General features: G+C 41.5%; 1 protein-coding gene across 3 annotated transcripts; it reads left to right on the top strand.

The window, feature by feature from the left end:
• Positions 1-15,527: 15,527 nt before the first annotated feature.
• Positions 15,528-48,852, top strand: tet3 (tet methylcytosine dioxygenase 3). Of its 3 annotated transcripts, XM_042488462.1 has the most exons (11): positions 15,528-15,609; positions 16,298-16,357; positions 31,550-34,472; positions 37,829-37,919; positions 40,969-41,062; positions 42,986-43,194; positions 44,541-44,691; positions 44,861-44,950; positions 45,196-45,333; positions 45,483-45,837; positions 46,708-48,852. In XM_042488462.1, the coding sequence occupies exons 3-11, from the start codon at positions 31,598-31,600 to the stop codon at positions 48,516-48,518; spliced, it is 5,814 nt and encodes a 1,937-aa protein (XP_042344396.1). In that variant the 5' UTR covers positions 15,528-15,609; positions 16,298-16,357; positions 31,550-31,597; the 3' UTR covers positions 48,519-48,852. The 3 variants fall into 3 exon arrangements, with proteins under 3 accessions (XP_042344396.1, XP_042344393.1, XP_042344395.1); XM_042488459.1 differs by lacking the exons at positions 15,528-15,609; positions 16,298-16,357 and adding an exon at positions 22,330-22,549; XM_042488461.1 differs by lacking the exons at positions 15,528-15,609; positions 16,298-16,357 and adding an exon at positions 25,731-26,132.
• The last annotated feature ends 20,832 nt before the right edge of the window (positions 48,853-69,684 follow it).

Below are 69,684 nucleotides of genomic sequence, written 5' to 3'. Positions count from 1 at the left end.
CGCGGGTGAGTTTTTCTTGTGCAGATATGGATGTTAAATACACTTATTTGAAGAACTGTGAAACGTTTCTGCATTTAGCTATAGTTTACATAAAAGTTCTCAAACAGCTGTTACATCGCCTAAAGATATGTTTGCCTATTTATGGATGAAATCACAAGTACTTGAACAGAATTTGTATGTCTTTTATTACTGGATATCTAAGTTTATGATAACCTCTAATAAGTGGTTTCAGACAACCTGCTGACTTCTGCACGAGAGTTTGAGACTGTCGCGTGGATGTAAATTTAAATGTGTATTCACACCCGTCTAAAGTGTTGTTTTTGTCACCTAAAGCATTTGTCCGGGTGCCCTCACTCACAGCTCTAATGTGTTTTGTGTATCCTGCTGTAGATAATGAGCATTATCTTAATGTAAATCTAAGGATGCCTGTTGGTTTTTATCAGATTGCTGCGATCCATGTGGGCGGCCTGGGATCACCGCACTGAAGTTAACAAGTTCCCTGCAGGTAAGCACGTGGGCTTACAGTAACAGTAACAACAGTAGTGGAGGGGAGCACTGACCAGGCGCGTGCAGAGAAAGTGTTGATTAAACCACGTGCGGAGCTGGCAGAGCGCGAGCCACGCAGTGATACTCAATGACGTTTTGCAGTTGGCCATTGGTGGAGGGGAAAACAGCATTTTAACAATTGTAAAGCATTTGTTACAGTCGGCAGTGCCCAAATGTCTTTAGTTTTATATGAACATTGAGGACATTGGTCTGTCAGCTAACTCTACGTGTACCTAATTCCTGAATTAGTGTTAAGCTATCATGGCGGACAAGTCTAGGAACTGCGAACATTAGTTTCGTGGTCATTGCAAACACTTAAAACTGTAAGCTACACCATGGATTCCCATTTGGTAAGTTTTTATTTCTCAAAAAAAAGTTTTGTAATAAATTAAACTTAACATGTACAAAAATAATTATTCAGGAGGCAACAATGCTATCCTGCTAATGCTAAATGTTAAAACGTCAGCGATGCGTTTACTAGCAAAGCAGCAGACAAGCTAAAAGCTAAAATGAATAATTTTAAGCTAACCTTACCTTTAATTTTAAACTGTTGGTTAAACATTTAAATTGTGTAACTATTTTTGTTTCATCAAAGCATTTTGGGTAACTTATTTGTGATTGGACACTCTCTTTTATTTAATTTTATTATAAAAAATCCATTCAGTGTTATAGTGAACCAACCACAAACACTAGCAAGAGCTAATTGAATTGCAATTAAAAAGCCATTTTGTGATTTTCCCGCCTTGAAAATCAGTTAGAGCCTTAAATAGGGTTCATACAAGGTGCTAGAGGTGCTTGAAGTACTTAAATTCACCGCTAAGAATTTTAAGTCCTGGAATACCTTGAAAATGAGACATGTTTTAACTTGATCCTTAAAAAGGACTTGCATATAATAGAGTAGTGAAGTGATGAGTCCTAAAATGCAGAAGTCTGTTAGCCTCTTAGCACTGTCTATGGGTTTTTTGAATGGGTTTTTGGTAAAATGCCTTAAATAAGGTCTGTGCTTAACACAGGCCAAAGATATTTAGATGTTTTGTTCATCTTAAAAAAGGCAGTTGCTAACAAGTGGCTAAATGGGTCTACGTTGTTAGCCGGGGACGTTAGACGTCAGCACAGGGGACACAGAAACTCATTAAATCCACTTGTCCGCCTTTACAGCTTTACAGAGTTGCACTCGAACTTGTACATTTATCTGTTTATAATACTTTCGTGTTTTAACGTGTTTTTACAGTGTTTGTAGTGGTGATGTTTAATACGTACGACCGCAATGTAGTTCATGTATAACTATAGCTTTATCCTTCTGGTAATTTAATTTACGCTTCAAAACACACAAAAATGGCATTCATCTGTGAAGATTATCACGCTGAACAAAACATGTAAGTCTCATAAACTTGTGTTTGTCACAGAGTTTATTTTTGGCGATAACCAAAAATCCTATTCAAAAATCCCATAAGGTTTTTGGCAAAGGAACCAGCGAACCTTACTTCCTGGTTGGACTACAAAAATACATCATCCTTTCACCACTCTATAGAGAGGAGAACAGAATGATAAATAATTTTATAAAATTTATCATATAATTGTTTTAAACAAGGAAGTTAAGAATGGTTGTGGTTGCTATTATTTGCTAATGCCCCAAGATGATCACTCACACTGGAGCAGCATCAACCATTAGCTCGAGTTTTGAGCTGTAATTTGGCTGAAAAAAAGTGGCAGATGAATAATAATAAATTGATTTTAGGTCCTGGTAGCATGTTTGCTTCATTTACAATTTTTGCACAATTTTCTTGCAGTGGATAGTTCTGGAGAAAACAATTTAATCCTTGAAATTCAAAATGAGTGCTTGGAAAAGTACATGAAAGTCCCTGAATTTGACTCGCTCCTGTCTGTACGAACCCTGTTTTAACTTTAAGTATTTAAATCTATATTAATTTTAAATCCATGTTAATGCACAGCACCAGAGGGCAATGTTAGAGTAAACTAAAGTAGCCTACATATTTTATAGTGGCTTTTACCCTCCACTGCATTGCTGTTAACATCTAAAGAACAAGTTCAGTGCAGGCTGTGAAACCAGCCAGTAGCAAAAAGATTTCTCAGCACAATTCACTTTATTGACGGTTGACTGGAGCGTGCGACCACAAGACAAAGAGGACTGTCCCTGGCATCAACTTATCAACCCCCGCCTTTCATTCAGGCAGACATAAGCCAGCCCGACCATGTGGGGTCTGCCATTAAAACACAGTATCTTCTCAAACTGCTCACGTAGGCCTGCATGGCTATGAGCCAAATGCACGCACAGCACTGACAGCTGTGTTAGGAAACCAGACAGTATCCAGACAGCAATCAGGGGTGTCAGACTGAACTCTAATATCAGGCAAAGCAGCTGATACTAAATGCTTCAAAGCCAGTTATACCAACTACTTAAGTACAAACAGGGTTGTGAAGTGACATCTGACAAGATAATATTTGGTCAATATGAGAAATGATAAATGTAATACATTTAACTACTGCCTCAGAAAGACCTTTGAGGGAGTTTTCAAATTTGGTTCATCTCTCAGTTATATGGCTTGCATATATGGTTACATGCTACTAGGGTTTTTTTCTCCCAGTAATTGCCTCCTATTTTTCCGAGTCACACAGTTTTAGGAAAACGGCCACAAGGCTTGCAGTAGGTCAGACTATTTTCCCAACCCCACCAAACAGCCATATTTATCATGGCTATAATCTAAATTAGAAGATCATAGAGAAGTCCACCATTAACAGAGCACTATAGATACAAAAATATAATTTGTATATGAATAATTCACCATGTGTTATGTTAAATTTGTGAAGAAAACTTAGTATTTCTTTTATACCTCCAGGGTAAACGAATAATCCAAAAACGGATAATATTCTTGATGAATTGAAGTAAAAGAGGACTGTGTCTAACAACTATTTAACCATACCAAAATATTCATTTCCAAATGTTCACAAAACTTGTACAATATAATCCACACCTCATGTATCCAGTCAAATGCTCAGAATTCCCAAACACATCCATTTTTTGCTAAAACCTTACTATTTACAACACTTAAAAACAGTCTCACAGGCCAGGAGCGCGTCTGGGCAAGTGCGTGTGTTTGAACTCAGTGGAGCTCAGTGGAAAGCAGGAGCAGAGATAAACGCACACCCTTGCCCAAACGTGGTTCTTATGTTTGGAAATGTTTTTAAAAGTAAAACATTGTAAATAGTAAAATTTTACATCCACGAGGGAAATTGTCAATGTTATTTAAGGCACAGATCTTTTATGTGCTGACTACAGGACATAAACATTCAAGTTCCCCATTGGAAACCTAGAAAAGGAATCTGTATAAATACTCCTTTGGCATTTTTGCATTGATTAAAGCATTTCTATTATATCCCATTGTCTTTCCAGACTGTGTCCAGGCTGTGTAGACACCGCCATGATTCCCCAGGCTTCTGCTATGCCACCCAGTCTGTGGTGGACCGCCAACCATCCCTCAGGGTAGCTGGGAAAGATGGTATCCATGCCGCAAGTTACAACCAGGATTCTCCAGGGCCACCCGAGCGACCAAGAATACAATATAATAATTAAGCTGTCCCTGGAGGTCTCAGACTAGAATTACAACATGAACAATAAGAACTTTTTTGGCGACAGCTTACAGAGTCAAGGGATTGAGCCTTTCTCCAACTACTTAATATCTAAATAGACAAAGTAAACAGCACAGACTTATTCAGGACAAGTTATCTACCTGCAAACCCTCTGTGAAGAAGAGTCTTTTTAATTCTACTTCATCCATATTTTTTAATCTCCCCTAAAACGAGACAGAATAGGCGTAAGTCAGGACGGTCACCATGCCCAGGCCTCGGGCAGGGCCTGGTCCACCACGCGAGGCCATTTATGAATTCTTAGTAGACGTGGAAGAAGATCAGCCTCTCCACTTGTTCAGGAAATCCTTAGAAAAGACATCTCCTCTGAGCAAATACATAAAGACTGAACACCAGCAAGCAGGGCTCTTCTCTCTGTCACCCAGCGATGCCTCCTTGGACGCCACCAGTGACCTCCAAAAAAAAAGGAGGAAGAAATGCGGTGAATGCACCCCTTGCCTCCGCAAAGAGAACTGCGGTACCTGCACAAACTGTCTGAACCGCAAGACGGGCAAGCAGATCTGCAAGCTGCGCAAATGTGAACAGCTGAAGAAGAGACAGAATGAGTGGGAGGTGAGTGAGATAGATATGTTTATTACTCAATTGCATTACAGTTATTGTTTATGCAAATACTCTATTCGTGTTAGCATATCATCAGGGTCCAAGCTACAGGGCTTCTCTCATTAAGACGACAGACAGCATGATTTGTAAAAATTTGGGGGGGGTCCATAAAATATTGACAGTATGTCATTTTTGTGATATATATTGATATTTCTGGTTCCTAATCATCATGGGTAATGCACAACATTGGGTATCGTTGACATATGAATCATGTATGAGGAAGATTCATTATTAAGGCATATAAATGAAGATACTTGCATGCATGCTATTCTTGCCATCAGCATTGAACCGTGGCAGTGCAATATCATAAATTTCACTCACTTTAACTTAAAGATCAGAAAAAAGCAAATGTATATATTGCACATGTGCAGACATAAAGCAAATAGGCCCCCAACCATCAGTAAAAAGCAAACTCCCATGAAAGCCATGGTGTAGTTTGCATATATCTATATACACTATAGTATTAATATGATAGTATATCTATCATATTAATTATTTGTGTTTCCATTCACCCACTTGCTGCATTACTTTCATTAGAGACCATTGCAGATGTCACAAATATGTTGTTTGAGATGTCCATTCAGATATAAACTGCATTGAGCTTTGCTGCTTCTGGTGCTACTAATAGCATTCCTTATCTGTCAAGCCCTGATCTGTTTGTCCTCAGTCTGGGTTTAGAGGGCTTGTCAGCTGCCCTTGCCATATATTCAACATGTATGTACAGGACCGACCCAAATCACAAATAAAACAATAAAATTCAAACAGATGTGGTACTTGTACCAGGAAATCCCAGTTTACACTTTAGTATTTTACTCTCTTCATGACATCTCCACTTCTGAGAGAGAAGAGATTGTTCTGCCAATTCAAATAGAGCACACTTCACACAATGATGCAACGCTGTGTGCTTTACAAACATGATTAAACAATTACTGGTTATACTATAACTAACAAAACAAACAGTATATTAAAAGGACCGGTTATAAAGGATGGCTATTGCAAAATAAGGAAAAGATGGCCAAAGCAGTGCAAGGCATAGCGGAGAGGACCCAGAAGCTGACATCACTCAGCTAAAGGGCGAAGGAGGGGGCAAGAGACCTTATGAGGGAGCAGAGTATGGCCGAAGCTATGGAGGAAAATCCTGAAAAGTGTCATAGAAAAGTTTCTGAGAAAGTTGATGCACAGAGGGAGGATGAAAGTCAAAAAAAGACTTGTAGACAGGGCTGCTGGGGGCAGGGGAGATTTGGCGAGCTCACCTGCAGGTATATGCTCAGGAAAATGCTTCAGCAGTGTTTGTGTAATCACTCTGACTGCCAGAGGGGAGACAAAAGTTATGCACTCCAGCTGTAATGGTTTGAAATATCATGGAAGTTTTTGTGTGTTGATAGGATTAGTTGGCACCAAATAGAAACACTTGTGTCCTAAGAAAACTGAATGGATCAATGAATTAGATCAATTAACCGAATAGTAAATTCTCAGAATTCTCTCAATTGCCAACAACTTAGACAGTACTTTTTTTTTTTTTTCTTCATGCGAAAAGCCAACATTATTTATTTCCAAATTCTCCAGTGTAATGGTTTGTCTCTGTTTTAAAAACATAGTACACTGAGTATCTTTGGATTAAGGACTGTTGGTTGAACTAAACATGGCATCAGCTAGGGAATTTTTATTTTTTTTAAAATGGCTATTTCTCACAATTTTCTAACATTTTGTTAGGGCTGAGTAGCATTACAAAATTTTAATACTAGTACTAAACAGTACCAGATGCGCTGAATCAAGTCAAATGCATTGCATATGACGTCACCATACCACAGACTGTATAGGTTGTAGCTGCTGCTGTAGTGGGCCAATCAACGCTTGTTGAGATTGGCTGTGAGCAAAACCTTAGAAAGTGAATAGATTTTTTTACCTTACCTATCGAGGATTGTCTTGGTCCTTTGTCACTGATCTATATCTATACTTACATTTATAAGCTGTTTAAATTTACACGTGCTTGAGCCCATGATGATGTCAAACAGAGTGGCAACTAAATCACAAAGCAGCTGCTGATGTGAGATTTCAGTGTTGCCTTTAACACTTCACATCTGACAAATGTAGTTATTAGCAAGTATGGGGTTTTGCTTGTTGTTTGTTTGTGATGAGGATATAGATAGGTATTCTTCCCTAGGGTTATAGATCCTACTTAAAGAGTGTCATTTTTTAATTTAATTTCAATTTATTTTATTTTATTTTTATTTTTTAAAAGGAAAATCCATGAATCTACATTCAGTAAATGTGGAAACACAATTTAGCAGTTAGTCTAGTTTTCAGTTCCTTTGCCTCATGTTATTTGGCATCCTAGAATAATAAAAATAATATATGTTCAACAGTTAAAAACATACAACATTGTGGTAAAAAGGCAAATACGATACAATTAAACATTTACAAGTTAACTGAAGTTAAGAGTAGATGGTCAGTGAACAGTTTGCGTGTTTGTACAACTAAGAGACTTTAAGACTGAGAGATCGACCAAACAGCAGCAGTGGAGAATTCCTGCAGTTGCCTGGGCTTTGTCCTTTGACCTCTGAGGCTTTGAATAGGGGTGGGGGGTTAACCTTAGGCCAGTTTGTATTTGTGTGTGTGTAGGTGTGTGAAGAAAGAAAGAGAGTGCATGTTTTTAAAGTGTGCACTTATGTGTTAATAGAAGTGCATGTGTGTGTGTGTGGCTTTGTGTGTTTGGACGTGCATCAGCTTCTCAAACAGGGGGGGATGGGCTGTAAAGTCAAGGAGGACGTGCAGATGCAGTAAATGGTCAGCAGTGTTGCTGGAGGAGAAGCAGGAAAAACCAGAGTGGCCTTCTAAAGCAGCACCAAGGAATGGAAACTTAAGGCTTGTCTGAGGGCTGCAGACAGCAACGACTCAACGGTGTTTAATGTTTTTTTGTCACAACAAGAAGTATAAATCGAAGGAGGTGTCAGATAATAGTTAGAGGCTTGTACCAGACTTTGCCTTTGAAAGCACAGCTATTTCCATGCTAAAATACTTCATTAGAGATTGTTAAAGCCTTGGAAATAGCATACAGACCTTAAGACCAAAAATGAAAATAACTTTTTTCCATAATTTTTAATTATACATAATGTCTACAACAGTGCAAACTCCCTTTATATTTGATTTTCCATTAGTTATTGATGGTTAATGTTGATATACAAAACATACCACACTCATTATTTTTCATCCAGGAGTGTTGTTGCTTCTACAAAAACAGAAAGCCCCTCCTTGTTTTCTTAGCCTCGCCCAGGCCACACCGCCTACCTCTACCTTGGCATGACAGCTGCCTCACTAAACTGCCACCAATCCCATTATGCATTTTGCCTTTCCCATGTGTATTTCAGCCAATTGTGATGTATTTCATTCATCACTAAATGATGACAGTCACAGCTATACAAAAAATATATAAAATCTTCCCATAACTTGCTAGCTCTACTTAAGCAGCCAGAGTCAGAGACAAGCAAGGATTATAAATCAAACACCCCTAGATAAAGGTGCTCCGGGTGATCGACCAACGATCATTACTGTAAATAGTTTGAAGGCCGATCAGACGATACAAAGTACGGGAGACAATTTCACGACATTCAGGGTCTGAAATTAACACCTTCCAAGCACCAAATGTGGGTTGATTTGGTGAGTGAATGTTTGTACTAAATTTGTCATGTGAGAGTCTCTGCTGAGAGTCACTGCCATGTTTTGGTGTAATTTAGGAGTGCGCAGCTGTGCAGCTCCTCTGCTGTCTGTGTCCCAGACACACGCACACACACACCTGCGCTGGTGCGGCGAAACCTGACTGTCTTGGGCGCTCCTAGTTTTGCAGCACAGTTTACCACATGGAACATCAGCTAATCCGCTAAACTGTCACTTGTTGCTGGTCTGCTGCAAGCTAGTGTTGTGCCCACATTCATGAAGGTTATGAAATAATAATACGGAGGCCCCATAGTTTGATCCAAGACAGCAAACTCTTTTTTTTGCCTCTGTTATTGTCAAACACCAGTACCTTTCACACATAAAAACCCAAGACATGCACTGCATCAATGCTTACCAGAGAAGATTTCTGCCCATGCTGAGGCTGTGTAGATGAGCTGTTCTGTAAATTTGAAGAATTTTGCCTCAGATTTTACTCTGGCTTCTTCTTAAAATTTACAGTCAACATAATACATTACATTACTTAAATTTACTGAAACACATGTATATGTGAAACAAAAAAGGGCAATTTTGGCCGGTGGCTCAACAAGTTAATTTCCGACACTGACTGCATGCCACTAAAATAGCTTCACTGGTCTGGTGGTTTTGACAAACTGTAGCTCACACTGAACATTTAGCCTTAAGGGCTGATCACAGTTAGATGTGTCACAAGAAAAGCGTTATCAGCAAAACCATTGTTTCCCTATGATACAGCATGTCCGTCGCATGATTAAAAATTTAAATATTTTCAACTTTTCTGTTCAAGGTGCTGAGTTGCACCGCTCGTCAATGTCACTTTTGGCCATGCGTACGCAGCCCTGCTCCACAGGCCTTAGCAGCTGTTTTTCCAGATGCGCCTCCAATGCGTTTTCGGAGCAGTCGAGCCTGGTGACATGGTGTGATCACCGCCTTACATTCATGATTTACTGCTAACCTTAGGTACAGCTTACTTGACTTTCTCAAGTGCAGACACACCATCTCTTTCTCCTCGTACACCACACACACCTGACTGGGCACTTCTGTAGAGGCTGCGATACACTCTGCTGTTTCCTGACTATGCCAGGAGCCATTGCTACAGCATATGGTGTATGGGAAGCAATTTATTAAACATAATTAGACAACTACAACTGTGTACAAATATGTGTCAAAGGCTCTTAACATGTCAGCGGAAGTGCTAAATATCTTTTAGTAGTGCAAAAAAAATTAAGCACTTGAGTGCCACTGCTGGAAATAATCCCAGAGGAAACACTGTGACGACGTCTTCTAAAAGTCTTAGACCTGCCAGTTAATTTGCCAGGCATAAACTTTTACTGACCCCAGGCCATCAGGCTATTGGTTATATTGGACCCTGCAACACCACACTAAAACCTTGGTTCGTGATGAAAAAGATTTTCTACTTTCTCTCAAAATGTTTTCTTTGAGGATCAATTCAGATTAAGGGCTTCTCATATCAAAGTAGTATTGATCAAGTAAACAGAAGGGTCAGAATATAGTCATTAAACAGCATCTTGTCCATTAGTGTTGAGTGGAGTGTAGCATCATCTGGGTGGTGTCCAAGCTTTTAATAAAAAAAACAGTAACTGACTCGTCTCTGTGTTAAATTTGCAAAATCAGAACCTGTGAAGTGATTTTTATTGTTGCTTTGACTCATATAGGCTTCTCTGTCTTATTCAGTATGTCTAGAGGTGGACTGTAGATCAGAGGTGTTCATGGTTTGGCAAACAAGGACATGGCATGTTTGTGCTTTAGAGAAAAGCTTCAGTCAAGAGGAAAAGGCACAAGGTTTGTTAAGCCACAAACAGGAAATCGGGGTTTCCATCCGCTTTGTTGAGGCCTGTTCTGTGCGAGCTGGTGAGCACATTCTAGAGTGGCAGCAACAACACATGTGGGCCTCCTGCAAAATGAGAATAGTTTACAAGAACACAATTCAGTATTAAATCAACAAACACTAATTGTTTTAGTGGTTTATGGGACAGATATGTGGGCTACTGTCACTATTTGGTGGCCAAAGGCTCTGTTGCTGTTGAGTGGTAATAGAAGTTTACAGCCTCCATATTTCAAAACCCTGACCTCTGAGGGAACTCTACTGCTATTCAACCACCCCCCCCCCCCCCCCCCATTTCCTTCTTCATTCAACATCTTTCTACACTGTCTATTAGGGTTGCAAATCATAAGTGCATTCCTTAATCGATTATTGGTAAAAATTAACGATTGATAACTCAATTAATTGTTTAATCGTTATTTAAAATAAACATAAAAGCTTTGTTAATTACCAAATGCATTTTTCCCTCAAAGTTCACAGCAACATATTGCATATACTTTGACAGCAGTACACAGCCTTAAAGTTCATGTGCACTATTAAATCCTTAACGGCCTACTGTCTATCTGTAGGTTGTAGGGACACAGGGATATTTTTTACTTTGTTTCAAGCTAGCAGTGACTTGTTAAAATTCAAGGTAGACCCACTTAAACTGAGTTTATCCTTCTTTTGATTTACCAAATTCTCTGACGATGCACAACATCTACTTGAGGGATTGAAGAAATTGTACAAGAATTCATGTGCTCATCAGAATGATGGACTATATGATGGTGCTTTTCATCTAGCGCCATCATATAGTTGAAATTCATTTTTGCCCGCTGCTTTAGGTTATGAAAATGTACCTGCAGCACTGATGACATTCCAATAAGCATCAGCCCTACTTTGTGATGTGGGCATGCTAACATGCAAAGTGCACAATGAATGAATAGTACATAAACTGCAAGCACTGTATTTAATCCAGTATCATGCATCCGTAGTTTATACTTGGTTTAGTCATGCGTTTCAGTGATCTGAGGACAGCCAAGACACTGTTCACACCTGTCTATCCTGCATCTCCAGCTGCTCACTAACAGATGCCATTACTGCCTGTGTAACTTAAGCTTGAAGGTCAAAGGGCCCCCTTTATACAGTAGTTATCATCTTCACACTATTGTTAGCTGCTTTCTAGTTATGCTAGAAAGTGTTGTTATAGCTGGAGATGCGTCCAACTCGTTGTAAAATGGGCAAGTTAAAGAGCGTTCGCCCTGAAACAACCACTGTGTCCTTCATTGATGATGTAGTACTTTTTGGGGACACATTAAGATGCATTATTGTTTAGACTACAAAAGACATGTCTAATGCGTCCCAGACCACCTCGGCAAGTGATTTGAGTGATCAGATCACAAGAGGGTCATTAAAACTTGTATTAAGTGCTGTCCACTTCTGATTGGATCACCCAAAACATATGTCCATGCCAGGTGTAAACAGGCTCTTAATCGTTTTTTTTTAAAGGCACAATTGCATGCTTGTACTATTGGAGCAAAAGAGCAACTGATTATGTATCGTTGCAGTCTTTACATGTTACTCACTACGTGATTTATGTGCCATGTTATTGGTCCACTACCGCAGCAGCTACAACCCATAGTACAGTCTGTTTGGCAGTTCAGTGTGTCAAAAACCACCAAAACATTCAAAAGTATGGCTGTACCACATACCTGTGGCAACGCATAAGAATAAATTCTTAACACATGGATTGGTATCACTTCAGCGGTACAGGTATTGGTACTGGTATTGTAATTTTTTAGTTGATATCAGTCTTATACATTGGCCAGTTATTTTGCTCTCATAATTGAGATTCTTCTAGACTACAGCCAGGCTAAGCCTCCTGGTGGCCTCACCTCACTTTGCTTCTGATGCTGTCAATACTGATATTTAGTCAGATATCGTTACAGAATGATAACTATCTACAGCTTTATTCAAAAAGACCACTTTTGGTCAACAAAGATCTTTATTAGTCCACTATCTCTTCTGAAAATGGTGTTGTTGTGTGCTGCAGCATCAGATGTGCAGTGGCTTTTCTCCATAAGCTCTTAACCAAGTGTCCATCAATATCCCTCCCCCACAATCCCTCCATCTCTGCCCCCTGACCTCAGTATGGATGTAGCAGCTGAGTCCCTTATTGCCTGGCAACCACATCCTCCATCTTCCCTCGTGACAACAGCTCAGTGATGTATGATACGAATATCGGCAGCAGCTTTAACCCCTGGCTGTTCAAAATGCACTACTATCCAATTTCATACAATCTGTTAAATCTGCAGTTCAACAGACAAAATGTAACCGTTCAATATGTGTTTTTCTCATTAACATTTACACTCGAATAACCCTTTTATCACATAATGGCCTGGTTTAGATTCTGTACAGTCAATAACGGGCTTCGAATTTTCTTTTTAGGTAAAACCCTTGAGACAGATGACTAATGTTTTATGTGAATGAAGTAGAGGAGTGGGGTAAATACAAGGACGTGCAGTGTAGTAAGAGTGGAACACATTAGCTCAATCACTACCATTAATTAAACTAATTAGTCTAATTGCAGGCAAACGACCTCAGCAGCCTCATCTTACTCTGTCCATCCTTTGCAACCAAAAGCACATTTTTACAACATGTCATCCTCCCCTGCATCTGTGCGTAGTGAGTGTGATTGTGTGTGTAGGGTTAGTTAGTCTGCAGTTATCTGGGGAGATTCTCTTAAATGTGAGAAGAACACAGCAGCACACAGGGCATTTGTGAATGAAATGAGATTGAATGAATGCTTGTGTACGTCAGGATTATGACGCTTTCTCAGTAGATGGGATTTACTCTGTCAGTGATTGCAAGGTGTCCATTGAAGGCGGTGAAAGAGGAGGGAAGGTTTGATTGAATGAGCGATGTGTTAGATTATGTTGCTTTCTCTTCTAAATTACTTTCTCTGGCGAAGAGATGTTTTTTTAACAAGTCTTCCTTGACAGGAGGTGCCTGGCTGTGTTAAATTCCTTACTTAAACTATTATTATACATCCAGAGTTACAGTTATTCTTACCTCTCCTGCTGCCTTCACTAAAACGTTCGTACTGCGACTACACGGTTAGCACGCCTACTGCCTCAACTATCCAGGCCACCTGTAATGAAGAACACTGAAGCCAAGCTGCCGCTCTCGCTGTCCAGCTTACCGCAAACACGTCTTTGCTCACACATAAACACACACGCTCACACACGCTCGTACACACACGTGGCCTGTGTGACGTCAGCAGAGGGGATTTCCCCATGCCATACGAGAGCGTCAGACAGACACTACAAATGCTGTGTCACTGTGTGGCTGCCTCTCCTCACTACGCCACACTTCAGCTCCCTCTCTCTTTTTTCGATTCCCACTCTGTGTCTGTGTCTCTGTCTGCCTCTCGCTGTCTGTTTGTTTCGCCTCGATCTGCTGTGTCTTCGCCAGCCTGCATGAACTTTCGCTGACTTTGTCTTGTCCTGCGGCGGTTACTAATTCAGCAACCCTTTTACTCTGACACTGTTTTTCATATCTTAACAGACCGCTCTGGCGCACTTGTTTTTTGTCAAACTTCCCGTTTTACAAAGCTGATCATTTACGGGTTTTAAGAGGGCTTCGTTAAAAAGGAGAAATGCATCCAGACAGCGGTACCTGTTTACCGATTTGGAAAAAAACATTTTGCCATGGCATTTGTCGTTATGTTCAGTACTGAAGAACGCGTGCTGTTGTCTGGTTTAAAGAGGTACAAGCTGTAGATGATCTTTCGCACTCAGAATGTAAACAGTATGAGCACAGGCTTCCAAAATATGCGCGGTATGTCATTCTCACACCGTGTGTAAAGGAAAGGCGAGTCCTTGGCAGCTTACACAGTGTTTGCATGTGAATGCTTTTGAGATTTTATATATGTGAACATGATCACAGCTGTACATTTGTGATCTTTTTTGACAGTTTATGGCACTTTTGTAGCTCAAATGTGTAAAATTGCACGGTATCAGTGGCACTGCGCTCATTTTTCGGTGTCTTCACTTGCTTTGAGTCAGCATGTTGGGCTTTGCTGTGTAATTGTGCATTTTGCCTGTCAGAGGCAAGGGGGTTGTGAGGCTGTTTGAGAGGAACTATGTGTGAATGAGTGAGTGTGTGTGTGTGTGTGTGTGTGTGTGTGTGTGTGTGTGTGTGTGTGTGTGTGTGTGTGTGTGTGTGTGTGTGTGTGTGTGTGTGTGCGTGCGTGCGCACGCTGTGCAGTCCAGTCCAGTTATTGCAGGCAGCCCTGACACAGATGGTGCTCAGCGATACCACATACCAGAGGCATTGTTTAGGGAAGGCGAGTTCGAGGAGATAATTGACAGGCATAGAGAGGACCCATCCCCCCCACCCCCCTTCTGCAACAGACATACACCTCCCATCCACCTTCGCTCTGTCTCTTTATGTCAGCCTCTCTTTTATGGTGCTGCACACACACACACAGACAGACCCCTTCCCTTTTTATTTTAACCTTCTCTTTTTACTAACTCCAATTTCTCTCTCTCTCTCTCTCTCTCTCTCTCTCTCTCTCTCTCTCTCTCTCTCTCTCTCTCTCTCTCTCTCGCCGCCCTCTCCTTCTATTTCACCCTAGCAGCAGAGCCCAGCCCGGCCGCTGATTGGTGGACGGACTGCCTTTGTGTGCTATCTCTAGCGTGACGTCTCTCTGGCGAGCTCTGTGCGTGTGTGTTTGAGTGTGTGTGTACATTTGTTCATGAGTGTATATGTTTGAAGAGCGAGAGAGAGAGGGGGGAGGGGGTGGTTAAAGGGGGGCATTCACATCATGTATGCAGAAGCAGAAGAGAAAAAAGAACTGAACGAGTGGGAGGAAGGAGTGATAGCGATCACAGAGAAAAAAATCCCTTGTGTGTGTGTGTATGAGCGTGTGTGCGGTAGACCTATTGGCATACTAGCAGGAGAGAGAGAGAGAGAGAGAGAGAGGGAGGGAGGGGGGTAGAGCAAGAGAGCAAGCGACAGAGAGAGAGAGCGTGCGTACGAGGGCTCATGTAAAACCAGATTAAAAACACAAGATGGCTTCCTGAATGGGCTGCTGGAAAACAGACGAGAGAGAGAGAGAGACCGAGAAAGAAGATTGGAGAGGTAGAGAGAGAGAGAAAGAGAGAGCGAGAAGAAAGGGATAGAGGGATAGAGGTGAAGACAAGAGGGAGCCCGTGTCTTCTGATGGGGATTTGGCCAGCGGACGGAGGAGTACAAACCAAGGCAGCTCAGAGGCTTGGAGGGTAAATATTCATCACTCCAGACTATTTTAGGATTGATAGGTGGGTGGGTGGAGGGGGGGAGTGGAAGGGGGGGCAGATGAGGTTGGCGGGACTGGGGAACAGCTCGAGACAAAACATATCATTTAACACTGAGACAACCAGGGCCATGTAGACAAGGGGGACATGCTGTGCCAAATAAGAAGCTGCTATTGTTTTACAATAATCAGCCCTGCTTTGATGAACCATTTCCATCCATTGCATCTCACTCTCAGCTAATCCATTCACTGACACTTGTGCACGTTCTGCCAATTAAAAAAAAAAACTGGGTTGTGCAGACTTGTCTAATGCATATATTAGGAGGGCTGCGCCAGGTCGGGAATACAGACATTACATAATTCTATAATTGAAATTGAATCTGGCTCCGCTGTCTCTCATTCTCCATCCCAGCAGCAGAGGGAAGTGCCGGATCACTGTTTGAACACAAATCAAAGACATTTGCACGGCTGCTTCTTGATGCTTGTTGAGGATGACGGGAATGATAGGGAGATTGTACGTGAAAAGGCATACATGTTGTACCCGGTGCTCCTACTGTCGTTAATGACGAGTCTCTTTGAACAGGCCCTTGTCGCATTATTCTATTGATTGTTATTCTCACCCCCTCCCATCTCTCTCTGTCTCCCCCCCCTTGCTCTGTTGAATGGCCGTACAGGTGGAATATTTTGAAGACAACCGACGAGGCTGCTTGGGAAACCCTGAACTGGCAGCTGAGGTAAGAGAGGGAGCACTGGGTTTATGTTTTCGCTGTTGTGTGTATGTGTATCATCTGTGTGTAATCTCTGACCATGTTGCTTTTGATTGTCAGCTGTTGGTTCGTCAGTGCAGTGAGGCTAACATGACGTGTAAATGTGGTGGTCAGTCAAAACTGCGACCAGTTCCTCTACACTTTCAATATATGTATTTGCACGTGCACTTTTACAACTGTGACTACGCTCTGCTAGTTTTGGTATGTATGGATATGTGAATTCATCTGTGTAAATACGTTTAAGCATTGATACCTATTGCACAGAAAAAGCTGTGATTGTCACCGCTGTGTCGCTAAGATGTCATCTAACTATTTGCTGCTCTCTCCGGCGAGCTCATTATATTAGCCTTGATATCATCGCGGGCAGAAATGAAGGCATCTGCCTTCCCATCCCAGTTGCTCCGCTCGGAAGCAGACAATATTAAACTTCGGCTTTATCGCCGAGCCATGGTGAGCTGAGCGCCTCAGTGATGAAGTGGCGGCGTCCTCAGTTTAAAGCGCCCCACGCTGCCCGCTGATTGGTGCCAGAGCCAAGCATGTGTAGATACAAGAGACCAGGGAGAGGAGGAGGGAGGAGGAGGAGGAGGAACCCTACGCACTGGCTCAGGAGCCAGGGGGGCCGTCCTTCTTCTCCTAGGTTCTGGAGTCAAATGAGGTAAAGGGAGTAAAAGTTAGTGGGTCACGCATGCGTACGTGTTTGACTGTCGGGCGTAGTAACCTGTGGCGTGTGGCCGCTGAGAGCTGCTGTTCTACAGCTTGCCGAGTCGGGGCACGCTTGTGTGTTTATGTGGAAAGGAAGTTTGAGCGGCGAGGCTTCATAGAGAAGGGATTTATTGAGCACCGAACAAGCTGTTGTCTGAACTTCAAGAATCTTGTGATGTCCTCTCCAAGTAGAAGAAAGAAAGCTTTGATTTGACACATGTGTAGTGAATCATTTCGGTGTTGTGAACCGAGACATGTGGAAGTGACAAGGCACGACTCGAGAACGTTTGTGCCGGCAGATACATCCAGCTGCATCATAACAGTCATAAGAAGTCTAGGTCAGTCTGTTTTAATATCATGAATGGGTGCAGCTCAGCGGCGTACTCTATCTTACCTCTAAGCCTGCTCTAATCCTCGTCCATGTGTACAGTGTCTTTATCTACAAGGTATATGCGACCAGCTGGTTTGCAGGGGAAAAAATCACTGAACTGCCTGTTAGTGAGAAGAGCTCTGCACTGTGCTCAATAAGTTTGTGATGTCTTTGTGTCTCTTCTGAGTTCCTGTTTGTAGAGGGTCATGTCCTTGGTGGAGTGTTTATCTCGTGAGATGCTGTTTCCTTGTCAAACATTTCCCTGGTTACACAAAGACAAACCCGTTCTACACCCAACAAGCTGAGCGCACTATTTTTAACATTTTAAATACGTAGTTGTACAGTATCATTAAGTATTTTCAGGATCCACGCAACAGCCTCGAGATGTTGGAGTATAAAAACATGGCGTGACAGTATACACAGTTAAAATTGAGCCAGGCAGCACTTTCAATGATTTATTTTCAGTTTTGATGTACAGAGGGTTTACCACAACATGCTAAGAGACAGACAGAGTGCACTTGCGTGATTTTTTTTCAGCACCCTTACACAGGATTTCCTCTTTCTAAATGAGATGAACTTCACACAGTATCACTGGTGGGAAAGAGTCAAAAGCAGAGTAGAAACACTCAAACCACCGTGTGCGTGATGGCAGATGGAGCGTTTGTTAATCATATGTTTAGCCTCGCGTGGAATCCCCAGTCTCGTCAGCAAAGGGTTAACACCGACCTAGTTTCCGTGGCAACAATGAATGTCTGATGACATCATTGCTTTAATTTTAGCTCAAGTCCGGCATCCAAGGTTGGTCACATGACCAACTAGCCGGCACCACATGTGTGTATGCGTGTGTGTTTGTGTAGTAAGTGGTTTGGTTTATAGTACAGACTCAGGAAGCGGAGGGTTTGACATCACCTCTTCCATTCAGCGTTGACTTTCGATGTATTTACTGCTCTGTAAGGTTTCCACTCTGTCATTAGTAACTGCAGCTCTGTTTCCCATGAGCCCTGACTCACAACTGGTGATCTAAAGGGTGATTAAAACAGAACATTTAGTTAACAATTATACCAGTAGTGAAGTTTTTTTGGTTCTCAGGATTCACAGATCTTCTTTTGGATCTTGGAGTCATGTTGTCACAGTCTTGCTTTGGTTGTTACTTCATCTCAGATGTTGTTAGATTACAAACATCTTTAATATTCCTTGTTTAAGGATACTGGATTTTAAGAAAAAGCATTTCAAGATCCAGAATATAAATAAAGATTAATTATGTATCTGGAGGCCTTATTTTATTCTGTGCCCTGAACATGGTGACACCAGGGCTACAACAATTAGTTGATTAGTTGATCAAAAGAAAATTTATCTGCCACTATTTTTATAATAGATTAATAGTTTAGCAATTTTTCAAGCAAAAATGTCAAACATTATGCTTCTTAAATGTGAGAATTTTCTGCTTTTTGTTATCAGTTATGAAAGTAAATAAAGAATCTTTGGGTTCTAGACTACTGATTGGACAAAAGATGCAATTTGAAGATGTCATATTAGTTTCTAAGAAATTTTCGAAGAGGTAATTTTTAAGATTTTTTTGGACTTTTTATAGACTACATGATAAATCATTGAATCATATAAAATAATAATAATAATAACTGGCAAATGATTTCATAATAAAAATAAATATTAGTTGCAGCCCTAGGTGGCACTGCTGTATTCTCACAGAAATGTCCATCATTCAGACAGTTCTGATTGTATGAATTTAGTTCAAGATGAACTATTGTATGCACTCAAAAAGGTGACTGGCTGCATTTACCCACTTAACCTCAACACATCCCTGCATGTAAACGCAGCAAGAGTCATCCGCTTCTAGGCACTGAATAACGATCAACTATATCTACAGTGAGTCATGTGTAGAAGTGTCACTCACGCTTCCTTTAATGGTTATAAAAGAACAGTTTTATCAAAGGCACCCCAAGGACTTAAAAACATCACATCCTGTAAATCTTCAAGGGATTTCAGGTGACATTTAAATGTATGTAGTCACCAACAATTGCCTCGCTTGCATGCAGTTATTAATGTATACGGACTTGCTAAGCTCTGCTCTGTTGTCAGGTTTCTTCTCTAATTAATGACAATTAATGACGTTCGCCTCTGCACTGTCTGTCCTGCTACACTGCTTCTACTCCTGTATGCGCATGTATGGCCGGACTGAGCCCGCACTGTGTCCAGTGCTGGATCAATAGCCTGCATGGCACGACGAGTTGTGGTTGGTGGCTTGTTGGCATCGTTGGTGGTATCCGTGTTTGATGTTGGAGGGAGGTTGTCGGCCGCCTGGTGCCGCAGTTAATAAAAAATGAATGGAAAGAGAAGGGGGAGGAGCCCTCAGCTGTTGCTTGAGCTCTTTAACTCTCACCTCTCTGGTGGCTGCTCCTCTTCTCCCACTGGGCACCCACTTTATACAATCCTGAATCCCACTACTGCCCTGATGCCACCAGGTTTTATGCAGCACAGAGCCACAGCTGTTTTCATCACAATCTATTTGAACAGGCACATAAAAATATTGATTTCTGAAACATTGGAAGTATATTCATGTTGATTCAGGCTAATGTCCACAGAAAAGATGGAGGATTAGACTGATTATAATGTAAGACACGGCAAACAACTGGTAGTAGCCCAGAATGCATAGCAGTTCTAAAAAAAAACCTCAAATTAAAAGGACAAAACAGCAGTCTGCATTTCATTTGAAGAAGTAAAAAAGATATTTTGACCTTGATTGTCAATCTGGATGATTTAGTGTATGTAAAGCATTACATGGCTTCATAGTGCACAGTCGAGTACTGGCCCTTTAAGCCCGGCTACGCCTGACTTGAACATATGGGAAGCTAATCTTAGCCCAAGTCCTGAGAGAGACAAGGCTGGCAACCAGCCACTGTGCAGAGCTGAGGAAGGTTTTCTCTTGCTCGCGCTCTGTCTGTTTTTCTCTTTCAGGTTGGAGCAATATCTGATCTAAACCCCATAATGTTATCTCCAAAAAGTCATCACAGCATCATGTTGTGTTTCACCTGAGGAAGACTGCTCTAGGATTTGAAACAATTGTGTTCTGTTAATCGTTACATCATTTTCCAATTACATTTGACCGCTCAGCCCCTTTTCATAACTTGGCACACAGTAGCTTGGAAGGTAGTAGTACACAGTGTTCTTTAACTTATTTGTTTATTTTTTAACCATTTTTACCTCACTTGTTTTTCATCAGTTTCTCTCCTGTCTGTTTTCCATTTTCTCAGTCTAAGACCCCAAATCATAGTCTATGTATTAATTACATTATTGTCCCTTTTTTCATGTCCCAAACCTCAGGCACAAAGAGCTGCCTCTTAAAAACAGCGCCCCCTCCTCTTCCTCCTCCTCCTCCTCGTTATTTTTTAGCGGCTCCACCCTACCCAATAGCCTCCCCCCACCCATCTCCACCTTTCCATTTTTTTCTCTCCTCCCTCCCAAACCACTCCTCCCTTTCTCTTTGTGAAGAGTGGTGAAGAGGGGGGGTGAGGGGGTAGGCCTTCCCCAGCTGGGCTATGCGTGCCGACTTGCACGTGCCGAAAGTCAGGAGGTATGACTCAGACTGGATACCCTACACTCAGCACTACGATCTACACCCAAACACACCCTTAACCTAACACCATCCCGCCTAGGAGCGTGTTGGCGGTGGAGGGGCAGATGGCAATGAAAGCAAAGACAAAGAGAGAGAAACAGCCAAAGAGACAGATGCAAGGTTGAAATAACAAGGTAATGCCTAATATATGAACAATATGTTAAAAGTCTGTTTCTCATCATAGACACACAGATGGACAGATACAATGCATTCATAGATACATTTATACTATGCATATGGTTACACAGAAGATGTGTCACATACAGTCACTGTTAACCATTTCAGTGAAATCAGTGAACCAAAACAAAACACACTTTTGACTAGAGTGTTTGTAAATAGACAAAACTTGGCAAAAAAATTCTAATACTTAGAAAAACAAGATATTGTTCTTGAACTAGGCTCAAACACTTTGTGTTGCTTCTGTTCCGTTTAGTATGATGTGCTCGGTGCAGCTCTGCAGCCTCTTGTCCTGCCCACCAATAAACCCAGTGACCCTGAGTGAACAATCCAATACTGTATGCATACTTGCATGTGTGTGTGAGTGCCCGGAGAGAAAATCATTAAAGCGCGCCTCTGCATTTGTTGCCAGTGTGCGCATATGTTTCTTTGCCTCTGTGTGTATGTGAGGAGAAACAGGCAAGAAAGATAAAGAGAGCAAAAAGAGAGGGGGAAGGAGAGAGAGTCGCAGAGTGTGTCAGATCAGATGACCTTGATGCCATTAGACTGCAGGGCAATATGGGCTGGAGGGTGGGGGTGTATGGAGGTAGATGAGAGCAGGAGGTGGAGCCAGCTGACAGGAAGAGGTGGGAGGAGGGGAAAGGACCCTCATGTCATGACCGTGATGCTCATGTGAGTTGTTAAATGGCTGCGAGGAAGAGCTCCTTTTTTTCTTTTTTTTTTTTTTTTTTAAATCTAAATGGCACAAATCCTCCCACTGATGAGAGGTGATGAAGGTGCAGAAATAGTGGAATCACATCTTCTCGTAAAAACTATTCACCCATGGCACCCTTGAAACAGAACAGGATTTATTCTCTATCGCCTTTTTTGCATTTCGTACGCAGCCCTCCCACCTGCTGGTAATATTTTAAAAAGCTTGTTTCAGTGTGTGTGAGGGTTTTATGTCAGGACTTTGTTGAGAAGAAAAGAGAAAGATGACTCAGGCTTAGTCATATGCAAGCCAACCCAACACACACCGCTGAGGATGGACTTTTGTTGTCAGTCATCCCTCCTACAACCAAGACCTTTCCTCTGCGCTGCTGAGAAACAGTGAGCGAGAGACAGAATGAGAGTAAGAGAGATGGAGAGAGAGAGAAAAACGGAGGGAGAAAGAGAGAGACGAGGGCGTGAAACGACTCATTTGAACGATAATTTGGTGAGATTGTGAGATGAAGGGATCGATGTGAGAATTGGAGTTGTGCCTTCCTCTCTCTCAATGCCGGGTTACAGCAGGTTTACCGTAAGTGTGAAACATTCATGTTTTCCATTTCATTTTCACTGAAAAGTTAAAGTACTTGAACTATTGTGATTTCTCCTGAGGTCTCAGTGACATGTAGAGTGAACTCATTTTTGAATTTAGGACAAAGCTAAAGACTGTATTTCTTCCAGTTATAATGTAATGGGTCACGTTGTTCTGTTATCAAGTTGAGAGGTAACCCTTTGTGCTCAGGAGGTGATTTCAGGACAGCTCTATTGGGCAAACCTGATGGCAGCATGGTGGTGTTGTCTCTGAGTATGGCTTTAATCGCATTGAAACATAAAATAAACACAAGCATACTTTATGGAATTCTCTATCTTTATAGCATATCTAAATAATCTAGTAAATTTCTGTTTTGTCAAACGCAGCCAAACATGGTTTGAGTAAACACCAAATATATTTTACCGGAAATGACACCTGCTTTTTGCTGCTGGTTTTGAGTCATCAATGAGCACATGTTTAAATGAAGAGTAGCTTTACTGTAACTCAGTTTTATCCACGGTAAATTGTGTCATACACACTGTATTTACAGTGTGAAGTAAAGTGTCTGAATCATGTCTTGGAAACAGCTGAATTTGCTATCTAGGAGGTTCCCTCTCCTACGTTAATGTTTAGGTCAAATCGCACTTCTTTGTTTTACTCAGCTGTGTACGTAGACAGTGACAATATGACTCTAGTTTTTACAATGTGACTTTGTTGAAGTGCAGCACTCCTCTCTTGGTCACAGGTTGACGCTGTGTTTCTGTTCTGTTTTCCTGGTGTTCATTTAAAAATAATGACAGCCAATTTAATTTTTTTTAAGTCTAGTTGTAGTTGTAGCTCTTTTAGCTTTACGACCATCAGCTTCAAAAAATTATTTCTTGTAGCTGGTGGACACGTATTGATCATTAAAAGACAGAAAAGGTCTTTTGCGTTCAGTAGTTTTGTAGAATAAGGAACTGTGGGTGGAGAGCATGTGATTCAGGAGTTAAGTCGGGTCTTAAGCTCGAAATGCTGTGTCATTGCAGCCGGGGGAGGAAGCGAGCACAAGTGAGTCGGGGTGAATGAAAGAGTATGTTTTTTGAGTGTCCGTTGGTGTGTGCTGTTGGTGATAGTAGAGAGTGGGCACGACACATGTGCCCACCCAGTGGTGGAGGCAAGCGTCCTGGTGGGAGACACTGATGATGATGATGACGATGCAGCTGCGTCATCGCCACATGTGTTTCCTACCTCTCTTGCTCACTGCTCTCCCTCTCGCTCATTGGCACTCCCTGGTCACGTGACCTAATGCTCCACTTCTCCTCTCCTTCCCTTAGACAGCTTAGGCTGCGCTGTGTTTCTCTTTGGGATTGACGCTCATCTGTGTGTGTGTGTATATACGAATATGTGTGGCAACAGAGAGACAGACAGTGTACAATTTACAGGGCCGGAGAGCGGGTGCGTCAGAAAGTGTTGGAACGGTAATGCAATAAGCTATGTTAGAAGGAGGAAAGGCTCAGGAAACAAAACAGAGAGTCAAATGGAGAGAGGGAGGCAGAGAAAACGAAAGATCAAGAGAAACAGTGGAAGACAAAGTAAGAGAAGCAGGGAAAAGCTACTGAAGTTAATCCAGTCATAGCGCAGTTTAGCCGGCACATGCTCTGTAATATAAGAGAAAAATACTACGCAGGAGCTGACAACGATCTGCATGGGGAAGACGGCCATGTTTCCCCCCTCCCTCTCCTCCTCCTGGTTAAATCTGCTCCAAAACTCCAGTAATGCTCGAGAGAAGAGAGGAGACACCACAAGGCCGGTCAGCCAGCAAGGGGGCGAGAGGAAACATCCAGCGATCATGAAGACGTTGATGATGATAATAGCAATGACGCCAAGGCAAAGCAATGGTGAGGAGACAAGAGGACGTTATCTGGTGGACAGGAGAGGACAGTCTTTCGTCCTCGGCGAACTGTAATGGGCTGATTACTTGTGGTTGCTGTCTTCGTTTTGCAACAACCTGCAAAATCCTCTTTGCGCCCTCTTCTTCCTCATCATCATCTCCACTCCCTTTACAGAATCAGTCACATAATAACTGAGCGACTCCGCTTTTTCCTCAGACTTCCCTCTTGTTGTCTTCCCTCTCCTCAGTGTTCCCTTCTCTTCATCCCACTCTTTTTCGCTGATGTCGAAGTGTCATCCACTGTTCCCCCCCAATTTCCCAGTGTAGTTGTCTTGCTCTTTTACCTCTGTCTTAATCATATCCACATCGCTCTTCCGTTTTCTTCCCCCTTGTAGGTGAGTGACATTATAAAGTGTTGATGAATGATTGTTAATCAAGAGACCCTCGGTTTCCTTCAGTCAAACCTTCCACATCGTCTGTGTCCTTTGGATCTTGGAGGAAGGGCCAGCAAGACCACCAGCTCCCTCTTCATCTAGCAACCTCTCTCCTTCCTTTGCATGGAGCCTTGTCAGAGGATCGTTTGTCAGCCACAGGTGTAAGATTGAAGCTTTTTGTTTCAAGCGATCAACGGGCAACGGATGTGAATGTGGACAGGGAAGGAGATCGAAGAACCACTATCGGTGGCTTCTCCTTTGGCCCGGGGCTGAGCTCAATCTAGATGCTCCAACATGGAACGAAATCTCCGCAAGGAAAACCAGACACCGTTTGCAGAGGGCATAAACAAGCATAATAGCGTTGCCGTTCTTTTCTCCTTTTTCTTTTTCCTGTTGACGCCGTTGTGAGTTGAGATTGTGTATTCGCTTGGCAGCCGCTGGTTTCGCCTCTGCGCTCGAAAGCAGAGGAGCGCTGTCATAGCCGAAACTGCCAACACTGGGCTTTTGTGGACAAACCAAACACACAACATAGCCTGAAATGTAACATCATTTAATGCAGTAGAGCAAGTAGTACTGAAGGGCGTGGATAGAGACAGAGGTTTTCTCATTGGTAAGAGCTCTGCTGAACTGTGCTGTTTCCTAGGCTGCCGCTACTCGCGACTATCCCCCACAGCTCTCTCTGTTTCTGCTCACTGCACACTCCTCCATTCCGTACGTGCCCGCTGTGGCTCAGATAATGGCCTCTCGCTCTGCACACACTGAAGAGAGAGAGGAGAGGAGATGGAGGGAGAGGCTGCGCGAGAGGGAGGGGAATGGAGGGAGGGAGGGAGAGAGAGAGAGAGAGAGAGAGAGAGGGGGGAAGGTGGGGGCTGCGAAGAGAAGCCGACTGCATGTGTAGCCGAGAGAAAGAAAGAGGATATTGAAAAAGGGAAGGGAGGAGCAGACAGAGATAATGAGAAAGGAAAAAGGAGAGAACAGAAAGCGTCGGCCATAAGAAGAGGCTAGAGAGAAATGAGAAACGTGTGTGCAGTGCTGGGGGGAGGTGTGCTGTGTGCGTGCGGCTGGCCGTGTGTGCTTGTGTGAATGCATGCATGTGTATATCGCCGCTCGCTCTGTCTGTGCGCCGCACAGACTGGATGAAATAAACAGGAATACAACCCCAACGAGGCCAGATTGCTTGTGGGCTGCTGTGCCGGCACGCAAGTCTCATGCTCCTCTCTGTGTCCTCTTCTGCTTTCTGCTCTCCGACCGGCAGCTCCGTCTGGACGTCTAGGACCACGTAAGTATGCGTTGCCGGTCCTCGGGCTCTCAGCCGGCTTCATATTGTCAGGGTCTCTGCTTCATGTTCCTGCTCCGCACGGCAGAAAAGGAAGGGGTGGGGGGAGAAGGAGGAGGACAAGAGGGAGAATTGGGGGGGGGGGGCTGGGGGGGGGGGTGTTGTATATGTTGTATATCTGGGATTTAGGTTCAGCTGTCTGCACAAACTGAACTTAACCCCCTCAGCGCCAGCACCACTAGTATCTTTAAAGGCTTTGTTTCCTCCCTCTAGTGTTTTTTTTTTTTTTTTTTTTTTTTTGCAGTGTCAGTGCTAAACAGTGCTTTCTTTGCTCTTACACAGAGATGAAACGGCTTATCTTGTTTAAAGGGCTCCCAGACTCAAGTGACTGGTCTACCAGGTTGAGCAAGATCTGATCCGGTTAGGTGTGTTGATGTTTTTGTGTGTGTGTCATGCACATACAAATTTGTGTGAGTGTGTATAGAGTGACACAGTTATAGAGAAGACTGAAATGAACTCCTGGCAAAAGACTCTGTCACGGTGTAAATATTTGTCAAAGCACGTGGTCTGTACACTGATGCACCGACATAGGTGTAAAGTGCAGCAGGTGTGAGCGCGGCGTTTCCATTCTGGTCCAGCATGTAGTCTCACAAAAGGTTAATCAAAGCTCAGATGATATAAGGATTTAAAGAGCTGTTATTTTAAATGCAGTATGTAATTTGTTATCTGCACTGGTGAAGAGGTGTAAAGTCCATTTGTTCTCAGCGTGCAGCTCTTAGTGCTTTAAACCCACGTGACTCTGGTCTGTGGCAGTGTTTTGTATATCCAACAGTGAGAAAGAGGAAAAGAGAGTGTCAGTGTGACTGATAGTGCATGATTGTGGGATGTTAGGTTTTGCAGTGTTACAGTCACTCTGTTTCAACACACTGCAGTTCTCATAACTGCCGTGCACAGCGACACCCCCCCCCCCCCTTCCTCTTTCCCGTCTGATGCCACTGATAGTGCAGACATGGGGCCTCTCACGTATTGCATGCCGGCTGTTCATAGTCCCCCCCGACACCCCCACCCCCAACCTCACACCACCTCTTACGAATACCACCGCCACCCCCTGGGACCCCCAACAGACACCCAGCGCAGAAGGTGGATTCAAAAGAGCCCAGCATACTGCCTGTCCAGTAATTAGCCACTTCAAAGGCTCATTTCAATAATATTCAAATGGTTGGGGAAGTTGGCCGTCAGGCTCACTTCTACTGTCATACACTGATGGATCTACAAACAGAGGCCATGATGTTCTTTTTTGAATCTTCTGAATCAGGAACTAGTTCACATTTATGTTGTGGTGTGAGACCGCCAGCTAGCCTGACGTTTGTGTGTGAATGTGTAAGACATTATTTTTTATCTCCATCACTCTATCTTAGTTCAGTTCTTGTGTCTTCTGTCAGCGAAGGATGCACTTGAACCAGAACTTTGATACTTGGAAGTTAAGGGTATTGTACAATGTGAAGCAATCAATGGGTGCAAGTTAAGGGCATATTGTCTGTTCATAGTACACACATAGGTTGAATACTTAACACCAAAACAATCGTTACTACAGCGTGTTGGCTTCTGTCTATGGGGCTAACACAAAGGTATTTCTATAGTGAGTCTGTCATTACTTTCTTCTCACCTTGGCTGTTCGATATTGTGGAATACACTGTTCAGCCACAACATGAACTCTGTCAATGATTTCTGAGAATGCCCTTGGTTTATCATTGTTTGCTGTTCCTCTCCAGACTCATTTGAGTATAATCTATGTGGAGCAAATCTGGGCTCAATTCTGTTTGGATTCAAGTGAATTGGAGCACCATAGTTTGCTAAAATCAAGATCAAGCTCATTCATACAAGTAGTCATTTAGTTAAATGTAGCAGTTTCTTTATAATTGTATATCTAATTGCTGAAACCTAGCCCCCCTGGTGCCTCAAGACTACAATGAACTGAATGCTTGGAAGATGTAATTTCACACAAGTCCAGCTGATGGGTTTGCAGTTTTAAGTGAAACTAGTGGTAAGTGTCCCAATTCTGACTCAGAAAGGAAGTGAGATAAGCGGCTGCACTGATGAGCTCCCGATAAGTGTTACCAACTGTCTGAGAAGGTATTTAAACCGACTAAAATGACGAAAGACGTGAAGCAATATCTCCCTTACTCTTTACTCTTAGCTAGCATGTTGATCAAATACACCTACATTTCACATAAAGTTGTATGCTTGAATGCAATGACTGCAAGTATTTCTGAAGTAATATTAGTAATATTACTGGAAAAGAAAAGTGCTTTTCAGACCAAAACACTTTCTGAAAAAAAGCCTTTATGCAGTACAGTACAGTACATGGTCCAAATTCCACAAAGAACTGCTTGTTTCACCGTCAACAACATACTTTTTAAAAATATATATTTCTCAGGATTACAGATTTTACCAATGTATTGTACATGCAAATGAAAAGGGGGATTAGAGTCATCACAAAGCAGCTCCTGCTCCTGTTTTGCATCCCACCTGTGCAAGGTCATTTGAACCAAATCATCCCCTTATCAACGAAAACATTATAATTACTGTGCTGAGCCCTGTGATGTAAGATTATCTTGAGTATTTACTCAAAGTCAATATATCTGTATTTCTACCAAATGTTTGCCCTTCTGACATCTTACCCTGTGTCTGGAATCAGCTCTACAAAACAGTGACAAACTTGAGAGGCCACATTATCTTCATCCCTGGTCTTTAATAGCTGTCTCACTGGCTTGTTTGTATTTCTTTAAATCAATTACAATTGTTTTAGGCGACATTAGACCCAGGATGCAGCAGTGATGCCCTTGCAGGTGGCAGTGTCAGGATGGAACCTGTTATGATGGAGAAATGCGTGCTGGCATTCAAATGCCTAAAAAAGTTAAAAGTTGTGGTTGCTGTTTTACGCACAACACTACAGTAAAATTTGGAGATAGTTTTTGCTTTGGGAGACTAGTTTCATGTAGAAAACGAAAGATACCTGAGATAGGTGGCCAATGACAGGCTACATTATCCCTATCACTCATTTGGCACATCCCAGAGGGCATGTGAGGATGGGAAGTACCTTTGCCCTTTCTCAAATGTTACCAAAAGCTTTTGCATCTTTTGACTAGTGATGAAAGGTATGCAAGCCAAGTCACTGAATATTTACTATACTGTCCTTCTGCATCACCAGTTCCTCATGAGGAGATTCATTGAGGCATGGAAGTCATGTTCTACCTTTTGATGTTGTGTTTTTAGATTGTTCTTTTATGTAAATTTCATCATGCTGCTGTTTTGGCCAGGACTCCATTGAAAAAGAAATTCCAAATCTCAGTGGGGCTATTCTTGGTTAAATAAGGTTAAACAAAATCAAATAAATAAAGTAGTCACGTGTCATTTACCATCCAAAAAGATATATGTCCATGACTTGTACAACACTAGATTTGACACTCATTCTTTCTGCATACACCAACTCTGAGATTTACATCTTCGCTGCTGCACCACTGCTGTGCTTTCAGAATTATAACTCCCTTCACCCTGGTAGACTCATTCCTTATTAGCATTTAGCCATCAAATGCTTTGTATCTTAGATTTGCTCAGATTGTTGGAGAACATAACGTCAGCAGAGCTGTACCAGAAAACTTAAGTGCATACTGCTGCAATCAATACTTAAACCCTTGATGTCAGTGTTCCTTTTGAACAACTGGGGTGTTCAATTGCCAGTTAATGTTCAAAAAAGGACTACTTGTAACACCTAGGGCAGTGCATTCTTTGATCAGTTTGATTATTTTACGTCTTCCAGTGAAAGTCTTGTTTTGGATAAAAGTGACTTTGGTATGTGATCATCTCTCCAGTTCACAAGAATTGCATTGCACACTTCAGACACTTAGTTTAGCTGCAGTTTGCTGCTAAAATAAATGTTCTGCACTCAAGAGACATCAATAACCTCATTATGAAAACGTATTTCAGCAGTTCTCTTTTCAAGTTAAAAAGTAGCAGTTTAAACAGTAATTCAACAATCCACACTGTATTATCAATACACACCTGCCGTAATCAGTTGCAGTGTATTTCTGTTTCTAAGGAAGATTTCTAGAATTTCTAGATTTATTTTGCTTACTAATTGTGTTCTCGAATTAAAATAAAGTAAAATATCAATCTTTGGATTCTTCTTCTGTAGTAAAAGAGGTACTACACCCATTTTCAAAATTCTTACATGTCATTCATGTAGTGTGGCATATACTCAGTTATACAGAATATACCCATCTCTTTTTCTTGCCATTTACAGTAAAGCCACCTATCAACCAAAAAGTCATTTAAATAAATAGGAGAGTACCCACTTCACCTTCAGTTGCCCACCCATCCACCTGGTAGTGCATTCACCTATTAAACTACCACTTCTTATGGGCTAAGACAGTCCATAAACAACTCCCCCACAAATCAAAAAACTACAGTTCTAAAACTCTTATTTGTGATGTCATCGAGTATCAAGTCTGAAACTGACCCACAGACATCAAAGATGTTATAGATGGAACTGAGACCACCTAGGGAAATGTTCTGAGTATACGGGTAGATTTTCTGTTTCAGAGCTGAGAACACTACAATAGAATAAAGCTCATTTGGGTATATTAATAGAAAACAAACATTCAGTATGTCCATAAAATCAGGACACAGTTCTCCAATTTTTGGCTGTGAGAGGGAGTTGCTCTTGTTCACAAATATTTAACTTTCCTAGGCCATGAAAATAACATACTGGAACTCTTAATATAGGTGGTGTTCCCCTTTAAGATCTAGTTTTGTAGTATTAAACAAAGAATTGGCCTCACAGTAATTGTGTGTATTATATTTAGTTTTCTTCACACCTCAGAGACTCTTGAATGCCCCACCTCTGACACACAAAGTCTCTCAACAGTATGGGTGACATGTTTGTAACTCCAACTGCCTGCTTTGCATAGCCCAACTGATCTAGAGCACAGCTTCCATTTATAAGAAACAGTGAAACTGTGTCACATGACCTGTGACTTTCTTGACAAAACACTTGCCTGTTATGAAAACACTCCACTGAAGCAATAGTTAATGCAGTTTTCCTTAGCCCCTCTGACCTGACCCTGCAGCACTGTATGTTCTGTAGAGAGGTAGGAGGGAAACCCTGGATAAGAGCTGGCAAGAAGGGAATGGAGTCGGATACTACTTTGATGATTGTTTTTTGTCACTCTGTTATGTTATTTTTTGAATAGAAATAAAAACTACCAATTTGTCTTTATTCAACTACAGCAATTATTAGCACATCGGGTGATTATTGAAAATCACACATAATGTACAGTTTATTATGTTTTGTTGTAATCTGTTCTGGATTTGCTGGATTTTTTAAGCCCCACTAATCTCACTCTGTGTTTGTCTTTCAGACTGTTCGCGAAGTCACTTCAGTGGATGGCCCCAGAAGTGGAGGCCAGATGGAAATTGGGTCACATGACCGCCTCCAGGAAGGCGCGCTGAGCCTGGAACTGGCCAATGGGGTGAATCACTACCCTAACGATGATGCGACATCTATGGAAACAGAGCAGCAGAGGGCGGGAAGCGTGCCTCCGAGGCAGTGCTGGGTGTCAGGACATGGCAAGGTCAGTGATGCCCAACAACCACAACCATGTTGGAACAGCAGCAGCGGTACAACCCCTGGTGAACCTGTCCACCACGCAAACATGGAGGATGCCCACAATTTGGTGGCTTTTTCTGCCATCGCTGGCTCCTTGCCTCCTTCTTCTTCCTCTTCCTGCCTCGTGCAGCCTAACACAGCCCAGCTGTACGAGAAGTTCACCAAGGAGACAGGTGCTCAGGGAGCTCAGGCCAAACACTCTGCAGGAGCTCCTGAGGGAAGCTGCCAGCCTCCAGAAGACCTGAATACCCTACAGACAGCACTGAGCCAAGCCAAACATGGACACAAGCCCCCTAACTGCAACTGTGATGGGCCCGACTGTCCAGACTACCTTGAGTGGCTGGAGAAGAAGATAAAGTTGGCAACCAGTGAGGATCAAGGTGCATGCAAAAGGGCTGATGCCCCCCAACACTTACAACCTCACCCACAGCAACCCCATGTGCAACATCACCCTCAGTCCTATCCCCAGATGAATGGTGGCCACCGTCTGTCCACTTCATACCCCCAGCAGCAACAAGGAACTCAAGGCCCTCACCCAGACCATGTGCCCTGCCCCAAACCCCCAATCCCCTGCTCTCCCCAGGTGCTCTCCATAGCCAAGGAAAAGAACGTCAGTCTTCAGACAGCCATCGCCATAGAAGCCCTAACCCAGTTATCTGGTACTGGTCCGCAAGCTGCTGGCTCTCCAGGTCAAGGTTCCTATAACAGTAACCTCCATCACCACCAACATACCCAGAACCTCCCATCTCAGCCCCCCAACGGCACTAGCTTGATCCCGCCCTCTCTCCTGTCATCTTCCTCGCGCTCTCAATCCGTCCCTCCAGGACTACACACCATCCAGCAGGCTCCAGTGTCCTGTGAGCACCACAGGCCCCAATCTCAAGGCCAGCCACCCCACGTGACCCCTCTCCCATCCTCTACCTCTCCTTTCCCAGGTCAGGGAAAACACCCAGGCTTCAGCCCTAATCCCCAGCAGTGGCAGCAGGGCCCAGGAAGAGGCTCTGAACAGAGGAACCCATGGATGTGTATAAAATCTGAGCCCCAGTCTCACTATGCTGCTGCACCGCACAGCAGCTCAGACCCCATGTCGGAGCTCAAACAGCTGCTCGGTGACACCAGCGGCAAGTTCAGCAATGCTCATTTCAAGCCTCCAGCCACACAGCAGATCAGCTTGAACCAGAATGGAGTGATCCAGGCCCAGGACAACCCAGCACTGGCCAGGATAAAGCAAGAACCAGACTCTGGCGAGCACTACCATCACACTGCCTCCATGGGACATTATGGCATGGCCAACGGTCAGCAGCAGGGTCAGCACTACCCTGGCGCTCCCCTGTCTCCTGGCCAAGCGGCCATCAGCCACTCCACTCAGGCAGCTCTGCAGCAGCACCTTCACTACAAGAGGAACCTCTTCTCAAACCACTCCGCTGGCTTTGGAGCTCCAGGCCCTCGTGCACCTCTGGTTTGTCAAAACTTGAAAAAATGGTGGCCACAGATGGAGGCAGAAGGTTTGCCACATCTGGCCATCAAACAGGAACCCAAGAAGAGAAAAGGCAGCCAAGGATCTCCCGTCATAAAAGCTATTAGTGGGATGGTTGCAGTCACTCCCCTGCACAAACCCAAACAGATAATCATCAAGAAGACCAAGCAGAAAGCCTCCATGCCAACCTTCCTGCCTCAGACTCAGATCTCCATACAAAAACCACCAGTCCTCATGATGGACAGAGCCCCGGCCCTGACCAGCCTGCAACCAGGTTCTCTTCCCTCTCTGCCCCTCCACAGTAACTCCACTCAGGCTGCTGCTGCAGGCCTCCCTGCCCCAGCCCAATCTCAGGTATCCATTCCCAACTCCTCAATGACTCCCTCTTCCACTGTTTCTGCTTTGTCAGAAAACACTCCAGCCCTCATGGGCCCTCTGCCCCGACCTGTTTCCCCCGTAGCTAATGCTAAGTCAGAGGGAGTGGGCAGCCTGGCCTCCAGTGACACCAGCACCACCACACCTGTGACCTCCACATCTCCATCCAGCACCTTACAATTACAGAACGTCATCAACATTGACCCCAAGTACGAAGAACTGATCCGCCAGTTTGAGGCTGAATTTGGGGACTCAGCACCAGCCCCAGACGCACCTGCCATTCAGCCCATGGAGGAGACCGCTACAGCCCCTCAGCCGAGGAACTCATCCCAGACCAGTCCTCAGGACCTCAGTCCCACATCATCTTCCACCCCTCAGCCGGCTCCCTCAATGCCCGCCACTCAAGCCAGCTCCACACCTCATCTGGATGATCAGGAGATGGAAGTCAGCAAGGATGAGCCAGGGACCCAAAGTGAAGCCACCTTGAACCAGGCATCTACAGAGGGTTTTATGAGGGATGTTTCTCTGCATCAGGGGGCCGTTCCCAAAAAGCAGCAGCAGCCTGGTGTGATAGAGGATACATTCAACATGCCGTGTTCTCCGCTTCCCAAACGCATGAAGCTCGAATCCTCGGGTGATATAGCAGTACTCTCCACCACATGCTATTCTGAGGAGGACACGCCCACAAAGGACCTGCCTTCTTCTCCATCTCTCAGAGGCTTCCTAGAGTCTCCTCTGCGCTACCTGGACACCCCCACCAAGACCTTGCTGGATACTCCCTCAAAGGATCTTCAGGCAGAGTTCCCCACCTGTACCTGTGTGGGTAAGTCACTGTGTTGATGTCTGTCTATGGTTATGTGTATTCAGGGACTGTATTAGCACTTTTTAAACAAGTATCAATAATATATCAAGTATCACACCACTCCAAACATTATCCATTTATCAGTGAGTGTAGATACATTAAAACCAATCTGTAATTCTGATCAGCGTTACTTATAGTAAAGGCTTTTCTCTGAAGAGCCTTATGGCAGCAAGACAGCATACATATTCTGTTGGTAGGACTCATTTGGGAAACATATAATAAATCTGAAAATGTTCATATTTTGTTCTGTGGTTCAGCTAAACATGATTGAACCCACAATGCTAACACGGTTAGTGATTTCCTCTACGTATTGAACTACACAGGTCCACTATCAGATTTTTCAGTTCCATTTTGCTTCAGCTGCTCTGTCTGGATGCTTGTTGAGTATGTTTAAGAATGTGTGTGTTGCCAGGGTTTGTGGCTGCGACCATCCAGACTGCGACAGTGTGAGGCACTAAAGGCAGCGGGCAGGAACAATAGCAGTGGTGGCAGAAGGAGCCTTTTGTGTGGGTTTGGGTCTGGCAGGCAAGCAGAACAGAGCCTTTGTTAGACAGAAAGAGGTTCAGTCCCATAGTTTGGGCCTTACCCTGCTCAGGTTATTTGTTTATAACAGAGTAGGTGGCCGTACAGTAGATGTTTAGACCATATTATATACCACATATTTATAATAAGTGAGAGAATACATAAATAAAGTTAGCTTAGGCAGATAAACCCTTTGATACACCCACATTATTATAGTGTCTTCTATTATAAGGTCTTCATTAGTTGAAAAGACCTAGCCTGTCTGTCCAAAATTATTAATTAATGACTCAGTAAATCAGAATATTACTGTTGTAGCTACTCAGGGTAAGCAGGGTATTGATTAACTTGGTGCAATAAATGCATAAAGAAAGATTTTATTCTCAGAGAACCTTTGAAGATATTATCACCATATTCTTGCAGAAACAGGGTTTTTGTAGGGCTATGAAGGGTTAAGTTTTAGTAAATAGGCCTTGCTGTCTCTAAACATTGAAGCGGGTGCACAGCAGGGTGAGAGCAGCTGCAGTGAAACACTTGCTAGCTGTGTGTTGTTACAAAGACCAGCAGAAAACATGTCATCATATAAAGCTTGGTTACACATTGCCCTGCCAACTCCCTGTAGCATAACACAGCACTGGAATGAGACTGCCTCCAACGCACATATACAGTATACAGCAATGATGTGCACAGTGTACACACACACACACACACACACACACACAACCAATTCCCATGCAAGAATTTAGTGTCACTCCTACACTTCCTGTCCTGAGCCACGCCCTGGTGCCTCCCTGCACCAACAGGGGAATGTGACCTCATATAGCCTCTGAACCAGAGACACACACAACACAGAGTAAATGTCCACACTGTAGGTGATTAGCTGATAATGTGGATCACTTACATTTAGAGCATTTAGCTAATGTTATCCAGAGTGTGTGCCACACTATGATGAAGACAGAAGAAAGACCAACATGGTATTAGTTGCCATATAAGGGAGCTGTTGAAAAGCTGGGTGATGCAAAGTCCATTAGAGACATTTTATGTAGGAGACATTCAGCTGCACACTATTACATATTGTGTAAAGATTAGCAGTGAAGTCATAAGAAGTGGTTTACAGCCACTGATACATGTAGGACAATGGTCAGTTGCACACACACACGCACACACATACACAACATAAACACAGATGTACACAACACAGACACACCCTTCCTCCCTCACACAAACCAAGTCATTCATCACCACCTCAAAAAGCTTCTGCTTTACAAAGTGTCTTCACACACACACACACACACACACCACACCCTGCAGTCACAGCCCACTGTCTGTGTGCTCATGTGTTTGTGTGAACTGGATGTTGCAATCAGTTGCACACTCTCACCCTGCTCATAGAGGATTTGACTTCAGCTACAAAGAGGATGTCTTTGAGTTTTTCAAAAAATACATCAAAACACACACCTTTGATTTGTTATTTTATTTTCATATTTTTTGGTGTTATATATTTTTACAAAACAGAGATTGGTTCTGAGCACAGCCACTGACTTATTTACTGAGGTCAAGGCACGTTTTACTGTTAAATATTTTCAACTTGAGACATTCAGTCCCATTAGCTTCAAGCAGAACTCTTTCCACAAGCTAGTAAATAAGGATTTTAGCCATAAAAATTCATAACTCGATCAATACAATGTGCAAAAAAATTAGAAAGCCTAAATCATATTACCACAAAAGAATTTGGTGAGGCTGCTAATATAATTGATGAAAAAGGTATGTCAGTGTAGGAATATAATGAACATTAGACTGAAATTAAAAGGGACACTTTGCCAGTTTTCAACCAGCTTTGTATTATAACAATGTGGGTCATATGTGAATGAACTGTGGGAAACTTCCCTTCTTCTTGCCCGTGGACAGACCTCCCTGCTCATCTCTCAGCTCTAGGGATATGTTCAAAATACAGCTTGTACTTTTGCAGTTTTGTATGTCCACAATGGAGGCTGAAAAAAAACTAAGATCAAACTGTGAAATTAAGCAGTGCTGATCAAATATAAACCAGGATGGCACAGCATTGTCTATTTGACACCTAAATTTTTTTGGAAACAAATTATAGTGTACTGTTTAGCTGTAGTAAGATAACGTTAGCAGCCAAGGCCGCAATATGTTATCCACTATTGGGAGCATTTATTGTTCCAAGGTGGCTTTCTGATCGTTGTAAGTTTTGTTCTACGCAAACGCTACAGCCCTTTTTCTCTGTTTTCTCTGGTCACCAATTAAAAGATAATTGCATCTTTGTACTGCATACAACATCTGTCTAACTGTGAAATACTCAGTGCAGAAGCATAGTTTCAAATAATCTCTATGGTGTCCTTTTTCAAATTCAAAAGAACAGTAAAAAACAGTGCATGACAATGGCTGTGCCATAGCACCTGCTGCTCAATTTTGTTTATGCCAAGCAACAAAACACATTCTAATAATCTGACTCAAAATGCCCACACTTTATGTCATAGTGTAAGATAAGGAAGCTGACAATGAGTCATAAAGTAGTATAGATGTAGTGTCAATACCTGTATTATCTAATAATAGATCAGCCACACTAAACAGTAGCTGTATTCAGATATACTACTTTATTACACAGTGGTTGTAATATGCAGTACAACTTAATAGAATACATATATTATCATTGCAAATGGTTATTTGTTGTATATTTTGAAGAATTATGTACATTTAAGTGTGGGATTTGCCAGAAGGCTATTTTGGGTCCACTTATGTGCTTCTTCCTCAACCTATACTGTTTGTTTTTCTAGAACAAATTCTGGAGAAAGATGAAGGTCCCTACTACAATCACCTGGGATCTGGTCCTACTGTAGCCTCCATACGAGACCTGATGGAGACAAGGTGAGCTTTTCCCTCTCTTCTCTTCTCTCCTCTTCTCTTCTCTTTTTCTCTTCCTCCTACACGCTCTTGCTTTCTCAGCCTCTCTCCCTCCTCCTCTCTCTCCACCTTCCCTCCTCCTCACATTTTGCCCTTAGGGAATCTGTGACCCAGAATCCAGTAGGAGAAACAGGAAATATCAGCATCATCAGCATATCAGAGGCAGAGCAAGAAGCGGGGGTAGCAGCAGATGATAGCTGAGAATGAGAGGAGTGAGGGAGGATATAAATCAAATCACAGAGAGAGAGATGAAGAGAGGGAGGCAGACAGAAGGGAGGAAAGAAGAGAAACAAAAATTATAGTACACAGTATGATAGAAATGGTGCATTCATTGTGCACTGTTCAGAGTAGATTCAGTTATTTATGTTATGTAACAGTCCTCAGAATTAATTAAGGCTGGGGTTTTGATGTTTTTATATGCAAATGGTGTACATACAAAGCTGAATTCACTTAGTTTGAAACCTAAAATAACTGCAAATAAATAATCTTGCAGTCAGATTTAAGGTTAAATCTGTGTGCTGTATTTATCCTAATGATGTAACATGACATTTAGCGTTAGCAGTCAGCACTTGAATGTCATCCATGTCACATAAATAGTACTAACTGGATGTCCTCCCCAAAACAATTAAGTGAGCTGTTACTTTTTCTGCAACGCGTCAGCAGACTTGGTAATAAAAGACAGACTGAGTTGAGCAGCTTGATCTTCATAGCATTAGTGTTTATCAATTTAAGAAGGAACAGCAGAAAACTCCCCAGCTGGTGATTTTAATAACCAAAGTAAAGCTACAGCTTTTAGAAATCATGGCACTAGGTATCATTTAAAACATAATGATTTTAGTACCATTAAAGTGATACTGATACTACAGTAATAGAGTATAGGGCTGCACACTATTATTTTTTTTTTTATTGCCATCTAATGTCATCCATGACAGATGTTGCAATTGCAACATGAGTTGTAGGAATGGTAGTTTTGCATCTCAGTTGACCAAAAAAAAGCTGATTTTTGTGAGGGTGTGTACCAAACATGCATGTTGTTTTACATCTGGAATATGATTTGTTGGCTGGGCCACCTACCCAGCAACATAATGCTTCTTGTATAATGTTATCTTGGGACACATCGAAAAATGTGTTGAAAAATTAAAGCTCCTGCGATTTGGGTATTGCACTTGGCCATATTGCAATTTGGATAATATTTCGATTATATTAATGATGCAACCATAATAGAATATTTTATTCTACATACATAATGTGAATGAGGTTACGTGCAACACTTTGAAACACACAATGTTTTGGTGGCGCATCAGCACGCTGAACTGCAGCTCCATCAAATACACCTCACGGTCAACTTCACCTCTGACTGTCAGTCATTACATTTAGTAACGCTGCAGTGATTGGCTGCAAGCAAATGTTTTGGTCGATACCTAGGTGTTGAGTACTAATATTAAGCACTAATAAATGATTAAATCATTTGGTTATCTTACTAAAACATAACACTGATCAAAGGAGAGCTGTTTTTAAGAATGATTATTTTTTTATAAACTTTCAGATATTGTCTTGGTATTTGTAATCGCAGAATGCAGAAAGACCTTGTACTCAGTGTAACCTTCTATTACCGGATGCGTCATTGTGTTATGGTTCATGTTAACAGTACTGATTATTGTACTGAGGCACACATTTGGCTGTTATTCAGAGAGGCTGGATTTCAATAGAACCAATGAGTCATTAGTCCCTGGAGAACACAAGTTGAGTGAAGTGGAGGGGGTGTTAGGCCAGAGACCACTTTCTGTTGTGTGAGAGATGACATAGATGTTAAGGCCCCAATGTCCCTAGCTGACCTTTGACCCAGGCCTGACCCCAAAAGGCCACCCCTGTGGTGACAGAGCCCACTCCTCTTCCACTCTCTGAGCCACCACGGAGTGATTCCCATTCAGCAGGAGCCTCTTGTGTTCACTGTCACACCAGATCTGCTCAGGGCTGACGTTTTCACAATGGCAGGTATCAAGCAGGCAGGAGACCTGAGATGAACCGCACGCAGACCTCTGACAAGTTCTGATGACCTATCCCCACCCCAGCGCAACCTCTGACCCCTCCATCCTCTTATACACCCCATCACTCCACCAAAACACCTGCAGAAATACACACATGCACCATGAGGACTACTATTAAGTAATGTCTCAGCTCTCCAATATTTGCTCAAGCAGGTGTTCACACATACATACACACAGAAAAAAAATATGTTTAGTGTGTCCACAAACTAATCTCGTGCATGCACACAAACACCAGCACAGAAATATGTCCAAGAGAAGACCCTCTGGCTGGCATTGTGTCGAGGTTAGTGGGTTCTGGTTTGCTCTGCCGTGTCTGTGTGAATCTCAGCAGTGCCATGTGAACACTCCTCACCAGTCAGTGCTGCTGAGGTTTTCCCGTCTTTGTCAGAGTTGATGTACACACAGAATATAAAATACAAAAGATTCAGAGCCCCACAGGCAAAAGCAGTAGGTGGCATAAAACATAAGAAATGCTCTTGATGAGGTCAATGATGACGAAAAACTTCTGAACAACAGGGTTGTGTCCCATTATGTGGTACTTGTTGACTTTTATTAGCAACTGTTTGGCCAACTGAGCATGTTTTAATCTGAGCTGTCAACTGTTCACAGCATAATAACCTAGTTCAGTCTTGAAAATCTTTCTAATGTTTTTCTGGATTGTGGACACAGGCAAATCCATATTGCTGGTGATTTGGCTGTCAGGTGTAGTGTAACTTTTTTTTTAACAGAGCACTTGAGGCCACAACAAATGATGTAAAACGTCTGATCAGTCAGTCAGCCAATTCTTTGAGGTTTCACTTTTTAGCCTTTAGGGCCCTTACACCGATCAAGACTACAACGTGTGTTAAGGTTGAGGCTATTTGAGTGTCCAGCTTAGTGTGTCAGAGCTCTTAACTCAGACATCAGGATGATCTGATGTGAGTAGATCTGGCTGTTTTTGTCTGACTGTTTCTCCTCATGTTTAGGTATGGAGAGAAGGGAGATGCCATCCGGATTGAGAAGGTGGTGTACACAGGCAGAGAGGGAAAGAGCTCACGAGGATGTCCTATCGCTAAGTGGGTAAGTAGCATCATTATACATCACATCTGCTACTTGTTTGAAGTTTTGAAAGAGCTTTTCATTTTCATCATACATGACTGCATTCGGGTAAGGACCTTGGGAGACTTGGGAGTGTTCTCAAGGTTTCTCAGTTGGTAACTTTTATCTAAAAAAAAAAACCCATAAAACAACTTGTCATATTTGCTGAAACTGTCACTAAATTCAGACAGTCATATGTGAGACGGATAATCTGTCAAAAAATCAGGTTCCTCCTCCTTGTAGTGCTTCTAAAGGCATTTGCTGGAATCTACTGCAGCTGAAGGAAAACAACCAGTCATAAAAAATGAGAAAGTTGGTCAGGCCACTGTTTTCACTGTTTTTTAACGTGGCAGCCAGGTCACAAACATTCTCATATGACAGCTAAACAGTACACTAAAATATGTTTGTGAAAACCTTTTAAACAAGAAACAGGCAATGAGCAGTGATTGACATGACTGACAGCTGTGGTAGAGACTCCTTGGCTCTCATTGGTTGGTTTCATATGCACGCAGTGGATTATAGCAAATGCCATTAGAAGCACTACAAAGAGGAGGGGAACTATGATTTTTTTTCAGACTAGCTCGCTCATGTACTACTGTACTGGATATAGTGACAGTTTCAACAAATATGATGAAAAGTTATTTTTCTAAAAGTTACTAACTACAGCTAAAGAAATGCTAGTGACTCTCAAAAATAACATTTGTGACAGTCTGTCAAGGACTCAGTGAAAGCCTGATTGTGTTTGTGATTGTCAAGTGAGAAAAAGAAAAAGATGTGTTTGGACTTTTGTTCCTCCTGACAACAATGACAGCCAATCAACAACAGATTTATGCTGTGTGTGTGTGTGTGTGTGTGTGTGTGTGTGTGTGTGTGTGTGTGTGTGTGTGTGTGTGTGTGTGTGTGTGTGTGTGTGTGTGTGTGTTTAATGAGGGGTCCTGGGGAGACACCTAGCCAAGTTTGTCACCCACAGTGAGTAAATAAGCAAGAGGTCTCACTCTGTAACTACTCGGCCACCCTTCCAGTGTCACCCCTGACACATCCTGCTAACGACTTTATGGATTCAAAACAGCTGTCCTACTGAGTGAGGGTCTGTGTGTATGTGTGTTAGTGTGTGCATGTGTGCACTGGAGACAGCAAGGGGGGAGTGTAGAGATAATAACAGTGAGACAGAGCAGGCTTGCGCATATCAAAAAACAGTTGTGAGCAATCATATATAAAGGTTGACAGAAGTGAAATGATGGGTATTTTCTTACTTGTCTACTAGTATATTTTTATAGTATGAGACCTTCTAGCTAATTTGATTTAACCAATAGCATCATACGTAGACTTAGGATTGGTATCCAGTCCTAGCAGCGGGTCACATGTCAGTACAGGTATTAAATATCCTTCCAGAATGCAGTGTGACTTAAACTCTTTCTCAGTGTTTCTAATTCGGTAAAGCAACGTCTTTGAAAAGAAAAAAAAACAGGAGAGCTTCCTTGAAATTAGTAATGGTACAAAAAAGACAATGCTCTCCGGTGAAGGGCATGAACAAATTTAGAAAAACAAGGAGGAACCAAGGCACTTGTCTTTAAGGAAAAAAAGTTAAACTTCCTTATTGCATTGGCAGGTTCTAAAAGTAGAACTTGATTGAAAACTGTAAATTCTTTGACACATCCAGCCTTCTTCAGGAAGTAAGCAACGTCTTTATCTGTACAAATGTTTATCACCGACAAAGTCACTAACCACAGAATTAGACAATAGAAAGCATTTTGTTTTAGTTGTAAGTAAATAATTATGTATTAAACTCAGAGTATAGGGATTTACTAAGCATTAATTAAGGCGTTACTTGTAAAGATCCAGGGTGTTTCCCTATCCTAATGAGTAAAAGATAAAATAATGATAATAAGCTCTTTTTCTTGTCAGGTGATCCGTCGTGCCAGTGAGCAAGAGAAGCTGCTGTGTCTGGTGCGTCAGCGTGCAGGCCACCACTGTGCCAATGCTGTCATCATCATCCTCATTATGGCATGGGAAGGTGTCCCGAGGGCCCTGGCTGACAAGCTGTACAGTGAGCTCAGTAGCACCCTCACCAAATTTGGCAACCCTACCAGCCGACGCTGTGGCCTCAATGATGAGTGAGTAGCTGATGGGTGGTCTTTGACACTGGCTCTCTAACATACAAGTTGGTGAATGTGCAAAGAGGTGACAAGTTGTGTGTATTTCATCATTATATTTCTGAACCTCCATGGCACCTGTTTGAGTTATTTTTAAAGCACTTTCTAAACAATATGATCTCAAGTCATCTTTATCAGAAGTTTCAGGAAGACCTATGACAGCAGTAAAAGTATGCTAAAAATGTTGGCTTAATGGAGGTCCATGGCCCAATCTGGGCATCCGAGACATGGAAAATTACTCCAGAGGCAAAAATCTAAATTTAAGCAAAATAGTGTTTGTCTGCACAAAAACATACATCCCACTTCCAGAGTTAGCCATGCATGGATGTTGACACACCCTTGTTTAAACTAGCTTAAACATAGCCACCACCATTCACTTTCTGGAGTTAGAGCGCAGGTGCTGTGTTCACACCACGAGCAACTCCTTTTGGAAATATGAAGCTACAAACGGACGCCTGACACTTGTTGGTGACAGGGGTGAAGCAATTCAAGTCATAGTGAAGTGTCAACTGCTCGTATGTTTGTGGTCTCTGGCAGTGATACTGCGTTATTAAGGTTAGTTAGCTGACAGTACGCTATCAAATTGATATTAAAATGGTGCACAGATGTTAATCAAAGATTGACTGATTTAATTTTTTGACCAAAGACATACTTTGCAAGACACTGAGTCGAAGTGCTTTGTTATAAGAAGCTAACAAACAGAAGCCCATGACGGCATAACTATATCAACGAGCACTTGAGCAAGACTTCAACAGAAACTCAGTGATAATGTAACATGCTATGCTGTTGCTTTGTCCCTCCTAGCAGCCTTTGTTTTTTTAAAGATTTTTTGGGGCTTTTTTGCCTTTAATGGATAGGACAGTTTGAGCATGAAAGGGGGAGAGGGGGGCGCTGAGCAAAGGGCTAAGGCCAGAATTGAACCTGCGGCCGTGTGGTGAGGACACAGCCTCTGTATATGGGGCGCCTGCTCAATCCACTGGGCCACTAGCAGTGGAGTCTTTGTGTTAGCTTAGTTATGCAGTCACTGGGATATTGACTGATGGCACATGAGTAGGTTGAATTTTTTCAGTCTGTGCTATTTATACAGTCTGTTAATTTAAAATAAAATAATATTTGTATTATTGCACTTCTAAGATGCTACGACCATATAATTTCTCCAAATGAAATATTGCCCAAATTTCCACATTGGCATTTTATCTCTCTTATATCCCTCTCAGCCCAGTTGGAATATACTGTAGATATGGTGTAAAGCCTGCACTGTATACCATTGATTTATCTGAAGCTGTGCTCACTGTCTCCCCCTGCAGTCGTACCTGTGCGTGTCAAGGCAAGGACAGTGAAACTTGTGGTGCTTCCTTCTCCTTTGGCTGCTCCTGGAGTATGTACTTCAATGGCTGTAAGTACGCCCGCAGCAAAACGCCGCGCAAGTTCAGGCTACAAGGAGATCGCCCTGAAGAGGTATTCATCACATCAAAGCCAATTGTTTTATAGTATTATGTGTGTATAGGTTGTGGGTTTTTTTAATCATGCTGAGTTTAATCACTTTTGTTATCTGTGAAGCTACCATTTTACAGATCTGTGACTTTGTGTTCCAGTTTGACCTGTGATGTTTGTTTGTGCTCGTCAGGAGGAAAAACTCAGGGATAACTTCCAGCATTTGGCAACTGAGGTGGCTCCTTTGTACAAGCGGCTGGCTCCACAGGCCTACAGTAATCAGGTTTGTTGTACAGGCAACTACCCACCCCATTCTTTACACAGTAACAACTTCATGACATCACCAACTACACGTCATCTTCTTCACACACAACAAGTAGTGTTGTACACCAGACAATCAAAACTTTAGCTGTCCCATAATAACACTCGACACTTCTTTGCACAAATACTGAGAAACAGGGAAGAATCTACTGTCTATCTTAAATGAATGTAAGGAAATAAAGTTATCTCTGTACTCTTCATCCTCAGTGCCAGACAGAGTCCAAAGCTCCAGACTGCAGGCTGGGCTTAAAGGAAGGCCGGCCGTTCTCTGGAGTCACCGCTTGCATGGATTTCTGTGCCCACGCTCACAAGGACCAGCACAACCTTTATAATGGTTGCACAGTGGTAGGATCACTAACCATACTTTTATATGTGTGTTTTGATGTGAATAAAGAATATATTGTTGTTCTGTGTCAATAAGTTGAATTAAAAAAGTGTTCTTGGTTTGCAGCTTGGCACAGTTGACATTTTATCTTCCTCTCTCTCTTTGTTAGGTTTGTACTTTAACAAAGGAGGACAACCGTAAGGTGAATGAGATACCGGAGGATGAGCAGCTCCATGTATTGCCTCTTTACAAGGTCTCCCAGACTGATGAGTTTGGTAGCGAGGAGGCCCAGCGTCTCAAGATGCAAACGGGAGCCATCCAGGTGCTCCAGGCTTTCCGCCGTGAGGTACGCAAGTTGCCCGAACCTGCCAAGTCGTGCCGACAACGCAGACTGGAGGCAAAGAAAGCCAACTCGGAGAAGAAGAAGAATAAACTCATGCAGCAGGCTGGGGAGACGCCAGAGAAAACAATGGTCAAGACTGACATCTGTATAACTGGTTCCCCTCAACCCCAAGGCAATAAAGGTGAGTTTGTTTTTGTGTCATTCATAATGATTGTTTTTCATCAGATGTCCAAATTATTTTAAATTGCTGGACTAGGGGCCTTATCTGGTAGTCTAAAATGCATTTACCCTAACCTGCAACTTGTGAGTAAAGACCCTGACACATCAAACTGGACATCAAAGAATTAGTGGCGACAAAAGACATCTTTAGCGTTTTCTCACGTCGCCTGTATCTCAGACAAAAAGCTGCATTTGAACACACTGCAAAGAATACAGCGTGCGTCCAACTGACATGTACATTCTGCACCTGCGTGAGAGGAAATAACTCTTCATAGCAGCAGGTGGCGTGGGGCCATATTTGTCATTCAAAAAGGGAAACCAGAGGACGTACAGGATGGATTCAAGAAGCTGTTTAGCCAATTATGACATTAACGTCACAACCTGTTGTTTAAAGAACAGTGTTTACTGTGCAGCAGCAAACAGCAGAACAAACCATTACAAACCATTTCTACAAAAGAGCTCAATGGCTGAAAAAAATAGTCTCACCTAATAGTTTTGATCTCACCCCCCCTCTTGACTTTAGTTGGTTGTTTACTTTCCACATTTCCGTTTGTCTTCTCAAGCACTGAGCTAAACTGCATATCACAGTGATTTTATTCACTATTATTATTGAATCGGCGGACAATGGCTGACTAGTGCCGATTGTGTGGGACACACTGCAAAAACTAGTGAAACAGAGGCTCATCAACGGCCTTATAATGACTGAGGGATGACCCTCAGCTTGGTGTGTCAGGACCTTCACAAACCTCCAATACAACAGAGGTCAAAAACAAATAAAAACTGAAATGTATGTGAAGTGCAATTTGTAACTTACCTTTCCTTTGTCATTCAGCAATTGTAAAACAAGAGGTGAAGCCCAACATCAAGAGAGAGCCCTTCAATGGATCAATAGATGGATACCCTGTGCAGGCAGCAGACCCATTCAACAACATCTATCCACACCCTGCCTACTATGCAAGGGGAGGCCTCCCCCCAACTGGCCAGCCCCATGCACCAGACCCAGTAAACGGCTACCACCACAATCTGCCCTCAATGCACTATGGCTACTACAACTACCCCTCCAATGCACTTTTCCCCCCTAAGCTGAGGACCTACGAGGGTCGAAACAGCTCTTTGCCCAAAGCAGGCAGCAAGGCTGTCCAGGTTGACACAAAGCCTGACATTCAGAGCCTTCAGGCCAGACTGGCCCAGTCCTACCCCAGCCACCTGGAGCAAGCCAACCAACCAAACCACAGCGCTTACACCCAGCCCGCAGACTACAACCAGTCCCGTCCTTCCTCTGTCTGCTCTGAACCCTCCAACAGAGGCACTCCAGTTATCAAACAGGAGCCTATGGATGTGCCAGTTAACGAAGGCACAATGCAGAGCCAGGCTGGTGCCAACACACCTTGCAGCACCCCTCAGCCTGCGCCGTGGCCAGGGCACAAGCTTAATGGAAGTATCATTTCCACCAACTGGGAAGGCCATCTGACCCCTAAAATAAGTCCTGAAGTCTCGTTGTTGAACCAGGACAAGCAGCAGTTTCACCAGCATCCCCAGCAGCGGCAACCTTCTCCTTACCCCCAGCAATGGACACCCTACTCCGGCTCAAATGCCCTGATGGCATCCCCTGCCCCATCACCATCACCCCAGATACCTCCCTCTCCATCTCCGTCCCCTCACCTGGGCACAGTGCTCCCAGGTAACATTCACCAAGGGTCAACAGGACCTCCCACCCCACGCCCAAGCACCCCTCACCCAGGTACACCACAACCTGGCAGCTCCCACTCAGGCTCAGTCACCCCACAGCCAGGCACCCCAGGCCCAGGCGCCTCCAGGCACTGGGCCAGCCCTGCTCCCAGTCCTCAGCCACATGCTTGGGCCATGGGGCCGGCAGCATATAGCCCAGGTTTGAAGCACAGTAATCCTGCAGGAGCTTACCCAGACAAGATCTGGTCCAAGACTGGGGAGAGTCGCTGTTCCACTCCCCTTGGGCTCCAAGAGAAGGCCTGGAAGTCTTGCGGAGGTTCATTTGCAGGCAGTACTCCATCACCTGCCCCTGAGGGCCGCCTTTTCCCCGATGCCCTGCAGCAGTCAGATCAGGCCTGCTGGAACCCCAGCCGAGCAGAGAGTGACGTTGAAAGCACCAAAGGTCGTGAGGAGGAAGACGATGAGGTGTGGTCTGACAGCGAGCACAACTTCCTGGATCCCAACATTGGTGGTGTAGCGGTAGCACCAGCCCACGGCTCGATCCTGATTGAATGTGCCCGTCGGGAACTACATGCTACCACTCCACTGAAAAAGCCTGATCGCTCCCATCCCACCCGCATCTCCCTGGTCTTCTACCAGCACAAGAACCTCAACCAGCCCATGCACGGCCTGGCTATATGGGAGGCCAAAATGAAGCTGCTGGCAGAGCGAGCGCTGCAGAGGCAGCAGGAGGCGGCTCTCCTCGGCCTCTCCCAGGAAGACATCAAGGCCCTCGGGAAGAAACGCAAGTGGGGGCCTACGGTGGCAGGTGCCAGTCCAGGACCTGGACAATCTAAAGACAAGAGGGAGGGGCCAGTGACACGGTTAGCCCCCACGTTCCACACCTCCTCTATGGTTACTGTGTCTCCCTATGCCTTCACCCGCCTCACTGGCCCCTACAGCCACTTTGTCTGAGGTCAGACAGACACAAACACACTGATAGCTACAGAGTGGTGCAGTGGAGGGCTGGAGAGCGCGATGAGCAGGATGAATGTCTCTCAGCCGTCCCGCAGTCTGGCATCTCTCCATCCTGCCCCCCTCCGCAGTCCACTTGGAGGAGGGGGCATTTTTATTGTTTTTTACCTCATGTCAGGCAGTGGTTTGGGCTTCAGACACACTGCCTGTGGTGCTCTTCCTCTCTCTTCCCTGGAGAGGAACTCCATTGCTTTTTCTTGTTCATAGAATTTTAATGATTCTAATTATTGCTATTATTATCAATATTATTATGATTGCTATTGTTACTGTCAATGTTGTTATTACAGGTATTATTATAATGAAGACTTGTTTGTTTTTTTATTATTGATGTTTTCATTAATGTTATTATTAATGATGTGATTGTTTTGAGTTATGTATTTTTTTAAATCAATCAGTCTGAGTCAGTCAGACTCAGACAGTTGCTTTTTCCATGTATGGAAAATGTGTACCCTTTTTTCTGTTTCTGACTTTCTTTGTTCTTGTCAATCTTCAAGCTGTACTTAGAGGAGGAGACGTCGTCCATCTGGCAAGACAGAAAATAAATTTCAAAGTAATCATATATGCATATATAAAAATAGTCCATTCAGAAGGCTTGCCTTCGTTTTTTATCTCTAATTTGACAATATACAGATATGTATATTAAGGATAATTGCAATTATTATCAACCTGGGCCCCTATTTTCTTATTTTGTGTTCACATTTTCATTTCTTAGGCTGCATGTGATGATCAGCAGCACTTCTGTCTTATATACAAAACACAATAACAGTTCTGGAACCTGCCAACATCTCATTCTTATACTTTCTATTTCCTGGAACTTACATATAATGCATCTTGGTATTTGCGTAAATTCCAATTTTCCCATTTCAGCCTCCCAGCATTATGTACAAATCGAATATATTCTTTTATACACAACTGATGAAGAAATGTACTCTTTAATGTATATCAGAATTATCTGTTATATTCACACTGATACAATCATTCTGTACGTTTAAAAGGCCTCTTCCAAATGGAGCCTGCTTCTTTGATATTACATGAATACAGCTGAAGAGCGGTGCTCTGTTACAAGTGTTATTTTTTGACTGTGCAGAGTCCCTAGAAGGCTTAAACTAAACTCTAGAGTTATTAACAAAACCAAGCACTATGGTGTAGAAAGTCGAAAAATAAGATAATGCCCAGGTTAGAAATAATTGTAGTTGCCCTTCAAAATACGTTTGGAGAAAATATTGGCTGTCTGTCTTACCAGTAGATGACATGCTCCTCCTCCTCTCCTGCACCCCTCCAGCTTTCGACTGGTGCTCAACTTCCAGCTCTGATTGGTTTCCATTCCGCTTCTAACCATTGGCACTTGATGCTGTACTGAGGTGCTCTAACTCTAATCTGGCTCAGCTGGTATAACCGAGTGAGTTTGTTTTGACCGAGGTGGAGTAACAGAATGATGGCATTTATTGCTTCAAGACATCGGTGCAGGAAACTTGTCATGCAATTGGGAAGTTTAATGGATTATATGCCAAATGCCTTCCTTCGCTTGTCATCTGGTGCTCCACAGAGGCTAAAATACTATTTGCAAATGCTATTTGACCCAGATCTGCAATTACCACATAGATGGAACAGGTGGCACACTTTATCTTCCTAAAACATTCAAGTAGGGCTGAGCGTCTCCCAGTGTAAACTCTAGAGGGCAGCAGTGACTGCCGTTTCAAAGTGGTGTGTACAAACAAGCACTTGAGATCCACTCAGAAGCCAGTAGAGCCTTGCTGCGCTGCTTTAACCATCCGTGGCCAGTAGAGGGGGATCTCACACCCTGTTTGCCAACCACGGATGGGGCCTCGCCAAGGCAGCCCAAGGTAAAGTTGATCTTTGTCCCCATGTGGCACAAATGTGAATGAAGTTTGGAGGTGCATTTGGGAAGCCCATCCTGGCTTTGAGCAGAGGGAAACAGTGTTGAGACAGCAGATGCTTATGGTGCTCCGTAACACACACACACTCTGGTGCTCTCCTATTACACTTGATTTACTGTGATGGCCCCGCTCGTTCCTCTGCATGGTGCTGTCATCTTCGAGCAGAGCGAGCTGTGTCTTTCTGCAGACACCTTGCCATCACAGAGCCAGTCCAATCAGAGTGGCCGCCCTGCTGTTGCAGCTCTGGCATTGGGGCTTCAAGAACTGGTTCCTTTTGAGGTGCTTTTGCAGTTTGTTGTGGCAAAGTGGTTTTGTCTCAAACAAAAGTACACTGTACAGGGCGTTCAGTGCTCTGTTGGTAATCTGTTCACAGAGAAAAATACTGAGAGCTAAAGGGAGACCTTTGAAAAATGACCATAGCATCTGGGAGTTGGCAACAAATGCAAGTGCACTGAATCAATACATCTCTCACTTTGCATATGTGTGTGTATGTGAAAGTGACTGGAATGGATGGGTGTGTGAAAGAGAAAAGCCAAAGAGAGAGAAAATTTGATAGCCTGGACAGAATCCCTCCTTTTTGTTTTCAGGCATTAATCATGTGACGGTTTGATTAATTCAAGCGTTGACATGGACTACTTGCAACGTGTCGAAAATAAAAATGAGTGACTGGTAGAATTGGATAGAGGCTAACTCCTGGCTGCTGGGTGGTTGTTTTTGGTCAAGGCCCCGGTCATCTGTGAAAGACCCTGTTACCTCTCCCGAGGGTCTCCAGCTCTCTACCTCACACTGTAGAGACACTGGTCACAATCACAACTTGCTACTGAGGGCAGAGAATCATGCATATGTCCCTTTGTGTGCTCTAGATCTCCACACTCATTTTAACCTGCTTTTTTTTTTTTTTAACTCTTATTTATTACTACATGGTGATGATGATAATGATTGTCTTTGATGTTATTGTTTTTTTTTTCATCTTTTTTTATATAGCTAATACAAATTGTACATAGAGAAGAAAAGATTTATAAAAGCACTTTTAATCTTGATTTTAATGACAAAAAGAAAGAGCCGATTATTGACAACTTGAAGCTTAGTTTTTTTTTTTTGTTTGTTTTTTGTTTTTTTTTTCTCAAGAGAGAGATAAAAAATGTAAATATTAAAATATTTAGGTAAGATTATTTAACTGGTGAGGATAGTAAACCAGGAATGACAAGGGGGTATTTTGAAGTCTCTGACAGCCCTCAACAACAGTTAACAACACTTGGTCCTGATGTGTTGTGTGTAAATGTGTGCTTAGTAACACTGCTGTTTTGCTTTCGTAAGTACTGTACCCCTTGTCAGCATGTAACTGACAGAGATGTGTCACTTTCTGAAAAACAGATTTATTAGCCCAATTATAGAACATGAAACCACACTTGACTCACTCACTGACCACAGTAAAAATAACTCGAGGATCCTCTGTGGTGCAGCTCTGTGAGGAAAAGTATGAATTTGAGTTTTAGAAAAGCTTCAACAACAGTGATCTAAGGACAAACAAAAAAGGGAGCCATAAATTTTGATACGTTCTGCTTGTTGTTTAAAGGAAAAGTTCGACATTTGGGGAAAATATGCTTATTAACTTTCTATCCGAGAGTTAGAGGAGAAGATTGATGACACTGTCACGTATGTATGCTAAATATGTAACAGGAGCCAGAAGCCAATTAGCTTAGCCCCCCAATAGACTGAAAACAGGAAGAAACAGTTAGCCTGGCTGCATCAACAGGTAACAAAATGCACCAAACAGCACTTCAGAAGCTCACTGGAACATTTTATATCGTTCATTAAAAAAAAAAAAAAAATAGTCTAAACATGTCAAGTTTTATACAGTATTATGGCGGTTACATGCCAGACTCTTATTTATGTGTGACCAGGCAGTCAGCAGAGACTGTAGGAAGTCACAGCCACAACACTAGGTGTATTTCATGTGCATTCTAAATTTAAATTTACATATAAATCCTGATTTGAAATGCCAAGAATTTAAAAAAAAAACAAAAAAAACTGGTGTATCAATCAAAGGAATAAAAGGCATAGGCCAAGCTATCTACGTCATCTCTGGAGACTTTTAACATGCGAGAGCTGTTACCAGAACTCTCCCAAGAGCACAGAACTGGAATATAAGTTCAAAACTGCAGACTTCTGACTGGAGAATTAGCGCCACCTTCTGTTTATCTCCATGTACCAACTCCTAGTATTTGCATAACATCAGTGGACTGAAAAGTAGAAAAATGCACCTTTTTTTTGTGAAAATGTGGCTTAAATTCACACTGCATTTAGATGGAAATCCAACTATTGTCACATTTCATTTCTTCTTAAACCACATTTAAGAAAAATGACAGTAAAATTACCTTGTACCTTGTATAATCTCCCGCAGAATTGTTGAATTTTTTTTGGATGGATCAAGCAATGGAGCAGATTTGTTACCTTTGGTCAGAGCCAAGCTAGCTGTTTGCCCTTGTTTCCAGTCTTTATGCTAAGCTAAGCCAACTGGCTTCCGGCTGTAGCTTCATATTTAGCACACAGACATGACAATAGTATCAATCTCGTCATCTGAGTGTTAATATTTCCCATCATGTTGACATATTCCTTGAATATCAGCAGAGTTGCTCTTTATAAATTTACCTCTGATCATGTGCAGGAGCTTATCCAAAGGGGGGATATTTAGGAACATGGCAGTAGTTGCAGTCTGAGGTGAATCAGTGGGCGATGTTTTAGCGAGTAATAGCCCAGCAATCTTTGTCAGTTGTGTTAGACTATCAGGTAAGAGACTGCCTCCCTGCTTGTTTAGATGTATTTATCATTATCTACTCTAGTTCTCATTATAGAAACTATGAACTTGGCATAAAAATCATTACGCCCTGTGGAAGACTCCTTGTGTTTAGGTTTTAATAATTAATCATGTGATACACACATCATGGCCAACAGTAGTTGAACTGGTGCAGGGGCTGGGACTGGGACAGTAAAAGTCCATTTTAACCATAACGCATGGCCCACATTACACACACACACACACACATACACACACTTGCCTAAAAAAATGGGTGCTGAGGATACAGTGTACATGGTATCTTAATAACTTTGTAAATTTCTAAATGTCTCACGAGTTTGGTGGACGGTACTCATGAGAGGCGCCTCCCGCCAAGCACGTATCGAGATGGGGAGGCGTCGGTCAGCTGGTGCTATGATGCTACACCTTAAAATTCACTGTGTAAAAAAAAAAAAAAAAAAAAAAAAAAGTGCGAGGGATAAATGATTACCACAAATATTTTTCTGAGCTCTTCGAATGTCAAGAGAAGTATACTTTTGATTCAAGCAGCTTCACGGGATGGGAAGCTGCCCTGGTGCTGACTTTATGAAAAGTCTTTTGTTACAATGCTACAAATTTACATCTCTTTTTGAGGGCAGGGGGGCACTCAAACAGTTAATTCCATCACATACATTGATAATTAATACTCATTCAATATTGTACTTGAATACATGAAAACTAGGATGAGATATAGAATCATATTATATGAAGACTGTTATCTTGGTTTCAAGTTTGGTACAGCGCAAGTACCAAAGGCTATTGAACTGATGTTTTGAGTATGTTGTACATGTTCATGTTAACTGAATGCTAAGATATTTGAACAATACAAGAATAGCGATTGTGTACTGCCTCCCTTCCTCCTCCTCTCCCTGGTCATGCACTTCCTTTACTCGACCCCTCTCTTCTTCTTAACACCTTGTATATTTTGTCTTTCACACACACACACACGCAAACATACACACACACATAGATATTCACATGCATCTCACTGTTTATGGCCCACTTTTAGAAGTCTATTGAACACCTAATTTAATGCTTCAGATTTGGGATAGAGACTTGGACCCTGGCCCGTATAACAAAATGATACAAATAAAAACGAACCTACACAACTGGCAGCTACATTCCTTTATGAGTTTTAGGATTGTTCTTGGTTCTTTATTTTCATGTCAAGGATGCAGTATGTAAAAAAAAAAGTGTTTTTGTTCAGTCTCTCTCTCTTTGTAGCTGTATGGTGTATTATGTGAATACATAGTGTATGTGGTGAAAACCCCACAATATTGTTTTATGTTGCGCGATAAATAAAAACATTGAAGTGAAACATGTTTGGTTAAGTGACTTTGTTTTTTTGGTCAAGATGTAACAGATTCTGATACTGACAGCGGTGATGGTTAACCTGGTGCTGTGAAGCACCTCAGGGCCCTGACACACCGAGCCGATTGTCGGCAGTTGGCCGTTGTTGGTCAAGGACAGCACCTGATTGGCAGTTCAGCTTAGCACACAAGAAGATGAACGGTAATGAGGAATGCAGGAACACTGCTGTTCTATTTGCACGATCATTTTGCCCTCTGTATGATGTGTGATCAATAATTCTGAAATTGCAGAAGTGTATGATAATTTGACCATTGTGACACCTACAACAAGCACTTAGTTTAGATTACACACCTCATTTGAGCTCATTTCCTGGCTCCTACATTTGTGTTCACGCATCACTTCTCATATGATCTCCTCACAGCTCATGCATTCGATGTAGACCACGATGACATGAACGTTGCAGAACACTGAAGCTAATAAGGATCTTAATCAACAAACCTAAAAGGTAATATTTAGATGTGGCAATCCACTGCCAAGCTGCAATATGTGACAACTTGGATTGAGAACGTGTTGATTTTAACATGGGGGGTCTACGAGGATTGACTGTTTGCCTCAAGTGGCCATTTGAGGACGTTTTGGGCACTTTCACATTTACTTAATTTTTCAGTCTTGGAGGCTGCTGCTTGCTTTGGGTTTGCTTGAGAATTCAAGGTCAAGACTTAAGTCTTCCCTGTGACTTTCACATGTGATTAATCTGCACCCCTGATGGACATAATCATGAACATTTTTACTTATACTCAAGGCCCCAGAGCATTGGCTTTATTTCTAGCCTGGCAGGTTGCCGTTTTGTCTGTGCTTTAAGGGTCTGCAATTTGTTCCGACAGCAGGAATCTTGATTGAGTGACTGATGATGTGCCCCTCCAATGTTATTATTAACCTCAGGGTGGTCTCATTGCAAGATAAAAGAACAAGAATCAAAGAACAAGAAAGCTCTGACCATTTCTGTGCCCTTTCTCTTCCCCTCCCTAACCACTCACTTAGAAAAAGAATAGCAGAATCCTTAAGGCTGTCTAGTATAGAAGGCAGACTATTTGAAAATAAGAGTCTGATAGAGAGAAATAAACACATCTTGGCAATACTTCATAATTTATGAAACGCTGTCTTGATAGATTAAAAGGTCCAGTTTGAAAGATTTAGGGGGATTTAGTGGCAACTTGTAGATTGCAACCAGATTATACTTCTCTTGTTTAGAATTCTATCAGTATTTATTGTTAAGGAGGTTTTTACCAGGAGCTGGACTACCTGCAGAGGTGAAACCAGTAAAAATGCTAAAAATGAATAAATAAATTTTAAAAAAGGAAAGAAAAGCAGTTTCACCTTACAAATCACTGTTTCCTCTATTCATTCATTCATTTTCTGTAACCGCTTGTCCGCTTGTTGAAGGGTCAATGTGATATAATACTTCATAAAATAAATATAAAAAGTAAACTAATAAAAAATAAACACAAATAATAACAGATCTAGAAACAAAATTTGTTCAAAAACAAAACAAATATAATAAAATTGTCATATAAGTATAATTACAGTATATTCAAAATACTAGAATGCATTGTAGAAAAACATCCGTATGAAATGAAATAGGGTTTTGCCAAGTTTTTAGTAAAGCAAAAAAAAAAAAGAGAAAAAAGTCAACCGTGCTGTTAAAATGCCTGTAAAAGGGTTTTTTAAAAAATGGACTGCAGTAAGTAAATGTGCAAGTTAAAAAATTACAGATGGAGACGCAACATCCTACAACTTGACATTTGAAACAGCACAAAGGCTAATATTTAACATCATTAGTATCTGTGGTGCTGGTTAATAGTGCTATATGTTGAATGTTTGGCACTACCTTTTTATGATTAGGTTCAATAAGACTTGTTTTTACAAATTTGTTTCAAAAAATACATTTTAAAAAGTATTAATGATTTTTGTGAATTAAATATTGTGGTAAGCTGCTGGCATGATATGAATACCTGTAAGAAAAGAATGTGTGTTTAATATCCGCTCATCATTTTGTTTTGGCATGTGTTTACAAACCAGTAAATCCAATGTCCATCTATGTTAATTTAGTAATATATGTTGCTGGTGCACAGGTAGAGTCACGTGACACAGTCACATGACAAGCAGGTAGGAAGTGATAAAAGCTGACCGGTCCCAGGAGAAAGTGGAATTGTAATAAGTTGCCACCCGCGATTTAAAAAAGTCAGGATCAAGTTGAAAGGCTTAAGGCTGCACGCATCATGAGGACGGACCTTCTCTCTGGTGCTGGTATGCAACCTGTTTTTTTGTTTTGTTTTTTTGCAGCGTTTATTCTGGCAGCATTTGAAACAAACACCACCTCGGGTTGATTTTATGGTTCTGGTCCTGTCAGTCCTTGCGGGGGGACGCAAACTGCTGGTGTCCTCCCAAAAAGTGATCGTCTACCAAAAACTGAGATAGAGATAAATACCACGAGCCCAGACCATACAAAGCTCCACGGCTAAACGGCTAAAATCCATGCTAAAATCCATGCTAAAATCCATGCTAAAATCAAGACAGGTGTCGTGCCAAAAAGTGATCGTCTGTCAGAAACTGGCCGGGAGCGCGCGCAGCCTGTTAAAACTGAATCGGCCAGTGTTCACGTCTTCGGCTGCTCTCGCGTGAAACAGTCGCAGCACTTCTTTACATGTAACGTTATGTCCGTGGACAGAGCATAGCTATGTCTTTGTGAAACTTTAATGTGTCTTGAAACCCAGTTTTCACGTTTTTTTTTTTTTTTAGCGATTCATAATTTGATCAGGCATGACATTTATGCGATTATAGACAACATTGTTGTTCACGTTGTTTGTATGTGTTTAATATGTCTAAAATCTTGTTACATTTGGAAAGTAGTCTATCATACTTTATGGATGGGTACTGTTAAAATAAAGGTATAATCTGCTATTATCCTTATGAGCCTGCATTATATTACCTGCTATGTGGCTGAGATTATAACCACTACAGTCCTTTTTACCTCCTTTTACCTGTTGAAATACATTTGAAGAGACAATTCAGCAAATGAAAACCTGCCAAAAAGTGATTAATGCTCCTATATTGACATGAAAATGTTGTTAAATAAATAACAAATAATAATAGCTCCCTGAGGTTTTACAAAGTAAGTTCATCTCATGCTGACACTTTCTTTGCACTGTTTAATTATTTAATTTTACTGGTGATAAATATAAAAAGCCCATACAGATAATCTGCAACATGCCAAATATGGGCCCCCCATAATCAGCCAAGCCAATAATCTGTCATCCCTAACTGATTTCAAAACATCTCCAGGCCTGCAAAACAGTTTGTTTTTGTTTTTTTTAAACTGTTCCAGGAATTTTGTGGCCATTAGAACTTTGTATGTTGGTGTATTTTTTGGTTTACCATGCATTAGGCTGGGCTAAATTTTAGGTAAACCTGCTGTGTGTATAATATGGCGTATGATAGTTTCAACTAATGCAGGTCACTTTCCTCTCTCTCTGTGTCACCAGGCTGGGTCTGCACCAACACTCTGCCTCCTGTCTGTGGTGGGACTGCACTGCGTGACACTTTGTAGTGGTATGTTAACTTAACTCTGACGCTGCATGGCATTTTTGTAGTCAATATTATATATGATGACTTTATAGAGCATGAATGCTTTGCTGGTCAAACTCGTCTCTTTCCCACAGTTTTATGGCTGAGTGGTGTGTATAAACCCTGACCTGACCTATTTGCCTTATGGTTCTGATAATTTCATTGGGATTTTATAGAAATATATATATATATATATATATATATATATATATATATATATATATATATTTTTTTTTTTTTTTACTATTCCGCAATAAACTTGAATTATTTTTGCGCAATCCATGTCTAATGCTAACTGTCCATGACGACATCACTGTGGGTTCAAGGTTCCTGCAGCATAGCAGGGCGGTGGAGTTGTGTGTTCAGTGTTTTATTCAGTCATCACATAGTACAGTAAGATCAAACAATGGAAACCATAAACAAAATCAATAGTCTATTCAGTAGTGACTGGAAGGCTTTGGCAGACACAAAAGCTTATATATGTTTGCCCTATATCTTTATCAATAGAAACTACTCCTTCAAGAATAAAAAGAAATCATTCAGACTTGTCACCCTCAAGAATAATGTTGTCAATCATTTTTTGAAAACCAAAATCAATTTTAATTTTTAATGTTATATCGGCACTGTTCCACATTTTAACTAGGGATGCACCGATCCGATATTAAGATCGGATATTGGTCCCAATTTTGACAAAATAGCTGGGTCGGGTATTGGATAGATTCATGGAGCTGTTTCATTTACTTCAATTCATTTGCGATGTGTGCTACATAGTTCTGATTCACATTACGCGCAGAACCAGTGCATGACAGCAACCTCGCCGAACTGCAGCATGTTTCATGCACTAGCAGCACCGTGGCTGTGATGTTTCTGCAGGGCTGTCTGCTGTTATAAGTTGTGTATTTCCACATTTATGAGCAATAATTCCACTCAATTATCACATCTGCAGTTCCTGCTTTTTCAGCAACATATTCCTGCAAATAATTCCAAATAAAATATTCAGCAACTGATGGGAGTCTGTTCACAGAGATATTGTCAGAGGACTTTTATTTTGAAACAGGAGCAAGGAAGGCTGACTGAAACAGACAGCTTTGTATTTCCTTATCTCTGTGGCAGAGAGATACTTTTAAACTGAGTGAAAGGTGGCACAGAGTCAACATAATTATCAAAATGCCACTTTCACTGTTTATTTCGGTGAGCCGGCGTTTCTCTACACGAGCCTGACCAGCGCCGCTCAGGCAGCCAAAGCGGATACTCTAACCTGTCAACAGGGGCGCTGAAAACAAACAAACAACAGATTCTGCGACGCTCTCGCACTGCTTCTACGTGCTATTTGAATCTGGCACTCACAACAAACACGAGCTACAACATGGAGCGAGCCAAACAGTCAGATGTACAGAGGTGTCTCACGTTTGCTACGGCGACAAATTCGACAGCTGCTTGCAAGATTTCACAGGTTCAACTGTTATATTTTATTTTGAATTCCTGTTTGCACTAAATATTTACAAATAAGTGTGATTACTGTTTGTTTGATCAAGTTATTTACGCTACTTCCTCTCCTTCCTCTCTTCATCTGGTGCCCTCTGCCTCTCCTCTCCCCTCTTGTCTTACCGGCCGCTCGGCAGATGCTGCTTGTGGGGCACCTTCTCACAGTCTACTGCATTCAGTCCAAAGCCCTCACAACTCTTCCCGATGTTGATAAGTGTTTCTCTGTCATAGAAAATTGGTGCTTCAGCAGAAGGGGCCATGGTGTCCAGAAAAAGAAACTATATATATATAGCAAAAAGTAGCAAGAGTTTGAAGAGCTCCCGGCTGCTGCATCTACATGTGCTGCTGTCGTTATGGATACAAATTGCATTTTAGAGCTAAATGTGGCGTGCACAACCTTATAATTGATGCCACACACCAAAGAGCACATTTCAGCTACAAGTGCAAGGTGAGACTGTCCTTGGTTAACTAATCATATATAATTACAAATGTGACGACATTTCATCGCTCACTCTTACATTGGCATCATGTGTTCCATCTTCAAGCAAAGAGGTGAAAAGCCTTAAAGAGACATAAAGCCAATGACCTAAGTCAGTCACTCAGATGATGCTCCAGGAGCATTTGTTACCTCCACATGTGTGAGGGTTCGGGCCCAAGCCCTTCTTCAGACATGAAAAAGTGTGCAGATGCACCACATAAGTACGTGTATGGACAGGTCACCTGACAGGTCATGTGTGTCTAAAATCAAAAGATTCCTACAAATACATGTGACATACATATAATATACAAACAAAACTATACAAATATATGCACAGGCAGTACCACATTATTAAATCATAAGGTAGGACTGTCGTGTTATAATGTTATATAACTAAAACTAAATAAATAAATAAATAAATCAAAAGGAAAAGAACAATCTCCTAATAAATTGAAGTGCCTCTGCTAATCTAAAACGGGAGTTATGACTATTTACACACACACCGCCGCAGAATATCCTTCTGGACACTGGATATTAATTATAATTTCATGTCTGAAAAAGGGCTTGGGCCCGAAACATCACTCATTTGGAGGTAATAAATGTTAATGGGAGCATCATCGAGTGTGTGTACTCTATTTGTATATTTTTGCATCTATTTTTGCTCTGTCCAGCACCTAGTATTTAATTGCTTTTGGATATGCACTCTGCTAGACTTTTTTCTAACTCAGTCACTCCTCATTAAGTTATAGACAAGAAAGAAGTACAAATAGCACCAAATGTACCCAAACCAACATTTGTGAGGAAAACTGACAGAAGAAGTGTAACAAACAGTACAGTTTGGCACAACTCATCATGTTGTTGTCCACCAGTTTTAATTAACGGTGCACTTGGAGGCTTAGTCTCTCCACCCAGCTTCTCCTTTTCTGCAGCTCTACTAATGGCCTAACCCTGTCTGCAGTTCAACACGGTAACAAGTCGTCAGAATTGAAAATGTGAAGTTTCAAGCAATGCAACATCTGTTTGTTTTATAACAATGAATTTTTCTTGCTCCATAAGTCAAAACTGGGAAACTGTATGTCACATCCCTTTTTTGTTTTCTTCCTAGAAACTTAACCTGTTAGTTACTGGTTAATGAGTGTCTGCCTTTCAAAATTAAAATAATCAAAAACTGATATCCTGACCTAGAAGGGTATAGCCCATTAAAGCAGAGTAGGGGCGGGTCTTCTGGAATTTCATACTGTGTACAGAGAACCCCAGGTTGATGGGAATATCATTATTTTTGCAGATATTTGGAAGACAGTATTGGACAAATTAAAATGTAGACCCAATTATGGTGCTGGTGGAAAAGCAAAGTATACATTGTCTGGGAATTATGTCCAAATGTTCAAAATTTAATGCCGGGCTATTCAGTAGCTGTTATTTCATTCTGGACGACAGTGGTCGACGACCAACAGACTGAGGTATCACAGAGCCATAAAGCTCACATTTAACATACAACCCTGTTATGCTGTTATCATAATCACATTACCATCACTGTGCCTTTTAAACTCAGCCTAGCACAGCCTCTTAAGAATGGGAATGTTGGCCGACAATTAACGTGATTCAAAAGAATTTACATGTTAACTACAGACCTTAATTGTGCCACATTCGACACATTAACGCTGGCAGCCCTGCTAATTTTATACACTTGGCAATTTTTTAGGTGATTCACATTTCTGTGGTTTAACAGACTCATAACATTTATTTTTGTTCTTCCTGCACTGTAAGACAAAATGATGCAGATGTGTAGCATATCTTGCTATGTGCCAGGATGTGAATCCTCAATGTGTAGTTCTTTAAAACATTTATTAACTCTTACTTATGCAGCAATTAAACCGAACCTTAAAGTCTCCTAACGGCCTCTAAATTTTCCATGACCATACATGCTGTGGGACCATCCCTCTTAAACAAATGCTCATGAGAATGAGAGCATAGCATCTATTGAAAAACAGAAAATATCAGAGCTTTGCATTTTTTACCCACTGTCAACCAACACAGCTTTTTTCTGTCCATTAACCCCAACTTTTCTTTGGAACCTTCCCTTCCGTGGTGAGTTTAACAATCATATCACGCATTTTTGTTAAAAAAAAAACCCAAAAAAAACAACAAAACAAAAAACCTTAGTATTGGAATCTGGCTTTGAAGAGAGCATTAAAAAATTTTCAGGTCTAAAAATGCCAGAATCACGCTGGAGGCTATTTTTCATCTGTGGCCCCTCGGTCAAGGTATTACACAAGGCTTCCTAAAAAAAACAACAACAAAGCTTAATTTTTTTTTAAAAAAGGGGGGGGCAGACAGTTCAAAAGTCCTCTTTAAACACACACAGGAAATGAGGGAAATAATCAAAATGAAACAAAATGGAAAAAATCCCAAAAACAAACAACACACACAACAGCGAACAAAAAAAAATATCAACAACCCAAATACAAACAACAAAAAACACATAAAAAAAACAAGAAATGCAATTCAGAGACTGAAAAAATAATACACATATTTTGAAAGCACCATTAGCAGTAGTGACATGTATATAGAATGACACTGCAAAGCAAGCAGGGCATAAGGTCAGTTAACATCCCAACATATTAGAGTTCACTCACAAGTTGCAATTTTTCACCCTGCTACAAGAACATGGGGATTACTGTTAGGTCTATTGGTTTTGCAGAAAATAACGCAGCAATCTTTCAGCCAAGTCTATACTTTTCCATACCCAAATTTCCACACGTCTCTGCAGATATTACATATAACGATGATATAACCTGAGTATAAATAGCTGAATGTTAACTGTGTAACTTTTATGCCACATGTATGTTACATTCTGAGATTCTTCTCATATATGCAATTATGTTGCTAAAGAATTGCCAGGAGATTGTAGCGAGGCACTGAAGCTCTCTCTCTCTTTCTTTCTTTCTCTCTCTCTCTCTCTCTCTCACACACACACACACACATACAGTATATATATCAATTAACACATTTAGTTGTGACTCTGGGTGCATGCTGCGATGATGTGTGGCTTTCAGTTGCTGCCTCTGGCATGCTGGAGAGATTGATTTCTTTCTTTTTTACTCATTTGGAATCTGCAGCCAACCAGGCTTTATGTTTGGGACTGTCAAACCAGCCCTTAGGAAACTTGCATTTACTCGCTGGTTGGTCAGGCAACACTCCTATGCAAAAAAGTTGGATGAAGTTCCACTGGTGCTATCCCAGCCAGCAGGGGCCGTTCCCCGTAACCCTAACCCAATGTTCAAAGAACATTTTAAGGGTGTTTATCATTTCAAATAATGTTCCTTTAAGATTAGATGCTGACTAAGATGTAACGTTATAACAGCAACATTCTGAGGATGCTTTGCTGATGTTGAGAGGTGACAGGTCATACAATGTTCCTTTTATAAAATGTTCCCACAATGTTAAATGAGAACAAAGGAAGAACATTTTCAAAGCCACATACAGAAAATGTTACTGAGGACTGAGATTTCAGACCTTTTTTTTTTTTTTTAGATGAAAATGTAATGTTATATGTTAATAAAAATAACCATTTTGAACGTTTTTTATGTTTATAGAGAATGTTATTCTAACTTTGAAAGAATGTTCTGGGAACTAAAAGAAAACTTTCTGCCTAAAACGTCACTTAAACATTGCATTGGTTACATTGTAGTATTCTCAGAATGTTTTTACAACCAAAAATTGCTAGCCCTGTACTGGCGTTATTTGCATTATTTGAGGTTAGCAACAGATAAGGGATTTTGCATTAGAGACCCCTTGACATGAAGCATCAATGAATAAATAATATTATATTATTGTTCCTCCCATATTTTTTCTACTTCAAGCATGAGCAGCCCAACTTTTCATTCTCAAAGAGAGCTAACAACTGACACCTAACAACTTATGTAAATCCCACTAATTAATGTATTATACCAATGTGTATACGGCATCACTACCTTCTTTCCTCTGAGTGATAATTTATTTAACACCTGAGAATGTGTTAGATGTCTTTCATAGTCAGTGTTGTAGCACCCAATAATGTAATAATTTACTGAAAATGTAATAATGCCTGAAAATGTAATAACATTTGCACTTAACTCAATCGAAAATGTAATAAAATCCAATAATGCAATAACTTGACCAATAATGTAATAAAATATTCTGACTGATATTGTAATAACATTTTTACCGATAATGTAATACCTTATTACATTATTGGAGATTTATTACATTTTCAGGTGGGTCTTTTTTTTTAAAAAATGATAATGATAATTAAATAAACAAAGAACCTAGGGCTGGGCGGTATGACCCAAAATTCATATCACGGTATAAATTGAATCTCTTCACGGTTACGGTATATATCGCGGTATAACTGTCGCGGTGTAAAACTTATAATGGAAGTGTTTCTGAATGGGTTTTGTAGTCCTTTAGCAAAACTAAATTGATTAAAAAAAACAACAACAAAAAAAGCAAAGATATAATGTAATTTTTTGAGCATTTCCTGTGCAGAAGAACAACAGGATAGTGCCTCAGAAGTACAAAAATTCTTACAAAAATAAAGTGGATATTGTAAACAGTACTTCAAGTAAGAGAGGTTTTCTATAAGGCAAATGGCAAAAACAGTGAAAAGGTTCTGTAATCCTGTAAAAATCTGTAAAAAATACCTAAGTAAAGAATGTGAGTATTTTTTCCTTCACAGCAGGTCAGTGATCAGTGTTTCAGTGACTCTCTGTGGATCAGTGAATAGTGTTTTATTTATGGGGCCCGCCACATTAAAAACATCCACACCACGACATGATTTTCTATTTTTGGAGCTGCACACCTTTTTCGGTCGTGTCTAGAAGGTAACTTTATTTGCACAACTCTTGCGAGATTTGTGTTCGTTATTTCTACTAAAATAATCAAACTCGCGCGATCTTTCGCAGGTCTGAAAATTGAAAAAATGTTTAAAGCCTACCATTACCCAACTATTATCAAACGTTATCACAGAAATCTGAAGGTATTGATGCTGAGACATTGCATACTCACTTACCAAGTGGTCACATAAAGGGAGAAATGTCTCTCTTGGCTAGCCACCACCTGAAAGAGACCCTGATCGTGTTCTCCCTTGCAGGCCCTCTAGTGGTCAGGATGCCGGCGTCCAAGATGAATTAATACATCAAAAGCATCATTTATACAATATAGTGACTGTAAATCGTATATATATATATATATATATATATATATATATATATATAATATATATATATATATATATAATATAAAACCCCAAAAGTTAAAAAATAACCAAGTCAGTTGTCATTATGTTTTGTCATTTTTATGCTGACGTTTTTATTAAACCTCTACTTATAGAGGTAAATCTGTCAGCTGACCACTATCACTTGACATAGACTAGAGGAAGATGGTAAATGGTCCGTATTTATATAGTACTTTACTATACCTGAAACGATACCCAAAGCACTTTACATTATACATCACATTCACCCAGTCACACACTGATGGCAGAAGAGCTGCCATGCAAGACGTTAACCGACGTTGACCCATCAGGAGCGGTTAGGGGTTCGGTGTCTTGCTCAGGGACACCTCAACATGAGCTCTGCAGGCCATGATCGAACCAGCAACGGTTACAAGACGGCCACTCTACCCACTGAGCCATGCCGCCCCGTCATCAAAGTGATATAATAACCATTTATGAGAGGATATATTTATGTCAAATTTTAAATAATGTGTTGGTGTTGTGAATACTTATGCATACCCTCGTCAAATGAAGTGTTACTTAAATTTTGTTTTGTTGGTTTGTGGTTGTTTTCACGAGGTAGTGATTCGTTGGAAAACTGTGGAGAGTGAAGTATGTTTAGGGAAGCAATAGTTATTCTCTTGTTTCAAAGTCAGTGTATTTAACAGTCTTAGATTCTCAAAACACAAAATATAGACCTCTCTGTATTACATTATCTGTCAAGTTTTACATTATCATTTTTTTTTTAAAAAGACCCACCTGAAAATGTAATAAATCTCCAATAATGTAATAAGGTATTACATTATCGGTAAAAATGTTATTACAATATCAGTCAGAATATTTTATTACATTATTGGTCAAGTTATTGCATTATTGGGTTTTATTACATTTTCGATTGAGTTAAGTACAAATTTTATTACATTTTCAGGCATTATTACATTTTCAGTAAAGCGTGTTTGATACGTAATTACAGGACAGACACAGGTGAAATCATGACAGTCATAATAACGACAGCATGCTGTTTGGGTCCGCCTGATGTTACCTTTGCTTTTTTCTGCTATGATAAAGGAAAGATAATAGCAAGTCAGTTAGGTATTGAAAATGTTCCCGAATAGCCTTGGAGCCTGAAGACGCCACATCCATGCAGCTCCAAGGACTTCACACCTGTGGCTCTGACCTGGACAATGTGTCTCACCCACTCCACGATGTGCTGGTCAGTTACAGGAGCATGTTCAGCACACGGCTGATAACACCAAAATAGATATATTTATTTATATTAGTACTTATGTTCAAATTTTATTTATATATTCCACGCTTTCCTACTTCTTTTAAGACTTTTGAATGGGAGCATCTGTAACTAAAGGCAATTTCCCCTCAGGGATCAATAAAGTATTTCTGATCTGATCTGAACCTGAGCAGGGGACAGTAATGAGGTGAGACAAAAAAAGAGGACTGATTGGACGTTGAAAGCTTTGTACAAAACCTGAACTCTTAGGGACTACTTGCCAGATGTCTATACGCATACAAATTGAACTGTGAATAATATGTGGTGTAATGACTGGTTATGCTGCAGGTGGCATGCCCAGGTGATTTATTCCTTCTAGGTCAGGCAATCTGTTCAATGAGCCAAATCCATCAACTGATGCTGGTGCTGCAGAGCACTCCCAAGCATATGAGCAGACACAGCCTATCGCTTCAGTCCCAGTTTGATTAATGTTGATATGTAAGATATTGAATTTTTCCATGGCAAGGATCGTTTCTGGTCAGATTGTTGTAAGGATTGACTGCTGATTGTCTGAACCTTAGAGAGGCATTTCACTGCTGGTAAAGGTTTTTTTTTGTTGTTTGTTTTTGTTTTACAAAAATGGGTTTTGGGGGTTTTTGCATTTCGAAACATTCAGGTGTGCAAAATGGGTAAATACTTAAAAAAAAAAAAAAGCACTGGAGAAGGACTTGTGTTTTTGAATTTGGTGAGAGACACACTACTTGAAAAGGTTTATATTTATCTTATATAAAAATGCTAACACCCCTCTCCTGAAAAATATAGTCCCACAACACCAAGACAGAAACTCAGCAATGTACTGCTGTGGACGCGGCCAAAGCAAAACATATTTTAGCCATCTAAAAAAATCACTGTCAGTTTAAGTGTACACTATATCTATATTTTGTCATTCAGTGGAGTAAAATGACACCTCACTGGAGTCTGGTAATTTTTTATATAACACCTTCAAATCCCCCTCTGTAAAGGCTGTTTTGCAGCAAGTAAACATGGTGAAAATATTCTAAATATAGCATAGGCTACACTTAACAAACTTAACTGATATTGTTTTTTTTTTTTTAGGTGGTTTAAAACTTATCAATGAAGGCAGTTTTCTCGGCACCATTCTATTCTATGTTTGTGACATGGCAGTTTTTTACCCCATTATTGTAAATAAACAGTTATGATGTAATATGGTCCATATATCATAGACAGTATAGATAATATAGGTTTATATGGCAACAAGCTGAGAGATCGCATATCTCCACCTGTTGTGGTGTGGTGGACATATTTCTGCCAATAACTGGATTCTCCCCCGGTGCTTGTGTACTTAAACAAGGAGAGTAGTCCACTTAAATTGACTAATTGAACTATAACTGTAGCTCTACTAAACTGCATATAAATACACTAAGTTTTAAGTAAATTTAAGTGTGTGGGGGGGGTCTAAATGACATTAGTTCCTCATGTTATAGGCTACTAGCCCAGTGCACATAGGGTTTTAGTTACAGGTGATTATACACTAATCAAAGAATTATATACAGTTTATGCCAATGACTCCAGGTAAAGTGGTTTACAACACCAGTTATATATATATGATTTATAGAAGCAAATTAATTGCATTGTAAGTAATACGAAGTCTAAAGTTGATTTTTTTTTTCAAACAACCTGTCTTCAGATCGGGTCTCAAACGGTTTCAGCCGTGCCCGGTCTCCCCCTCTGGCGTGGAGCCGCTCAGAGCGCAGTGAGTCTGTGTGGCAGCAGGCTGTCGGTATAACTCTGAATTCTAGATCAACTTCTGAACATAAACGATCGTTTTCAACTAAATCTTCGGTGTTAATTTGAAAACCAAAGATACAGAGTAATTGGAAAGGCACGCAGAAAACGCCTCGTTCTTTTTCTGACTAATTTGTTCAATTTCATCACGCGACTCAACAACACCTGGAGTTCAAAGAGCAGCTGAAACCACAAAGGTAGGTCTTCTCTGGCTTCACACACTTTCACGAAAACGCACAGGAAAACATCTTTTCTCAGTCTGCGGTGTGTTCACGTAATTGGGCTTATTTGACTTTTACACAGACACCATGCGTTTCAAATCCGCGACAGTAAGCGTGAACTTTTTCGATATCAGCTTTCCAGTAGTCATTTGCTGAACTTGTCAATATCCCCTTTAAACAAAAAAAAAAAAAAAAAAAAAAAAAAGGGTGAAAATGTCTGCTGGTTTTATTATCTGGCTGTGTCTATTCCAGTTAGGATTTTTAAAAAATGTTATTTTATAGTTTTCCTTACACTATGTTTCATTAAGCAACAGTGCTCTCCATAGTTGCAGGTGTTTTGGCTTTGTTTACCTGGCTGATGGGTTTGAAGGGAAACAGTGAGTATGCAGGTAAGGTGCTGACTTTATAGGCTGTAACTGTGCAGGAGTTATGAAAGGTAGCCCTGTCTGTGTAAGGCAGTGAAGCCATTTTGCCTGCTATATTCCATGGCACTGTGGACATTGTTTTTGCATTCACTTATTGTCCACCTTTTGTATGGGAAAATTCTCAAGGTTTAGGAATTATCGGATCTTTCTCCATCTCAGAGAATTTCATTCTGTTTAAGATTAAAATCCTTAACCCTGCGTGCGTGCTTAATCCATAGAATTTAGAATTTAGATTAAAACATTTCCAAATACAACTTCCATACAATTAAAAATGCCAAGTGAAGATAGGAACCAACCAACTATTGGTCGAGGCTCCTTTTATTGGCCGATAATAGCCCATCAGAGGTATATCCATATTGGCTTGCATGTTGTCCGATATGCGTGATATGAAAAGTTTATTTTTTACAGAATTATAATCCAGAAAAAGATTCATATTGGATCATTAAAATCCCAATTAAATTTTCTGTTTTGGTGCATGCATGTCATTTTTTATGATAAAGTTTATTGTTAAACTGTAAAATAATCTGCCTCCTTTACATACTT

Source organism: Plectropomus leopardus, chromosome 6 (genome assembly GCF_008729295.1).
Source record: "Plectropomus leopardus isolate mb chromosome 6, YSFRI_Pleo_2.0, whole genome shotgun sequence".
Classification (NCBI taxonomy): Eukaryota; Metazoa; Chordata; class Actinopteri; order Perciformes; family Serranidae; genus Plectropomus; species Plectropomus leopardus.
This window is presented reverse-complemented; position numbering and strand designations above follow the sequence as displayed.

Coding starts and splice junctions, on each gene's coding strand:
- tet3 (XM_042488459.1), top strand. CDS start 22,526: ATGCCGGGTTACAGCAGGTTTACC. Junction 22,550..31,549: donor CGGGTTACAGCAGGTTTACC/GTAAGTGTGAAA, acceptor TTTGTCTTTCAG/ACTGTTCGCGAAGTCACTTC. Junction 34,473..37,828: donor CCCCACCTGTACCTGTGTGG/GTAAGTCACTGT, acceptor TTGTTTTTCTAG/AACAAATTCTGGAGAAAGAT.